Source organism: Spea bombifrons, chromosome 1, assembly GCF_027358695.1.
Source record: "Spea bombifrons isolate aSpeBom1 chromosome 1, aSpeBom1.2.pri, whole genome shotgun sequence".
Lineage (NCBI taxonomy): Eukaryota > Metazoa > Chordata > Amphibia > Anura > Pelobatidae > Spea > Spea bombifrons.
The window spans coordinates 151291766-151352464 of NC_071087.1; the positions used below are offsets into that span (position 1 = coordinate 151291766).

Below are 60699 nucleotides of genomic sequence, written 5' to 3' on the forward strand. Positions count from 1 at the left end.
ATGACACAAAATTAGGCCAGGTAATTCAGACTAATCTTGATGTTTCTTCTTTGTAGGAAGATTTAGACAGAGTTGGGGACTGGGCGTGCAAGTGGCAGATGAGGTTCAATATAGAGAAATGCAAAGTTATGCATTATGGTAAAAATAATAAAAATGCAACCTATTCTTTAAATTGAATATCCTTGGGGGAAACTACCAATGAGAAGGATTTAGGAATAGCGGTTGACAACAGACTTGACAACAGTGCGCAATGCCAGCAAGCAGCTGCGAGGGCCAATAAGGTTTTGGCATGCATAAAAAGAGGTACTGATTCAAGGGAGGAGGATATCATCTTGCCTCTTTACAGGTCATTGGTAAGACCTCACCTTGAATATGCGGTACAATTCTGGGCACCGGTCCTTAAAAAGGACATTATGGAATTAGAAAAAGTGCAAAGGAGGGCTACGGAATTAATAAGGGGATTGGGAGATACTAGTTATGAAGAGAGACTAAAAAAGTTAAAATTATATACACTGGAAAAACGGCGTCTCAGAGGGGATATGATAACATTATACAAATATATGCAGGGCCAATATAAAGAGCTCTTCGGTGACCTGTTCATTAACAGAAATATACAAAGAACAAGAGGTCACCCTCTGAGACTGGAAGAGCGCAGGTTTCATACACGACAAAGGAAGGGATTCTTTACAGTGAGGACAATTAAGGTATGGAATTCACTTCCAAAGGAGGTAGTGTTATCCAATACATTAGATACCTTCAAAAGGGGCCTCGATATTTTCTTAGAAAGGCATGATATACAGGCATATAAATAGAATAACATTAATATTTTAGAGCTTCTTGATCCAAGGAGAAATCCGATTGCCTCTTGGAGTCAAGAAGGAATTTTTTTCCCCTGATGGCAGAATTTGAAGTAGCTTAATTAGGGTTTTTTTTTTGCCTTCTTTTGGATCAAGAATAGAAAGGTTAGGTAGAAGGGTTGAACTTGATGGATTTAGGTCTTTTTCAACCTTATGAACTATGTAACTATGTAACTAAAATTATAGATACTGATAAAAAAGTTATGAACCCTGATAAAATTGGCTTACGTTTTTGAAAATTTTAGCAAACTCTGTACAATCTCCTATCAATACTTCACCGAGGAATATTTTAAAGATAAAAATGGGATGAAAATTATAGTTCAGTCCTTGATTCCTTCAAACCAACTAGGTTTCGGTGAATAATAGAAGAGTATTAGACACATTAGACTTCAGCCTTTAACAGATTCTTTTTAAAATCTCTAGAAACCTTTGGATTTAATGCTAGAATGATAGACGCTATAGGCTTTATATACTATCCCTACTGCTACAGTAACGGGAACAGGTTTCTCCTCATCACCACTCTTATATATTGTCTCATTGGGACCCTTGGCCATCTTGAATAGAGAAAACCCAAGCATTAAATGCTTCACTACTGCACACGGGGAGCCTTTATGCCGATGATTTACTAATCGCCAAGGAAAATCTGGAGATCTCGGTATAAGAAATAGTGAAAGCTATAGACGAATACGCCATATATTCAGAATACAAGCTCCATTTAGAAAAACATTCCAAACCATGTGAAATGCAAATTGATAAACAAACTTTGTTTTCACCCGGGCTAAAGATGACATTAAACACCTAGGAATAAATATGTTAAATAAGTGGTGGAGGATAACTTCCTACCATAACTACAACATAGTAATAAAAATCTGAAAGAGTGGAAGACGCTGGAGATTAACGGTGAGGAAAAATAAATTCTATTAAAGCCAATATTGTCCTAAAATTGACATATCTTATTCAGATGATCTCTTGTTTCTAAACCATGATTAAAACTATTACAAACAGCATTCTCTAAATGTATTTATTAGGTAGAAAAGCGTGATAAAAAATATTATAATGCTAGCAGGTTGGTCCATGCTCTCATTACCCAAAAATACAAACTAGAGATGTGACAGATGGCCCCATATATAGCTGGATATCGCTAGTATTAAAAATGTACTCACTTTGGCGTCCTGATAAAACTAATGCCTCGATGCTAGATACGGTTTCAACTCTCTAGTCTTAAGCAATATATTCAAATTCTGGTTCAGGAAAGTGTTCCAATTTGGAAAATAGGGTGATTTCATCTCAACTAATCGGGATACTGGCTAAAAATATAACCGATTTTAACATTACAATGAGAGAGGGTGCGTGAGAGGAAATGTGGGCTTCTGACAACGAATTTCGTTTCTGAATTTAAATTGGCCCCCAGAAACAAGCAAAAGGTATTCTTACCTAACACTCCCTGAACCTGAGAAAAAAAAAGGCTAGAGTTATTATTAGGCTTTTACCCATTTGTTGCCCAAATCAGGATGTTTTCAGTCGTTTTAGGTTTTTCGGCATCCGCTACGCTCTTCCTCTGTATGTCTCCGTGTTTGAGGAGCTGTGTGTTATTGGTGTGATTGTTAATATCTGTGTTTTGCCAAAAGATCAGTAATACGTGTATTAGAGAGAGCTACATATATGTTTTCTCTGGAAGATGAATAGTGTATGTTTGTTACAGAGAGCTGTCGCTGTGTCTGTGTGCAGGAGCGTCTGTGTGTCAGAACTATGACATCATAAGACATGAGCATTGCTGAAGATCAGCCTGCTGGAAAGCAAAAAAACAATCTCCCACGAGGCAGATAAAGAGTTAAAACTTTATTAAAGATTGTAATGTGTATTTTTGTGTAATAAATAGTTTTATGAATTCCCGGCTGTTGTGTGTTTATTACCGGGTTTGTTTTAAGTGTAGTGTTTTAAGGACGATGCTCACCGGTAAAATGTCTTTTTTTTAACGGGTTCTGAAAACTAGAGACGTAACGGATTTTGTTAAACTGTCACACTGTGTGCGGAGTTACCACGAACAGCGCGCGTCTATCGTAAATCGTCATCGTTTTTTTTTCTTTGTTTTAACTTTATTTAAAATCCTCCATGATAAATAAAGTAAACAAAAAACTTTATTTAATATGGAGGATGTTAAATAAAGTTAAAAAACAAACAAAAAAAACGATGTTTTAATTTTAGTCGCACACCCCTAAGGCCGGCCCTGGGGGCATCAAACACGCAAAAGGGTAATTAAACCCACATATCGTAAAGATGACAGTAAACAGTACGGTATTTGTGGCACTAAAAAACAACTCCGCCAGTGAAGGGGTCGCTGGATTTCCAGTAAGACAAGTTCAGTCATTTAATAACGGTGATACACAATAGATTTAGTAAAGCCTCCCGGGTGCGATATTTCTGAATATTTGTATCCGGTAATTATTTGTCCCAATGAGTGCCTCCAGACGTATAAGCCTCGCATAAATACAGGGCCCTGTAACGAAACTTAGCCGTAACTAAACATAGGCGATATCCCGTCCCCTAGGTAACAGTACGTCATGTCCAATGAGGGTTCTACAGGAGTGGCGCACAGCTATCCTAAGCAAATCAATGATGAGAGGGGCGGTGCCTGCTGGTGACCGGTTTGTTTGAAGCGCTCTGACTTCAGTGTTGTCGGTTGGTGTGTAGATGGCTGCGCTGCGATACGCGCTGCTGTACTCGGATGAGTCGGCCGAAGCGCTGTATGAGGATGGGGTCCGGCTGCTGCTGTCACCCTGTGGGACGGAGTTTGTTTATGAGACCTCTGAGCCCCGGGCGCACCCGCTTCAGACGCCTCACAGAAGCCGGCACCGTACTGAGTTTGCAACAAGCAGCTGCCTGGTGAGGGGCCTGGGCCTGGGCCATGGGGTGGGTGGGCGAGTATATTCCGTTCGTTGAAGCCGGCCCTGTTTCCTTCGCTCATCCCCGGGGAGTTCGTAGTGCCGTGTCTATAAAATAACTTGCACGAAATGATGTTACGTTTGTGGGCTCTTTATTCCTGGGGCCCCATCCTGAACCCTCCTGCCGGAGCAGTGTATGACCCTGCGACCCCAAATGCCGGTGCATTGCTACCGGTTTATTACAAGGACCCGAGAAAGGGATGAGGGACTGGAGGTAGAACGTTTCTGGGCATGTTATCTGCGCGGGGTAAAAATAATAAAGTCCAATTTTTTCATCTAAACGCTCTGTTACTTTAAGAACACAGAACAGTGTGATTAATAACTCGGTTTATACGTTAATATGTGAAGTTCCAACGATAATGGACATTTCTAGTTATATGGAAGCCACTGCTTAGTTACCAGCAGCAACAGCAGAAATCCTGAAGCTGGAAGTGTGTGTATGAATGTGTGTGTGTATGAATGTGTATGTGTGTGTGTGTATGAATGTGTGTGTGTGTATGAATGTGTGTGTATGAATGTGTGTGTATGAATGTGTGTGTATTATAATACATACACTGCCGTTCAAAAGTTTCTGCGTTTGTGGGCTGCTGCTGGTTACTCCGTTTGCCCCGTGCACCTCTGTCTCCTGGTTTTGAGATTTGGTGTGCACGTCTCAATCTGCTTTTGTTTCTACTCTTTTAGGACAGGGTGCTCCAGGTCCTTGACTTCCGAAATAAATTTTCCGGCTGTCCCTTTATCCCTTTAAGTATTTTACCTCCAGAGAAAACAGTAGTAAGTATTCTGCACGTTGAAATGGCAAATGTATGTGTAAAACATCACAGGGCAGTTTAGGCTCTTGGGGCAGCGGAACTCAATCCCAATCAAGCTGCCATGCGCTATAATATGCTTTAAAATCTATAGGAAATCCGGGCCGCATTGGTGCTTTGTCTTGTCTGTGACCAGCGGCATATTCTGGCCACTCTGCCTCAAAACAAGAAGCCAATTGCCCTCTTGGGCAGTCAGGCTCCCTATAGCACCGCAGTTTAACGTACGGGTTAAAAGTGAGATCAGTAATCTTTGGCCAACTAGCGATATGAAGGACTGGTCCAGGACGGCACAGCTTCCGTAGTTCACTTTGAGTCTGTAATGGGAACGCTCCGGGAGATGATGTTGTATCCTGGAGCATGACGGCCTGGAGAGGGCAACTGATTACACCATCAAGGCCAAATGTGATCTACAACATGGTGTTTCTGCGCTCAAAGAACTATTACATGATATAATCTGCTGCTCACCTGCTTTCCTGAAATTAACCCTTCTCGGTAAATCGACCCCGCTGCTTCACAACCTTCTAGTCTGTAACCCTTACCCTCTCTGTTTTGCGAGTTGGACAGCTAATGCTTTTTGTAGTTTGAACAGGAGCCAATTCAATACCCTCCCAGTGATCCGGGAATTATGAGGTCTTTCTCTTTTTTTCACCCTCAGAGTCATCTGTCTGAGATTTCTGGAGTAACGTGGCCCCGTCTGGAGGATAACGAGTTTGTCGGAGGTCTGGAGGGTGGCGGTGTAAAGGTTTCTTCTTTGGATGGAAATGCCAATTTATACATGTCTGCTTTGAAAAAAGAATTCCTCGTGGAGTTCTTGTGCCAACTAAGCTGCAAAACCCCAGCACTAAACCCTGAATCCCAAAGTCAAGATCTGTTACCCCACCCATTGAGATATGGAGAGCGAATTCCCGAAACCGGAAATAAAATCCCTTCCAGTAAAGGAAGGAGCGGGTCAAAGTATTCTTCTTCTGTGATCCAAGTTATGGATGACTTGCGCTTTGCAAAGCATGGCTTCCGGTACAGTTGGCTGGTCCAGCGGTTCTCAGTGTCGTGCTGCCCGGCGGAGTTTTATTATCCCATGTCTGTGGCCCTACGTTTTCTGAACAGATCGTCTGAAAATGAGCCAAGAGATGGCGATACTCCAACTGGCAGTGAAACCACAGGCGAACCGGAGAATTTCAGAGAAGGCGCTGGTTCGGTTTTACCGAAAGCTTTACCTCTGACCTGTAGGAGAACCCATTTACACAGGTGAATATTATATTGTGTGTGTTGGGCCAGGTCCGGATAATTACCGTATATAAATATCAATAATATATTTAACATAGACTCTGAAAACAGGTGAGAGCTGTCTGGTTTTCTAGACATTTGCTGCTTGTGCTTCTCAGGAGGGCAGTGGTTTAAGAATGTAATTGTGGTTATGAATTGGCTAGTAATATGGTTAACAGAAGGCATAGAATGACATTTGCTTGCGAGAAGCAGACCCTCTTTACCTAAACACCTTGATGACAATTGAGGTGCCTGGTATGTCATGAGGTTAAACAGGTTTAGAAAGCGATCAAAGATTGCTTTCTTCCCCCCAAATGGTGTCACTGTAATGCCTTGATGTTGAAGCATTACATAAACACCGAAAACTGCAGCAGGGGCTCTGATCGCTCCCCAGGGAGTCGGCATGCACCATATTAAATATACCTGAAGTACAGTGTGTCTGAGGGGGAAAAAAACACAAAAATACTACCACAAACATTAACAGCTGGTATTGGAATTTGTGCACAAAAAGAGGTAAAAGGAGTTTTTTTTTTTTTTTTTTTTTTTTAATTAGCTTTCGTAGGGGAATAAAAGATTTTTCAAATAAGTCAGAAAGCCCCATTTGTTTTCAGTTTTTCACCACATTATTTGTTTTTATAGTAAATTAGATGATCAATATAATGAAAGGATAAATAATAAATCCCTTGTCTTAAAATAAAAAAAAAAAAATATATATATATATATATCTATCTATCTCTATATCTTGTGTGGGTACACTAAATGGGAGAGACGAAAACTACAGCTAAACAAGCACCGCAAAAGTGTTAAAACAGCCATTGTCACGAAGGGTACAAAAAACCTGCTCTGTCTTTAAGGTGTTAAAGCAGGGGTTGATAAATTTAGTTGAGATTTAGGAACCAACCTTCTCCAATCATGTTTTTATTGGGGCAATAACCTAAAACACACCTTAAGGTAACACATGCTGACATTCTACACTCATGTGCACACATGTTCACGCTATACACTAATACATGCTTTATTGCTGAAACACACACTAATGCTAATGCCATACTGTAACAAAACACCATACACACCAACAATACATGTTTATACAATGCACACACTATCTAATAATGTACACACACAGGCTAACACTATACATATAGAAAAACACACACTGTGACACTATGCACCAAAAACACAGTATGTGGGCTGCATGGTAGTGCCAGATTCAGACTCTGAATGTACACACCGACTCCAGCACTATACATATACACACTGACACTATGGTATACACATACGTACACTACACCACACACACACACACCTCTCATAGAGACCTGCCATGCCGCTGCCATTGTGAATCCAGCCTCTATGCTTTCCTGTGGGTGCGGGATGAAGCGGGTGCCATGAGGCTTGTCGAGTCCAGGGTTAAAGTCGCCGGTAAATCTATGTGATGTGTGTAATGTATCTGTGTTTCTCACGCAGGTGGAATTTCTGTAACCCAGGCATGTCCTCTACTTTCTCAATGCCTTTAAAAGTGGCTGTATGTGGTGATGTAACCTACAGGTAAGAAGAGAGAAAATTCCTTGATCAGTAGGGTTGTTAATATCCTAGTTCAAGATTTTAAAGAGGAGACCCACTGAAGACTTCAAAAGTATGAAACTGCTGGTTATCAAAAAGGACAGCAACATACTTTTATTCAGGGACTTCCTAGGCCTGACCATGGGCAGCACCCCCAGCCGTCCTCTCCTCGGCTACCATCATTACTACCTAGTGCCAGGGTATTATATCTTGTCCCATAGTGTAATATAAATGGACTGATGGGATCTCCCTGCTAACTGGCTCACTGAGCGGCTGTCTGAATGGGATGATCTGCACCCCCTGCCCTAGGCCAGAATACACCACAGCCGGGGTGTTCTTTAGGGACAGTATGATAATAGTCAGTCTTGTGACAATCCAACGATAAGCCGGGGTGTCTGCCAGAAGCCCCATGTCGTCATATTTAATTTCACGAGTTGTTCCTTGCTTAGCTGTTGATGTTGGCGCCAGTACGTCGAAGAAGGGAAAAGTACAGAACTTTTTTGCATAATAAATATCAGGCGCTATGTATTGAAAAGTATGAATCTAATAACAAAGGTGACACAAGCTCTTGCTTAGATATTAAAAATTATTCTGCCAAGTATGCTGTATTTATTAAAATGTATATCTCCTGCTCATGCAATTGTTCTCAATGCATAATATATGGAAATTTAATTTTAATTTTTTTTTTTTAACATTTTCATCTCTTTTCACATAATAGGTTCTTTTTTGATGGTGCAGGTTGCGTGGAAATCTATCCGGGTGACGGCTCTGTCTTTGTCTCTGATGGGTCTTGTTTAGGAAAATATTTCAAACACCAGTTTCTTAATGAAGGAACTAAACTGGTAAGAGACCCTGCACCAGGTGGCTTTTTTTTCCCCCTTTTCTAATGGGAATCTTTGTTTTTAAATGTTTTTTTTCACAATGGACCTTATATTGGGGCCGCGTAGGTCGTATTTTGTGAGGAGATCTGACTTGGATTTGGTCAGGGGGAATATGTCTTGTGAGAACATGTGATCTTGTATATGACATCGTATGAACTATCCTTGGTAAAGTTCTCCATGTATCCCACAGGACTCGGCTATCTCTTGCAGCGGGCTTGTGCCCAGACAAAAGCAACTGTAATTGATAATTGAAATCTACTTTTCAAAGGCCAAAAATAGAGACCGTCTGCGCAGTGAAGGCTTTCACATCAATCTAATCTGGCATCTTTATAATGGGCAAAGACTGCTGTGATGGAGGCGGTAATGGGAATGGGACAGGAGTGATATCTTTCAATGAATCATTTTCTGTAATGTTTGGTCCTCACCCTTGTTGAAAGGATTCATAAATGCCCTTGATGTTTCCAGCTAGGCAGGCATATCATTTAGAAGAAATGTGATTTTCCTAAGAATCAAGTAGGGCTGCAGCAACTAATTGATAATGAAAATCATTGCCAACGAATTTCATTATCTATTAGTTGAATCGATTTTATCGATTATAAGATGAGGGTTATATAATCCGGTCCATTCAATGTCACTCAAAGCAGTTACCACTTACCAGTCCCTCCCTGCAGTCACTCTGATTGGCCCCGCCCCTTTTTCTTATAGCGTCCACATTGCTCAGCAACTCACAGCAAGTATAAAATTAATATTTGGGTTGCTGAAAGTTAGGGCAGGTGGGGGTTCATTTAGGGCCAGTTAGGGTTAATTTAGGGGGCGTTATGGTTAATGAGGTGTTTAGGGTTAATTTAGGGGCCGTCATGGTTGATGGGGGTCTTTAGGGTTAATTTGGGGGCAATTATGGTTGATGGGGTCTTTAGGGTTAATTTGGGGGCGGTTATGGTTGATGGGGTCTTTAGGGTTAGTTTAGGGGCGGTTATGGTTGATGGGGTCTTTAGGGTTAGTTTAGGGGCGGTTATGGTTGATGGGGGTCGTTGGGGTTAATTTCGGGGGCGGTTATGGTTGATGGGGTCGTTGGGGTTAATTTAGGGGCGGTGATGGTTGATGGGGTCGTTGGGGTTAATTTAGGGGTGGTTATGGTTGATGGGGTCTTTAGGGTTAGTTTAGGGGCGGTTATGGTTGATGGGGTCGTTGGGGTTAATTTAGGGGGCGGTTATGGTTGATGGGGTCGTTGGGGTTTATTTAGGGGTGGTTATGGTTGATGGGGTCTTTAGGGTTAGTTTAGGGGCGGTTATGGTTGATGGGGTCGTTGGGGTTAATTTAGGGGGCGGTTATGGTTGATGGGGTCGTTGGGGTTAATTTAGGGGCGGTGATGGTTGATGGGGTCGTTGGGGTTAATTTAGGGGTGGTTATGGTTGATGGGGTCTTTAGGGTTAGTTTAGGGGCGGTTATGGTTGATGGGGTCGTTGGGGTTAATTTAGGGGTGGTTATGGTTGATGGGGTCTTTAGGGTTAGTTTAGGGGCGGTTATGGTTGATGGGATCGTTGGGGGTTAATTTAGGGGCAGTTATGGTTAATGGGGTCTTTAGGGTTAATTTAATGCTGAGGACTGAGTTAATAAGGTTAACTTAACGTGCAGTTATAGGTAAGGGGAGGGGGGCAAACCAAGGGAATCTAAATCCTGGGGTCAACCCTGTATTTATTTCTAAAAGTATGGTGTCAGTGTGCTGTGAATGAGTCTGTGAATATATGAGGGCACTTTGGCATATCTGGGGAGGACGGAGTGGCATATCTTGGGAGGCAGTGTGTCAAGCCTGGGCTCAAATGTGCATAAGTGAGGGGGGCAGGTTGGGAAATAAAAACAAGAAATGCATTTTTATCTTTTTTTTTTATTATTTTTTTTATTTATTCTACTGTTTATTTTAACATCCTGTGTGTTTATTAAATGGAATACATTTACATTTATTTTTTTATTCGATAATAAAAATTTGATTAAAAATAATTGGCCAACTGATCGATTATGAAAATAGTTCGTTGCGGCCCTAGAATCAAGTTAAATCCATGGATCTATTTTATAAATGACCAACTTTTTAGGCAGTGTCTCTCTCGGTTCCCTGGCTCTTTTTAAGCTCTAGTATAGTGGACCTTATTAACGGGACATTCCAGCCATCGTATGCACTATAATGCTGCATGGTATCTTACCATTTTTATGGTGTTGCTTTTAAAATACAGTGTGTTCTGATCTCCATGTGTAGCACATGCACCTATTGCTTTCAATAAGAGTGCTTTCCTGCCACTGATTGGCTACTGCAGGGCTCGACAAATGCCAGGTTGCCATGGCGACACAGAATTTTGTCCTGGCGCCTAGGTTTTGTCAGCCTCTTACATCCAGAAAAAATTGTGGATGTAAGAGGCCGAGTCACCACACGGGGGCGCTGCTGCTGCTGTCTGCCCAGGAGTCTGGGCAGACAGCACAGCCACTCAGAGCCCGCCCCCGAGCCTGAGATCACTCCCACGGAGTGATCCTGTAGGCTGAAAACGCGGTTGCTGTAAAACCAGCAATCGTGTTTTCAGCTGCCACAGGCAGCTTCAGGGAAGGGGGTCCTGACACAACATCCACCTGCTGCCTGATCGCTCCATGAGAGCGACAGTGCAGCGTTAACCCCTTCAATGCCGCGATCGCAGCATTTAGGGGTTAATTCCCGTTTTGTACGGGGCTCTGCTGCTGGTGGTCTGCCTGGAAGCCCAGGCAGACCAGCAACAGCAAAAACGAGCCCCCACAAGCCCTTTGATGATTCCTGTAGGCATGGAAGCCTACAGCAGTCATCAAAGAGACTCCCCCCTGCAATGGCTGGTCTATAGACCAGCAATTGAGTCCCAGCTGCCAGAGGCAGCTTCAGGGACAGGGGAGAGGGTTCTTCGGTCTCCGTCTTCAGCCCCAACACCCCCCCTGCTGCCTGATCGCTCCCTGAGGGCGACAGTGCAGTGTTAACCCATTCAATGCCACAATTGTGCACGACACATTCGTGGCATTGCAGGGGTTAACATTTGTCCCCACAAACTTGAGGGGACTAAATATCAGTCAATGCTGTGCTCCAATGGAACATCAGCATCGAAAGAGTTAACAAAAAAAAAACCAGCACTGACCTGAAAGTCCAGGGTGCTTCCAGGTCAAACGCTGTGAGTTTAGTAAGTGGGCCGGTGATGATCAGATCACTCCTGACCAACTGTTAGTTTAAAAAAATCCTGGCTCCTAACTTTTTTTACCTGGCGCCTAGATTCACAACAAATTTGTCAAGCCCTGGGCTACTGTCCCTGACACCCCTATTAATAGAATAATGCATATTAAAGTACTCCGATTATTTTAATATACATTATTCTATTAATAGTGGTGTCGGGGACATTAGCACATTTAGTGCTAACGTATTATGATAAAGGGATAAAGTGGAAGTAGGAGAAAGAAATTCTATAGCATCAATGAAAAATGGGTGGCGAACTCAGTTTCATATGGAGGTTAAATGATGATCTATACACAGAGATCCCGGAATCCACTTGTCTGTGGTGAGTTTAGAAAATATTTTATTTCCTACACCCTTGTGATTATTAGCCGGTAACGCTGCCGCTTTAGGTTCTTTGAAAGCTTTGGGAAGTTATGTCTGTGATAAGGGGGATTCTTTAAATACTAGATCTGTATTGAGGGATACACGATTAGGTGGCGTTTACGCAGGGAATGAGGGTCTTCATTTGCAAGTCAATCTGTTTGTGGCATTAGCGAGAATTCTGACTGAGGATTTTAAATTGGTATGATTTAAACATTAAGTTTTCATATTCGTTAGGGATATTTTTGTCATTTGTGGCACATAGTAATAATGATATGAAAATTCTTTATAAATTCAACTAATTAATCAATTAACTAAATGGTGAGTGGTCTGTGGATTTGTGCGTTGGTTTGGATGAGACGGCGAGGAAACATGAGGTAAATGGAGCGGACGGACATTTGAGTGTTTGTGTTAGTAGTAGAGGTGAGTGAGCGTGAGAGCGTGGTTATGATGCGTGATGGTGATGTAACGCGCTTGAGGAGTCGTTCAGAGTCTGAATGCTTTAACATCAACCCAATTGTTTGGGGGGTTTTGTTGTATTTGTGTATCTATTAAAATGTAATAGGAAGTGAATTATATTGGGTCATGCGTTTCCAATTGTGATGTGTCCTTAGACAGAAGAACGGACGTACATGGCAAGTGACCTTCCTCCGGACAAGCCTAGAGCTGTGTATTCCGTGCGTGCTTTGATAACCCAGGCTGTCAGGTCAGTCGGATTTTACATGTTCTGAAATCTTGCGTTCTTTTCTATTGTGCGGGTGCCAGTGTTGACCAAAATATGTTTTCTACGGTTTACAACGGAAGATTATTTAAAATGCCTGATTTGTGTTCTGGCTGCTGAATTGTTTAAATGGTTTTCTTTTATCCACTCAGATGCAGGGCATGCACAATTAGAAATTACAGTAAAATTAAAATTTGTTGATGCGTTTTTTATATAAAAAAAACAAATTGTCACATGCTCGCTCGGCAAGTGTCGCAGGGAGGGTCAGATGAGATTCCCATGCATGTATATCGCTTCCTTTCCCCGTCTACAAGATTTCACTCAGGCTGCCCCCATATCTCTGGAATCTACTCCCAACAAACCTTCAGCTTTCGCCTTCCCTCCCATTATTCCAGAAACATCTCAAAACTCTCCTTTTCAGAGAAGCCGCACCATCTTAGCTGCTAGAACTTCCTTTTCATTGATATACAACCCCATGGTACCTCTCACCCTTTCTCTGTGCCTTATATTTGTCACCCCATTCCCTTGTGAACCGAGCTCTCTCCACCTAATGTATCGGTTTGTCTTAGTCTGTCAATTCTAGTTTTGTCAGACCCCTTGAATATGTATTGTATCCAGCGCTGCGTAAATTGTTGGCGCTATATAAATAAAAGATAGTAGTAATGTATACAAGAATGAAAATCTTACACTCACTTGTTGTGTGGCTCATTAAAAGGACATTTTTCTTACTCTGGTACATCTTTACATATGATATTTGTAATTTTGTAGCGCTTCCGCTATTGGGGGCCGTTTAAGATTAACTATTTAGAAATAAGCTTTTGTGACTCAAATGAACCCAATGGTACAGAAGCACTAGTGGGCACCTCTCGTCATCTATTCATAAAAAGGCATACATACCTTCCAGCGTATATTAACTGTGATAATGATCGTGCCGGGAGGTCTAGAGTCAGTTTGGTGCCATTTAGTGGGTTTAAAGGGCGCGTGGAAAAGTACACTTGGACTGTAAGCTCTGTGGGGCAGAGAACCTCCTCTCATAATGTACCCCAATTAAAATATCTGAGACTACTGTATACGCTATAGAATTGTCCTTCACCTTACTATACCGTAAAGCACAAGTTTATCTGTTATTGCTAAATAAATATATGTTGTGTTTGAGCTCCTCCTGTGACATTTAACACGTTGAGCATAATGTTCATTTACTTATTTATTTCAGATTTTTGGAAATGTCATGCAAGGCAAAGCTTTCCCTTAATCGTCTTTCCGATACCTGCTGTTGGAAACCGGTAAGCTAAATTAGCATTAAAATTTCAACAGTTTCCAGTCGTGATTGATTCCTTGTGTCGCTGCTCATTGCTTTGTACACAACAGGGTGGAATGGGATACACATTACACTCGGAGTGTGATCGCCCAAACTCTGTAGCCGAGGTATTAGTACCCGTCACAGCGCTCCCCGTACACTTTCTGCTGGCGTGACTCAAATTCAAATAAACTCTAAGATTTGAGTTATTGATGTATTCGTCCATGCAGAACAGGCCACGTTTAAAATACCGTATTTGCTCGATTATAAGACGACCCCCCAAAATCTGAATATTAACTTTTTAACCCTCTATATGCCACTGTGCCCCATGGTATGCCTTTTGACCCCCTATGTGCCACTCTGCCTCCAGAAATGCCTTATACCCCTATATCCCATTCTGGCATTTAGGGGGTTAAAAGGCATATTATGGGGCAGAGTGCCATATAGGAGGTATAAGGCATTTCAGGAGGCAGAGTGCTCTATTAAATGCCCCCTTAACGCCACTCCAGAAATGCCCTATGCCCCCATTTAACACACACATACACCCTATACCCCCATTTAACTAACACACACACTCTCTCTCACCCCTCTCAGCCCTCTCTTACCGGTGCTTCCAGCCGGGGCAGCGGGTTGACGTCGCCTTCCGCTGCAGCCGAAAGGAGGTGGAGTTGGCAGCGGGGGTTTGTATGCGTCCGTCGCGTATACTTTCCCCGGCTGTCGGAGATCAGAGTTCCCCGCACCGATGCGGGGAGCTCTGATCTCTGACAGTCGGGGAAGGTCTACGCGACGGACGCAGACAACCCCCGCTGCTAGCCACACCTCCTTCCGGCTGCAGCGGACGTTGTCTACGCGGATCGCGTAGACGTCAACCCGCTGCCCCGGCAACACAGCAGGAAGCACCGGTAAGTGTGTGTATGATGGGGGGGGGGGTGAGACAGGAGGATCCAGGTCCCCTGCAGCGGTGCGGGGGATCTGGATCTTAGTCTCCTAATCAGACCTCTATTTGAGGTCTGATAAGAAGACGACCCCGATTAGAAGACGAGGGGTATTTTTCAGACCATTTGCTCTGAAAAAAACCTTGTCTTATAATCGAGCAAAATACGGTATATTCGAGTAAGGCAGGAAATTGTTGTTGGCTTAATATATTAGGATCCAGAAAGCAGCGTGTGTATTAAATGCCGCAAATTAAAAATATACTTCCAGTATGGCCCCCCACACACCTTGCCGTATAATGCTACGGAATGCCTTTAACTCCAGTTGGCATTTGGTTTTCCAGGCTCTATTATTGTTCAGATGTAATGCCCAGTATGTCACTTTTTATTATTTTACATTGTATATGGTCTGATTCAGTTTCACTCATTGTTTATATTTGTTCTCCTGAGAGCACTGCAGTGAGCAAAGACGGTGCAGAGCAGAGGGGGTCTATTTACTAATTATGGAGATCCAAGCCCAGTGAACTTCTGACACTCCACTCTGCTGGCCCTGGATAACATAACCAGTGAGCTTCCTTTTATAGTTTCCTCACTCATTGAATAATACATTATACAGGGCCAGCTCAGCCCTCTTGCCAGAGGAACCTCCCAGTATTGGCCCTTTTATAATAAAACCAGAACCCTCTTGCAAAATCTCACTTTATTCAATAAACCCCAGATTTTTTTTGAATGGGTTATGTGAAGGCTTATTATAATATTTTGTTTTAAATATTTTATTACAATTGATTTGATTTGTATTGGGTCCTTGCATGCTTGTTCTGCTATCATATATTTGTGGATAGCGGGGGGGGGTTTGCTATTGTTTTGTATGTTATGTTTATTTGAAAGCAATAAAAATGTAGATGGGGCTGCTTACCGCTGGATGCTTTCTAATTTCAGGGAGTTGATACGGAGCACGTCGGATTACCAGAGCTGCTGGAACAATCCTTCATCCCAGGCAAAGGACGATTTGCCGTGTACTCTGACAACGTGGTGCTCGTGAACTATCTGGACGGAGTAACGCTGCACACCGTTTGGAATTTTGCTCATTTTAATAAACATGAAAAGGTGATACTCTTTAAATGCATTTTAGGCCATTTCCCTATCAACTGCTGAGCATAAAGGGCCACAAACTAAATTTCTGCTGTGGAAAACACCAGTCTTTGAGATATTTCCATGTCGGCTTTTAAATGAAATTAGAGCGGGTTTGGTGCTCTGCTCCTGCAGGGATGACGACTGTCCCTGTTTGATGCGAGACCGAGGCATTCAGCGTGATAAACATATAAGGGAAGCAAGTGCGGAATCAGAAGGTGCAAATAGATATAAATGTTTTTAAGAATAAGTCGTTTTATTCACAGTATAAGAAGCGCACCCTTTATTCAGTTCTGCGTAATCTGTGTCATTTCGCCTGTTTTCTCCCACAATCTTATTGGGTGTAGATGTATTTACCCTGAACACAAGCTCAGACGTTTAATAGACGAGACTGTATTGTAATGTAACCTTTTATTCTGCCTTTTGTTTCTACAAGAGAGCTGGGTTAGTAATTTATCACAATAACAATGGGTTTCTTCTCTTTGTATTTGTTAGGGTCAGGTCAAAGGACCCATTAACATTTCACCGCATCTCAAAAATGGTTTTGGTTGGTGTCAGCTGAATTTCCCAGACGGAGCAGCAAAAGTTGTTCAACTTGAGTCTCCGGGAGATTATTCGAGGTATGTCACTTGTTAATAAAATTGCTCCGGTTACTTTGCATTTATGTTATTACCGAGACATGTTTTAAACCCTGTACTTGCCTAAGAAGGCTATGCAGCATGTGGGAGCGTTCTTACAGGTATGTATGCTCATCAGCGGGCATAATTACACCATAGGGCAAACGCCATGGGTAATAGGGCACAGGGCCTGATACCACCCCAGACCTGTAGGCTAAGGCTGCTTCTTAAAGGGACCGTCTAATGTCCTTGACAATCTTGCTATAGATCAGGGGTGTCCAACCTCCGGCCCTCCAGCTGCTGCAGGACTAAATCTCCCGTACTCCTCTGCCAGCCCCTTATCTGAAAGAGCTTTATGGGAGATGTAGTCCTGCAGCAGCTGGAGGGCCGCAGGTTGGACACCCTGGCAAAAGATTAATGCATGTTAAAGAACTGTGATTACTTTAATGTGCGTTCTTCCAAAACCCAAAAAATAAAGCAATTACCCAACACGGCGTTAGCGTCGTGCTGCAAAAGCTCAATTCTTCCACCGTGATCCCATACTTCTTGCTGCTGATTGGCCACTTGAAGCTGTCAATCAGTGGCAGGGGGGAAGTACTTACATTGAAATCGACGGGAGCTCTGTCTTGTCAATGATTGACAGCTTATGCAGCCAGTCGGTGGCAGGAAAGCGCTCCTGTTGATTTCATTGCATTTTGGCCCAATTTGTGTCTCTGCACACGAGCGCTGACTCTGCTAATAATCGCATACAGAGGTGTGTTTAGACCTTACACGAGTTTGCTGGGTCTAAACGCACCATTTTCAGAAGTGCCAACAGTGCAGGCGAGTACATCCCGTGCCAGGAGATGTGGAAAGGGCCAAATACATTTGGAGGGATTCCGCAGAGTCCCCTCATGCATTTGCAACAAAGGACCACAAGGACATTTCAAGGGCGCACATGTCTGTCACTTGCATATGATGGCTGGAGAGTCCCTTTAAATAAATATTTTGATGTTGCCCTGAAATAACCATTTGCTCTTTCTCGTTCTCATGAAATGTTAATAGTGTTTGCCGTTTTTCACAGTTACATCAAAGCTGTGATTGCATGGTGTGTGCAGATTGATGACACGGCTCGAAAAAGAACTGTCGCGCCCCTTGGAAAAGAGAACTGGTAAATGCCGCTATTTTCTGTGCTGCCTTATATTGATCTGTATGGTTATGTATATTACATTCAGCCCCGATGGAAAACTGTTTATTCTAGAGAAAAAGTGGAGTAATCAACAGGAAAAAACCTTTTGATTGTGACTGCATGTTCTTGCCCCTTTTTGCACCAGACTCCTTTCTTCCTCAGAGCCATAGAGGCTATATTAGTAATGTATAGCTGTGCCATATTTGCTTGAATATAAGACAAGGTTTTCTATTTTTTTTTTCTTCTATTTTTATAGAGCAACTGCTCTGAAAATTACCCCTCGTCTTATAGTCAAGGTAGTCTTATGATCGGACCTTTTAAATAGAGGTTTGATTACAAGACTAAGTTCCAGATCCTGGATCCTCCTCTCTGGCAGCCGGTGAACGTCTGTGCGATGCACGCAGACAACCTCCGCTGGTACCAAACGCTTCTGCCGGGGCTTCTATGACGGAGCGCCGGCGTAACATGACCTTCTGGTGCTCATTCATAGAAGTCCCCTGTAAGTGCCGCACAGAAGCGAAGTGTGATCTCTATGCGCATCACACAGACATCCACTGGCTAAACTCAAGAGACACCAGGGAGTCTGAAGCGTGGAGGACAAGTCGTGTGGATGCATTGGTAATTCTGGGGGGTCAGGGCGGTATAAGGCATATAGGGGGGTATAAGGCATTTCTTGGGGGAAGATGTGCATAACTGGGGGGCAGGTTGTCAAATAAAAGGAAATAAAACAAAAAAATGCATTTTTCTCAATCAGTTTTTATTAAATATGAAAAAATAGTTTACATGTGAAATAGTATTTACTAGTAAAGCTTTTTTTTTTCCCTATAGGGTCGTCTTATATTCAGGCTTTCTTTTTTTCCTATGTTAATATTCAGATTTTGGGTGGTTGGTCATCTTATAATCAAGCAAATATGTTATCTAAATGTTCAACAATTTCTTTTACAAGGTCAGTGGAGGCTGAACTGCAAAAAATTCAAAGATTTCAATGTATCCTTTAAAGGTCAACGACCGCTCTTTGGCTAGAATGGTATTTATTGCTGAGCTATCGGCCGTCATCGCTGAGAGGTAACTGCGAAACTAAGCAAACGGATGTTATTTCGATTAGAGGTTTAGCTTCTGGTGAACGCAATGAATTCCGGGATCTCTGGACTGGCTGAATATCCAGTTTAATCGCTGTAAGTTTTCATCATAATATCAAGATGCTGAAGTATATGACTTCCCACATACCCCTGACCTTTCTGATGTTCTTGGACGTAGACGCGTTTAGTCGGGCTGGGTTTTTTTGATGTGATGGTTTAGCGTAGAGTTCTACACGCTGCCCAGACTAAGCACCGGGGACTCAGATGCAGGGGACCTGGATCCTCCGGTGTTATGCCCCCCCCCCCCAACTTACCGGTGCTTCTGAGTCCCCGGTGCTTAGTCCGGGCAGCGTGTAGAACTCTACACTAAACCCTCACAACAAAAAAACCCAGCCCGACTAAACGCGTCTATGTCTCGGAACATCAGAGCAGAAGTTGTCTACGCGAATCGCGTAGAGCTCCACACACTGCCCAGACTAAGCACCGGTGGACTCAGAAGCACCAGTAAGTTTGGAGGAGGGAGTGTTAAATGGGGGGCATAAGGCATTTCTGGAGGCAGAGTGCTCTGTGAAATGCCTTTTAACCCCCTAAATGCCAGAGGGGCATATAGGGGTATAAGGCATTTCTGGAGGCAGAGTGGCACATAGGGGGTCAAAAGGCATATCGTGGGGCACAGTGACATATAGAGGGTTAAAAGGCATATCATGGGGCACAGTGGCATATATATGGGGTATAAGGCATTTCTGGGGCAGAGTGGCAAGCCTGGGGGCAGATGTGCATAACTGGGGGGCAGGTTGAAAAAAGGAAATAAAAACTAAATTTTTTTTCTCAACCGTAGCTTTTATTAACAAACAATTGTTCACATAGTTTACATGAATTAACATTTACTGGTAAAACTTCTTCCTATAGGGTCGTCTTATATTCAGGCTTTTTCTTTTTTTCATAAATTAATATTCAGATTTTGGGAGGTCGTCTTATAATCAGGGCCGTCTTATAATCGAGCAAATATGGTAGTTTAGTTCAGGAAAAGTGGGGCCTTCATTTAAAATCATAGAAATACATCAAACATAATTGGTGATAATAGATGTTGGAAAAAATCAGTTTTGCAATCTTGCTTCAAATTTCTTCTATGACATAGGTGCCACATATGGTCGGTCGGTAGAGTAAGGGACTATTCCTTATAGAGTCGTAATGAGCTTCTTGTCACCTTGCCATGTTTAAGGATGTACAGATATGTCCTAAAGGGGCGTGAAGGGGTTAATAAGAGAAATAATGATGCCTGTTTGCATGTCTAATAAGTTTCAAATTGTAGTGCTTTTAATTGGTATATTTAAGTTTCCTTAACCCATGAATTCCAGTCCTGGTGCAGAACAGCACTGCTGTAAAGTGCAGAGATCTTTCCAGCGTCCCCGTGAGGTCGAGGCGTGATGAAAACGCTCTGAGAGAGATATCCTGTGAAATGAATATCCAGTCAGTTCTGCAAAAGACGTCAAAAGCCATACAAGATATTGACTTATTGCTTTCCTCCAGAAAGTAATGACTACAGAATGTAAATAAGTTGCTACCTGTCCCCGGCTAAGAAGAAATTTATACCGCATACTGAAGGCTCTTTAGGGCCATAAAATATTTTTATAGCAAAGGGGAAGGGTATTCTCCGCAAGATCAAGTCTTTCTTTCTGCTACCGCCAGATGGAATAAATGTTTATAGCCGCGAGGCCTATTCAGGCTCCCAATGATTGTATAGTGTATATATAAAGTATATGCGGTTGTATACGTCTGTGCACAGAAGAATACTCGTCGTGTCTCCAGTTTATTGTCCAATAACTTTTTAATGTCCCCAACAGGAACTGTAATATCTATACACCCAGACTGTTGCCGCTTATACTACGTGGCATGGAAACAGAAGTACACCACAGCTTTCTCCGTAATCAGCGGCCCAACCTCAAACAGAATATTGGGTCTATTCACTAAGATGGGAGAGTTTGCAGAAGAACTATAGTTTCACTTCACTGTTATGAAGGGCTACTGCTGTCGGTTTCTCTAGCAATAAGGCCTGATTGGGCCCTGTATAATTCAATGTCTTAGGTGGGAATGAAGAAATCTCACTGATTTAACCCATTAAGGACAATGGGCGGTCCCTAAACCCATTGAAAACAATGCATTTTGAGCCCGTACATGTATGGGCTTTAAGGGGTTAACCATACATTATACTGGGCCAGCTAAGCTCTTCCTACAGCAGAGGCTCACTTGTGCTGAATCTTTATAATGTATAACTAAGTTGAAACCCCAACTCTTCTGCTTTCTCTCCCTTTGGTGAATAGACCTCAATGGGACAAGGTAATGAACCCAAAGATAAACCAGCAAAAAACCACCACCGTTGAACATGATGTGCTTTAGTCCCGTTGGCAATGGCATTGAAATGTTTACTAGCCAAAGAAAAATAAAGCAGGTTTATTCATTGAGGTACTTGTTTGCAATTTTTTTTGTTAAAAGCAGATCAATCATTACATATTACTTTACACTAAATAAACCTGTGATAGTGTAATGTTATAAAGTGTCTATATTGTTGAAGCAGCTATCTTAACTTGCTGTTCTCCAAACACTAATGATTATTTTTGACCATTTAGTCAATCCTTTATACTAGGTTACAGTCGCTCTTTTGATGCAGCTAATTGGAATTATTTGTAAGGTTAGAGAACGGGAGAAAATCCAGACAGAAAAGTTAATTTGTATGATAACTTGGCTACTCTTTCCAACACCTCGCTTTCCATATGGCAAACTAGCCCATTTCCAATAATAAATGCATTAAGTAATACTAAAGTTGTGACGTTTCTCCCTTTTAAGTCTGTTCTGTAAGTTCATATGCCTGGGTGATGAATGCAGATCTATACCTGCATTGTTTTAGCTCTACCTGGGTTTTAAGTGATTTGACCCACTCTTCCTATTTCATGTTTCACATTCTTATATACTGAATCAATATTTTTCGTTATTGCATTCTTGGCCTGTAGAGATTGTACTGCATTTGTGTATATTTGTTTTTAATTTATTTTTTTCTCTTATGTGTCAGAATCCACAGCCTCTGATCTTTGAAAGAACATTTTGTAAAATGTATCTTTAGATTGCTATTTGTAAATTTCAGAGCTTTGTAATCTATCTGTAATCACTGGTGTATCTTGTAAAATGTGTTTTTTCAAATTAATTTAATAAACCTATTTTATTGGTAAAAATTTTTGGATTTGTGATCAATAAATACCGGATGGGCTTTTTTTTTTTTTTATTCCCCCCCCCACATCTTCCCTTTTAACCTCATTCCTCATATAGTACTGTGGCTACGCAAACATTCCGGATTTGTATATAAATACGCAATTTGATCAAATGTAATTGGACAGCTCTTCTAATAATTGGCAGAATGGATCGTACTGAAGAACTCTGACTTAGCTCAGTCAACGGTATACGTCGAACAATGATGTGCATGGTGTTAAATGAGCTAAGGAACTGAGCCCATGTGATCCCTCCCCAGAGCGTCCATATGCACCATGCACAATACTGCGGCTTAGGTCGCAGTCAATGATCCCCTCCAAAGGTGAGCAAGTCTTTAAATTATAGATGTCTTCCCAAAATATATACTAGCATTTGAAATACTGATGGGTGCCCTATTAGCCCCCAAACAACCCGACAAACCCATGCGTGGGTGGTATCACTTTACTCAGGAGCAGTAGCTAAACGCATGCTAGGGTGGTGATGAGGGTGAATTGAATTGGCAAGCTTCAAAGATGTCATAGGGGCAGGATTACAAGATTTGGAAAAAATGGTTTTGAAATAGCAATATGCTACTTGTACTTATCGCCTTATAACTTGCATAAAATAAATCTATTTAGCAGGTTTTTTTCAGCTTTTGTAGATGAGTAAGATTTTTAAAATAAGTCATAAAAAGTCCTTTTTTTATTTTTTTTATTGTAGAGAGTTCCATACCAGGGAAGCCATTGGAGGGATTGGGACAATACAGCATTAAGTAAAGAGGGATGGTCTCAGTCATGCTCTTCCACACCACCCTCATCCAGCCATGTCTTTATGGACCTTGCTTTGTGCCCTGGGGCACAATGGGGACTTCCCCAAACTTTTACGCTAGGGTCCCCCCCCCTCATTGGGCATTCTGTATTGTTTCCAATGGGTATTCTTGGTTGGGTAGCCACTTCTAGGCAGAGCAGCCACATTAAATCATCTTAATTTATAATGTTTGTCTGTGGACTGACGAATTTGTACACACTTTATTAATCTGTAACCCTTTCCTGCTTTATGAAAATCAACAATACTTGACTGTAGGTGACTTTAAATTTATTTTTTTGTGAAGCATGGTTCATATAAGCAGATGCTTCTTGAGAATATCAAACCCAAAATGTTTGAATGTTTGTTTTATATCAAAGTAGCTATAAAATGCACCTCCAATCCTGTTTCATTGATTGGACTTCAGGTTTGCTAACTCCTGACTCCAATTAGCTTTTGTAGAAATAATTAGGTTAAGTTCAAGTACTTTTTCCAACCCACAGTGTGAATGTAAATGAGTTATTCAATATGGACAAGAATACAATAATTTGTGTTCATTATTGTACCTGAAAATGAAGATGTATTTTGGGAGACATTTATACATAAATGATGGTAATTCCATGGTAATTTTTTCTTTATGTATTACACAGGGATTCATCACTTCAGTTATATAGTTTCCTCTAGCCCCAGCACTGGCCTACATGAGATTTCCAAAGGGTTTTACAGGAATCGGGTCTGTAGTCGAGATCCCCAGGCCGTTGTTGTCGGCACTCTTCTCAGGTGCTCGGGAACCTTCGTTCTGCCAGCCTAGCTAGAAACATCAGGTCTTGCCGGTTCAGCAGCGAATTATAGCTCCCTTCATGAAAACATTTCCCGCCTTCACCACCCATTAAAGCAGACGACAGCCGGCAACGAGTGTACACGACGCTGGGTAGAGGCCAGGACCCCATCTACCCCATGAAGCTCAAAATGAAAGATGGAACACAAACATTTTTACATTTGTAAAATAGACAAGTACACACAGAGCCCATGATGAGTTTGTGTGGTGGGAATAAGGCAGCCAATGGGAAACGTGTTCTTATGGAGAACCCCAAGAGGCACACCTAACCGCACGGCTATGGGATGGTTAACCAATGAGAGGAGCACACTGAGTGTGGAGGAAGTGCTGGTGGAAAGATCTGCGCTGGTGGCTGTAAAGACTCATCCACTGAGGGCCCACTGGGGGAAACTGGCCCCATAATGTAAAAAGACAGCTCTGTGGCCAATAAAATATCCACACGCGATGTAACAGTAGCTATGAGTGCGTGTTATATACACCCTCCAACTTGTAGTTCTTGCGTCATGGCCCTTGCCAGCCTCTGCCAGTTTCCATAACACTTGCAGCACCCATCTAAGTCGGGGTGAGACAGCACATTGTAACGTGATCAGAAAGCAGCAGCTGATTGAATGCCATCAGCCTTTCTGGCACGTGACCGCTGCTCAGCGAAGCCATCAGCAGCCTCCGCACTACCGCTCTGGGACTGGGGCTGTGTGGGCAGGGTACGTGGGTGTGGAAACGACGCGCGTCTTGGCCAATCGCCAAACAGAGAATGGGAGCCAATCAGTGGCTGATTCTGTCAACCAATCCGGATGTGCTGCGTGAGTTGATTCCCGGAAGAGCTGGTGCTCAGGTGCAGTGACAGATCCAGCCGTCGCACGAGCATCCCGTTCCCTGTGCGCCCAGGAGTCGCGGGCTGTGTTTGGGGGGCACCGCTGTTTGGTATATTCACGGGCGGCGGGCGGAGAGCTGGAGGTGAGTCTGGCCGGTGCCCGGTCACTTAGCTCCTCCCGACACGTTAAATGAATTGAGCGCTGGGAACAGTCTCCCGGGGCAGCTAATTTAATGAGTTCGTCTGCTGGGGATTGGCTGTGTCATTGCAGCGCTGTACGGGGTCAGGCGGGGGACATTCCTGATGTTTTATTTCCACGACATATTAAGGGAAACCTGTTGATCTGTGAAGTTAGAACATTGGACATTGATTGGCTTCCAGCTGAATATCAAATCATCGGTCGCTGCTCTTGGCTTAGAATCGAGAGCCCTTTGTCTATCACATCTATGTATAAATTTCCTCACTGTATTAACCTCTACGGCTTCTGTTGGGAGCCTGGTCCATGTATCTACCACCCTCTGAGTAAAATAAAACTTTACGTTACATCTAAGCATCTGACCTTCTAGTTTTAGGTTCTGACCTTAAATGGTTCCAAGAAGAAATGTATAATTTGTTCTTCAAATCTTTGGCATGTGATCTGCTGCTTTAGGGTAACTTAAATGTGTTTAGGAACCTGAAAGCAGCAAATTATGGGGGGCAGGGTTGCCCCTTATCTTGGTGATGATGGTAACTGGTTACCTGGAGCAATCTGTATGGTCAGTGTGGGTGAAGCCCCCATCCTTACCCCCCCCCACTTCCTGCACCCATCTCTTATAATGATGACATCATATAAATCTGGGCTATTAGAGCATATTCTCAGTTTACCTAATCATGTTGTGTTGGTCATTTTATTTCTTGTTGGAATATTAGTATGATGTCACCTTAATCACAGATATTTCTATATATTTACCCCGCCCCGTTACGGTATTCACTGTAGATCGGTGGATTTCAGTCGGTTACGGTCACAGCCAACTTCATGTCCTTCCTCTGATATCCATAGAACGATGACGCCGTAATTTATTCATTCTTATATCTCCATCATATTCCGCAGTGCTGTACAATAAGTGAACGACACATAACAAGCAAAAGGTGAGGGAGGGCGCTGATCAAATGAGCTGACAATCTATTCCTGTTAAAGTCTATAAACTTCCGAGAGGCATGGTCGGGGGGACGAGTTTAGGGGCCGGCGAGTCTCCTTTGGAGGAATGCATTGGATTTGCTGTGGGCTGGCTGTGTCTCAGACTCTCCGCTCCCGGTCCTTATCCTGACCTTGGCTGAATGAATTGCTTCTGCTTGACGGCTTCCATTGTTAATATTCACGGCAGCCGCTTGCTCTGCCTGCGTTCCCGAACCCGCCAACACCCGCACGCCGCGATTCCCTGCTTACGGTTCGTTTCTACCGGGAATAACCTCGAAGATTAACCTTCTCTTCTTCCTTTTAAAGGCTATTTAAGCTCCGGCGTTCCAGAAACCAAATGCACGTCTTAGTACAGAATCCTCTAGAAAAACTAAAAATACTGATCTCAACGTCCGGTTCTTAGAAACATAGAATCTGATGGCAGGTGAGACCTGTTCGGCCCGTCATTCATGATGGAGAGACTCAGACCTTAACCCCTTAAGGACAATGCATTGTGAGCCTGTACATGTACGGGCTTTGATATGAAGGGGTTAATCAGCCCTCGGTCTTATCTAGTCAGCATAGCTTTATACCTGTCCAATACATGTTTAAATTTCCCCGCTGTATTGCTTCTGCTGGGAGGCTGCTCCATTTACCTACCACCCTCACAGTAAATACAGTGTGTGTGTGCTTTATATAGAAGCTGAGCTCTTTGTAAGAAGGCATCAGAAGCAGCGTATGAATTCATATCCGATCTGGATTTTTTCTCAGCTGGTTCTTGTGCGTTTTTCTGAAGATTTTAGGTTCTCTTCCTGAGTCGGTCTCGTGCCGGCAATCCTCCCCGCAGGGTAATGTTACCGCTGGCTTGATCGTCAGCTCCTCTGCCTCGTACATGGGGCGGGGGGGCACCAAGTGCACCTCACTGACGTGTATGTCTGGGGCTGTAGAGGAAATTGGGACAGGATGGTGGAATTTAGAGAGTTTTGTATGGGGCTCTATCTGCCTTGATGTAGAAGACGGCAGAGAACAGACGATATTCCGAAGCGGGATGATCTGTTTCTTATTTTGTTTTAAAAAAAAAAATAATCCCCTCTACCCGCAGCGTTTATTTCTGCAGTGTTTTATTTCACCGATTTTCCATTTGACAAATGAACATTATCTGGAGGAGCGATGTGCGGGTGGAGGGTCTCTGCTGCTCCCGTTGTGTTTGGAGATGGTTGGGGTCGGAGAGCTATGTGACGGAAGTGGCTGCGGCGTAACGTGGAAACCGTAGTGATTTTGGACACGGAGCTCGGGGGTGCAGCAGAAGCTGTGGTGTTCTAGCTTTATGTTGACTGCATAATGGGAGTGTGAAAAGTAACTTAAATCCCACTGTTTTGCAGGATGAACGTGGGGTGAGCTGCGATGGGCTGGGTGCGTTTGGCTGAAGATCCAGTGCCTTTCTGCTCACGATGGCTTCCGAGATGGAAAAGGCAAGCGCCCTGCTCCAGACTTTCAGCACCGCCTCGGTGCTTTCCAGTTTAGGACTGAGTGTGTTTTGCTTCCTGGCAGACAAAGTCCAGCAGGCGGCGTTTATCCAGCAGAACGAGTGGCTGAGGGCTCTGTCTGATAACGGCACGCATGGAATAATCGGAATGTGGTCGTGGGCCATAGTGATCGGTCTCCGGAAGAGAAGTGACTTTTATGAAGTAGCACTGGCCGGATTCTTTGCTTGTGTCATTGATCTCGATCATTTCTTTCTTGCCGGCTCGCTGTCACTAAAGGTGAGTGCACTCCGGGTGTTTCATTTGCTTTATGTTTTATTCACCCCCAGCACTTCAGATCTGCTTTTCATGGAGTGGCTGGAGGAGCCGTTTAGTTTGTAGTCCTGATGTGGATGTTAACCAGTCTCATCGAATAATGCGGAACATGGAGGAGAGAGTCCGGTCAATTTGCATGAACTCAAGTGTGTGAAAATGATTGAATCCGAAGCGGTCTCCTCCCTGGCTGCCTGTACTGAAAGAAGGAAACGTAGTGGTGGACCCCAGAAATGTATTTTAACAAAAGTTAGGAGTCTGTTTTTTGGATCAACTCCAATGTATTTAATTTTAGAAAACTAGACTTGTCTCACTTAAGTCCTTCCGTTGACTGACTTTGTACTGAAACCAAGCAGCGTTAGTAGGTAAACGCCCTACGTGTGCGCTGAAGCTTTCTCATTGGTTTAATTTGCGCTGCAGAGCACATGTGCAGAAAGCATACTCTAGTATGCTCCCAGCTTTTAGTAGAGCCGGTCAGGGGCGGTGATAAAGACAGAAGTCTAATTAATCCGTTAACTAAAGAATGCATGCACTAATATCCAAATTGGGCTCCCGTTTCCATTTTGTTGTGGAGAGTATCCGGTGTGAATACCGAGTGCTTTGGTCACAGCTGGTTCCTGTTAGAGCCGTTTGCTGAGAGAATCATGTATGAAACTCCTGCCGTTAACAGCTTCTGCTAATTAATTTGTTTTTTAAATGCGTTTATAATCCTGTTATAATTCACTGATGATCACGCCTGACTGCCTCTAATGTTTTTATCACAAATTGTTAGAGATAAAAAGCATGGCCTGATTTATTAATGACTTTGCCGTTTCAGGAGGGGTGTCCTGGGGGTTTTTTATTCTGCTTCTGGTGCGTTATCTTATCTGTCAGAACTAGTAGACGGTAAATAGCTATACAAGCAAAATAATGCTTATAATGAATTTTAAGTAAGAAGAATGGTTTCTGTGCAGTCACCATAGCAACTACCAGAATGTTACTGCTGATTGGTCCAATTTTACTACTGTCCATCATGCCTTCTCATTGTGTTATACGTGAGACTTGTGCAAATGGGCCGACAAAATTTCGGAGGTCTTTTTCTATTAAAAAAAATAAAATAAAAATGAGTTGTCACTCATCCTTGTCACGAACGCTGAAAAATCACTAGACCGAAAAGTAATGATTAAACACCCCGCTTACACACCTCCCACGCTAATATAAAGACAATGCTGCCACCAAACCTTACATTTAATCTACTGTCTCCAAATATGGACTATGAAATAGGTCTCTTTGAGGAAAATGTGGTTTTTATCAGACAAAGGCAGGGACTTAATACATAAATGAATGATTTATTATCAAAAAAAAATTTCACAGTACATATAAAAAAACAGATGTTAACAATTGAATCACACTAACAGATAAAAGTAAAAGGGAGAAAAATTCATAGGTATCCTAGTTACAGAAGTACTAGATTCTATTCCCGGGGCAGCTTCCCACAAGAAAAATGGTGACTTATTGCAAAATTAGATCTTGGGCCCCCAAAATAAGCGCACCTTAATTCCCAAGTACAGGATAATTTATACCTGTTGACTGCAGGTCAGATTTCAGGCCAGCCTCTGGGATGAACAGGAGGCCACGAGACAGGGCAACCTATTTGACGCCTAGCAAAGGGTTTTTTCCAGTTACAGTGCCCTACATCAAGAAAAGCTTGATATTTTGGAGTATGTATTTTCTGTAATGGTTATATTTTCAGTTTCAGAATTGTCAGAAATTCTTCTTTCCGTGAAGATCATGCACGGTCAGTCTGTGATTTAACACTGCAGACTTTTGTTTATCTCCTAAACAATTGGAGTCATTCTGCTAGGAAAAATGGGGGCACCTCAAATATACATATGAGGACCCCCAGCTGTTAATCCCTGGACCTATATTTAAAAGATTAAATATAACCTTTAATGGGACTGAGTTTGTAACTCCTCTGTTTTTTGGAAGGTTCTTTGCAGCCTTTCTCGCTAGGAGAGATGTCGAATTTGCCACCTGGTCATGGTTTAGGCAAAAGGACTCCATAATAAAATAAGCAAAATGTAAGTAACATTTGTACAAATCTGGAGAAACCTTCCAGCAGCGGTCCTTCGTAACAAATACGTGAAAGAGTTTAATTTAAACAATCTTGCAAACTTTCCCTTTAGTGAGCATGTCTTTGCTGCTCTAACTCCTCTAGTCTGTCCAGCTTGGCAATTTACTAATTACTATTAGAAAAATAATAATAATTTAAAAAAGAAAAAGCTTGCCGGTTAACCTGGAGGAATTTTAGGCTTTTAGATCAAAAAATTTAACCTCTTAACGACCGATGACGTGTCTGGCATGTCATGGCATTAAACAAGCTTAGAAAGTGATCTATGATCACTTTCTTTGCTTAAACGATAAGGCATTTCAGCAACACAGAGATCGCCGTTTCTCCAGACCCTCTTGAGAACTGTCTCCCCTTGCAGGTTGAATACAGGTACTGCATTCAATTATGCAAGTCAAGGTAGCCCAGCTTTCTAATCACAAATGTGATTAGTAAAATATTTAAAATAAAAATAAAAAGTGGCAATATTTAAAAATTATGCATTGCTGTCACTATCAGGGGGACCACCCAGTTCCAGCAAAATGTAAAACAAAAGTCCCAAAATAATAAAAATAATGGTTTGATGGGGTAAATTGGAGTGGCCAGGTTCAAGGATAGGGCATAGGTACAGAATGACCAAAATGGGGGGGACCTCACTTCCCAAATGTGGCCTTTTAGCCCCAAACAACCAGACAAACCCATGCATGGGCGGTATCGCTGTATTCGGGAGATGTTGTTTGACAGTGACATATACCAGGAGCTGTAAATTCACACCTGAAGTACAATTTTTGTGATTTAAAAAAAGTTTGTCAGGGTGGTAGTAGAATTAGTGCATGGAAAGGGTCAAAATACCAGTGTTTGAAATACCTTGGGCTGTCTAATCTTCAAAAATATATGGTTTGATGGGATAAATTGCATTGGTCAGCTTCAAAGATACCCAAAATAGCACATGGGGCAGAATGGCCAGATTTGGAAGAAAATTGGTTTTGTAATAGCAAAATGCTACTTGTATTTCTTGCCCAATAACTTGCAAAAAAACCATAAACACTGGGTATTTCTAAACTCAGGGCAAATGGTAGAATCTACCGTATTTGCTCGATTATAAGACGACCTCCCAAAATCTAAATATTAATTTAGGAAAAAACAAAGCCGACCCTATAGGAAAAAAAGTTTTACTAGTAAATATTAATTCATGTAATTTTTTTTTCCATATTTAATAAAAGCTATGATTGAGAAAAATATATATATATATCTTTTATTTCCTTTTATTTGCCACTCTGCCCCCAGAAATGCTTTATACCCCCCATTTGCCACTCTGCCCCATGATGTGCCTTTTAACCCTCTATATGCCACTCTGCCTTTTCTGGAGGTGTATGTGTGTGTGTATATATATATCTGCTAACAGCAATCACACTCCTATCAAGCCAAGGCAGCCAGTACATGCTGGAACCTGGGGATGATAGGAGTGTGAGTACAGCCTATGCCATGCTACCACCACCACCCCCTTACACATCCATGCTATCACACACACACTCATTCACAAACATGTAAATACTCATTCATTCCATGAATCACAAAACCTGAACTGCAGATCTCTCACTCGAAGACTTCTGCAAGGACCTGGCTGTGCGAGCAACTTCTCTGGCCCCGCCCCCAGAGGAAGGAGATGGAGGCAGAGCCATGTGACGACTCTGCTAGCTTCCTGTTATCCTGCTGCTAGGAGAATAGATGATGCTCGCGACCAAAGCACCGGTAACCAGCCTGGCCCCAGCAGACATTTTTTTTTTAGGTCTGATTAGAAGACGACCTCGATTATAAGACAAGAGGTATTTTTCAGAGCATTTGCTCTGAAAAAAACCTCGTCTTATAATCGAGCAAATATGGTATTTAGCATATTTTTCATGAGCTTTTTTTTTTGAGTAAAAGATTTTTCAAATAAAAATTGAGAAAAAAGTGGGTTTTATTTATTATAGGAAATTGGATATGATCAAATGATCTAAAGAAGGTCCTTCTTGTCCTGAAAAAACAATATATAACTTGTGTGGGTTCACTATATGGGTGAGAAGAAAATACAGCTAAAAAAACAGCCTGGTCCTTAAGGGGTTAAGGTTCTAGATCAAATCAAAAGAAATATTGGACAGTCCTCTGTAATAAAAATACCTACGCGTAAAACGGCTGGTTGAGGCTTTATAGGGTGAGGGATTTAGCATCTGTTTGAGGCTGCCAGCGTTCTGTGTATAAGCGACAGAATCCTATCCATGTCAGCATCTACTGATCCGATAAAGATCATGGATGCTAAGCTGCCCAGAGCTTTTTATTTAATAATTTGTTTATTTATTTATTATTTTAGTTTAGTGAAACTGGTGTTATTTATAGTGAGTTAAGAGTGATTTTTTTTTTATTATTATTATTATTATTTTTTTAATGGGCACAGTCCCAACCATATCGGGTCTGTTGGTAGCTATACTGTATCCAAAGCTGTTGTAAACCGCTTGGTATGGGTTTAAGCAGTCATGTAGTGATTCCTATAACTGAAGACACTAAGTGCTTGTCCCCCGTGGGTGGTTTCCAGGGAAACGAGTTAAAAGAGCATAAAGGCAAATTAGCCTCTTTTAAATGCTTCTTGAGTCACGACAAGGGACTCCATCAGCCTTCATACCAGGCGAGCTGATGTACTTTATCTAAAGAAATATCAGATGTTAATTAGGCGGGGTGGGTGAAAGTGTATGTTCCAGCAGCCTGGTCTGTTTAGATCCTGTTTATTTTTTTTTCTTCATAGGATATTTTATTAAAGGGACACTCCAGCTGTCATATGCATAGGAAAGGTGCATGGTTCCTTTAATTCCGCATGTGGTCCATTTTGCATGTCCCTGCGCGTGGTGAACTCGCCTCAGTCAGCTCCAGCACCGCTTCCGGTGAATGCTCCATGCAGGGATCTGTTTGTTTAGACCACTTTCCTGCTTAAGCTGTCCATCAGTGACAGGAGAGTCAGCCCATTTATTTCAATGTAAGTACTTCCCTGCCACTGATTGACGGCTTCAAGCAGCCAATCGGTATCAAGAAATGTTAGATCGTGGAGGAAAAATTCTGTCGAATTTTTTTCTCCCTCACATGACAGAAGCAAGGATAAAAATCCAAATGTGTCGGTAACACCCCGGTGGGACGAACTTCAGGATCTTCTTGTAGCAGTCTCATTCCCTCTTCATCTGTGTCCCAGGATTTCATGGCTGCTCGTTTTGAAGAAATCAAGAAGGAAATAGCCAAAGGCTCTATAGAAATTAAGCAAGCGCTAAGTGACCTGACTAATAAGAGCTTAATTGTTGAATCTAAAATATCAAATCTCGATCTGAACTGTTTAACTCTGAAGGAAACTAGGGAAAGCGTCTCTCAAAGAGTAGACAAAATCGATCAAAAAGTTAGAGACTTGGAGCGTAGATCAAGAAGAACAAAAGAGCAAGTGCTGAGAGTCAAGAGGGATATTTAACTCTTTAAATGCTGGCCTCAACCGGGATAGAGAATTTATATCCCATTATCACTTTGTAGATTAACAAACCAGACAGGCACACAACCTGACCCCATTACAGTTTATGAATACCTCCTGACACCTCCTTTTATGACTCCAATTTACCTCTGATTTTAACACTATTGACTGATCAAAGAACCTTGCCTTAGACATTTTGATGTTATCTGCTTCCCATTCTTAACCGTGTTATTTAACTGATACTTAGAGAAGTTTTTCACATTGTTGTATAACATGCCTGATGAAGGGACCTGAGAGGTCTTGAAAGCTTGCAATCTATATTTACTCAATTAGCCAATAAAGGTATCATTCTTAGAGGTATTCGTTCATATCATAACTCCACTTGTCTACGGCTAACACGGTACCAACTCTCATCTTTTATGGTAGCATCAGACATATCCTACGGAAGTCCCACTGATATCTCTGATAAACTCAGTGTGACATCGCTGCATATTGTTACTAGACCTCACCCGTTTTCACTTCGTATCTTATTGTACCAAACCGACTAGCGCATCTTAAACACAGCGATAGATACTGAAATCAATCATTTATTAATCTGTGTTATTAAATCCATTTATGAGCTTCGTTACTTCAGATGACAGGTTTAATGCTGATTCGTAATTTTAACGAAGTTATTCCAGGTAGGAATCAGTATTTGACCGTCCCTGTCTGTAAATCTAGAAAATGCCCCGTCAGTTTTCCCTATACTTATTTCTGCTCTCTTTCTGCAGGCTGCATTACAGCTGCCCCACCGCCCTCCGCTCCACTGCTCCACGCTGATACCCATCGTGGCCTTGGCACTGAAGCTCCTAATGCAGCTCCTGAGGCTGAAGGACTCGTGGTGCTTCCTCCCTTGGATGCTGTTCATATCGTGGACGTCACACCACGTTAGGGATGGGATTCGTCATGGACTGTGGATCTGCCCATTTGGAAAGACTGCTCCCCTGCCTTATTGGCTGTACGTGGCAATCACGGCGTCCTTGCCTAACTTATGTTCTCTCTTCATGTACCTGACTGGGACTAGAGACCTGCTGACTGCCAAGCATGGAATTCGCATTGATGTTTAGCATTAATAGATTATTGAAATTTAAAGAGTTTAAATGTTTACAGAAAATATCACCATTTTTATTTTTCTTACGCATTTTTATTTTTTTCTGAAAAGCCGGTAAGATTAGTACACAAGAATGTTGAGTCGAACTGGTCGCGTTTTAAAGAATGTCACATTTCAGGTTTTATACACTATACGTGTAAATCCTTCCACATAAATCATGATGTTGCAATTCATCATGATCTTTTGAGTTGCATTAAATCAGTGATGACCGCCTGGTAATGCCAGTGAGTGCCGGCCAGTTCGGAGTGTAGGGATCACCTTCTTTGTGAGGAAATCCAACAGGAACCGATGGCAGCGCTCACTGTGATTAGACAATCACAATGTTTACTAGACAAAGCCTGTGTATTCCATTGGCTTTGCCATGCACACACTGTGATAGCTTCTGTAGCACTTTTTCCATTTTTTTAGGTTTTTTTTTCTCCATTTAGTACTATATTTTAATACTAAATTATTGAGGTAAGTATATTGTGTGTATGTATTTATATGTATAAAGAAAAATTCCTTGTTGTGTGGGGTACATTAATAAAGAAGGGGTTCATGGGCCAAAAATCCAGAGGTGTGTGTGTGTGTCAAGAAGTTATTGGTGAAAGGTTTATAAAACCAAATCTGAAATTAAATGGATGTCATCTAGTTGGATCTGCATCACGCGTTGATGTAAAATGTTAGGTTTTATTTATATAGTCACCGGCAGTTCACACAGTGCTTCTTACAATACATATATTCAAGAAGTCTGACGGACAAAGTGAGGGCACTGATCACAAGCTTACAATCCAGAAATATTTGTGATAATAGCTTTGCAGAGGAGCTATGAACCTATAAACCATTTCTAGCACTATAGGCTCGTGTGCAGCCCGCTAAAACATTGTATGAGGTTGGATTCTGGAACTGGCGGAAAATCAAAATAACTTAAAAACAGAGCATTATAGAGCGATGATACGTATTTTCCAATGCTTCATGTAACAGCTCCCAATTATACACAGAGAGTTTTGAGCTGGTTGATTCAGCGGTTCTTAAATATCATAAAATTTAGCAATGAAAATTTGTATATTTAGTTTTGTATATGAAGGGTATATATGATAAATTGGTTTTCCAGTAGGAGTTGAATTTAGTAGAGAATGAAATGTATTACATGGAGCACGGTCCGTGTATGTGTGTTTTTCATTTATTATATGTTTTCCTGGATCTAAGTTCTATGGGCACTTTACAGAATTTGGTACATTGGAGCTAGATAAAGTCGTGCATCTCTCCCTTATCCACCAGCCATAAATGACAGCTCCACGGCCCCTTTCTCTGACAAATGGACAGCAGTTCTCTGATGAACACTAAACGGTGTACAACCCAGCAACATATTGAAACCTTGGCCTCAAACAACAGGTCAAGGAGGGTATAAGCCCCCCTTCTACCAAGTCAGGGGCAAATCACCCAATTGTGCAATCAATGGACAGTTACTTTGGTAATCTCTGATCTCTCATCTCCCCAACTGGCCCATTTACACTATGGAGGATTGGGCCTATCTGGCACAGCCTCCACAGCGCCCCGTGCTCTTTTAAAAGGCTAAGTACCAGGATATGATGCCGTACACTGATCCTCAGAAAGGACGGCAGCCGACATCGTTATTAAAACTTGAGTTTTCCCCTTAAGATGTCTGTCTGTTGTCCCCAACACAGGGACACGCTATGGTAAAACATTAATTTTCTTCTACTGTGGGGAAGCTCCTCCAAATATATGCAACCTCAGAGCTATAACATGGCTAATGAAAGGGGGTGCAGGGCCATTGCTGCTGGGTGGACTGAGCATGCCCTTCTCCTTGTGGCAGCTGCCCATGGAAGTTATGGCGCTGTGTAACTCTATTCATGTTAATCAGGCAGATTAACATGAATAGCGTGCGTTTCCCTTTACATTCCTCCAGTGTTATCTGGGGTTTATGCAGGGCGCATGCTGCTCCAGCTTGGATTCTATAAACCCTGCACTCGCCTGTCATTGGTTATTTTGGACACACCTTCCATTTCATTGGTTATCCTTATCTTCTATATCAAGTCCATGGGTTCTTGTCATGCAGTTGATAAATGAATCATCTATTTCATACGTCATAAATGGCTCCATCTGGATATCACCGCTCCTATTACCTTTCAGATTGAAATAAAATAAATGATTGCTGTACTGGGCTGGTTACTTCATTTGTTCCAACTGATATTGCCTCGTCTATTGTTTGTATACACACCGATCAGCCATAACATCTAAAGGGAATAACACTCATAATCTTGTTATCATGGGACCTGTCAATGGGTGGGATATATTAGGCAGCAAGTGAACATTTCATCCTCAAGGATGTGTTAGAAGCAGGAAAAATGGGCAAACATAAGGATCTGAGAGACCAAATTGTGATGGCAAAACAACTGGGTCAGAGCATCTCCAAAACTGCAGTGGGGTGTTCTGCAGTGGTCGGTACCTATCAAAATTGGGCATCCAAGGCCCATTGATCTACGTGGGGGGCGAAGGCTGGCCTGTGTGGTCAAATCCAACAGACAAGCTACTGAAGTTCAAATTGGTTCAGATAGAAAGGTGTCCGAACACACAGTGCATTGCAGTTTAATTTGTATGGGGATGCGTAGCCACAGACCAGTCAGGGTGCCCATGCTGACCCCTGTCCATGGCACCAGGATGCATCCATGGAGGCCCCACCTTGCAACTTACTGGACTTAAAGGATCTGCTGGTAACGTCTTGGTGCCGGATGGCACAGCACACCTTCAGAAGTCCATTGGAGTCCATGCCTCAACGGGTCAGAGCTGTTCTGATCGCAAAAGACGCTCCTACACAATATTAGGCAGGTGATCATAATGCTATGGCTGATCGGTATATACATCAATAACAATGATAGACTGGACGTGCTGATTAAAAAAACCAAATGCTAAATATCTACTTGCAATAAGACAACTATTCTGCAAAAATCTTTTGTACTGGACTGTTGTCTATAGGTGGGCCACGAAATATGTATGTATAGAGATGAGGTATAGTACAACAGATTCTCTGTGATATTTACACCTCGCGACCTGCTTATCTCTCCACACGTAACAGGGAATTGCATGGAGACTGAGAAGTGATTATGAGAAAAACCCTTTGAGCAAATCAACCCTTTGTAAGGAAAATAGACACACTATAGATAGTTCCTGGGATTTCCTAGATATATTTTTTATAAACAAAATCAAAACTTTGTAACAAGTATCATATTATATGTATCTCTATATGTAAGGAATTACTTAATAATATATTATACTATATAATAATAATATTCACCTAACAATATAATATATTCTAATATATAATAATAATATTTACCTAACAACTGGTTGTCCTAAAATCCAGAGCATCAGTCCCCCTATTGTTTAATGTCGGGGTGAGTATTGATAAAGCTCTTTATTATTAAATAATCTTTGTAAACCTACGCCGGCCAAGAGTTCAAAGATCCGATTCTGGATTTATTTATTCCGATTTATATAAGGTAAGGGCACTAGAAATACAAACTCAACGAAGGGTCTCTAAACATACCAAAACAAAAGAAGGAGGAATAGGTCTAATTATTATTGAGGAGCAGTTCTCTATAATGTAGGCCACTACCCGATTATTTAATGAATGAATGAAGGGAGTGAAAACCACTCATTCCACCGTAACAGAGAATGTTCACTTTACAAATTCAAAAAGTCTTGTGCTGGAGAAGCTTCTTATTTATTGAAATCTTTTCACCGAGGATTTCTCAAACATATTCTTAGATATCAAAGATGTAGATCTATGACATTCTTTGACAAGCAATGACATGTTACTGTTCTTTAATATTGTTTTGGCCATTTCCACATATTGCCTCCAAATCCATCAACACAATATTGACATCTTTGTCCAATTCTGAAAGTCCTGCTTTCAATTTCATTTTGGGGGGTTTTGTTGTTATTATCAGGTATATTAGGAGTGAATTTACTCCCTGTTTTCTTTTCTGTAAGTCGTTCTTGAAAGCCAGCTTTCGTTACAATTTCATCTAACCGAATCTGTTCATAGATTAATGGCTATCATTTCTTCTTCTTTTTCCACTCTAATCTGGTGAAATACAATGTAATGCCAATTTTCGTGCAAAAAGTGATACGTCTTTCACCCACAGAAATGTATTGGTGGCGGGGGTAGGTATGAAGGACAATAAAAATCATTTTATGATGTTGGTTTAAGATAAATGGGTATAAATTAATAATAGATTTCTCCTACTTCGTGTTCCTCTGAATCACGATCTGTTCTATGAAATAGATTTAATAAATTTATCAACCATTTGGTAACACAACATAAAGTATGATACCCAATGAAACAGAAGACAGAAGAAATGCGTGTCCTGAATAGTTCTGAAAATGTTCTGAGTAGGGAATTTGGAGGGGGGTTTTAGCACTGCTGAAGATGAATTAACAAAAAAAAAAAAAAAAAAAACATAAGATGGTAGTGCTCACATATAGGGAATAGGAATGCAGTGATGAATATAAGAATGGGATGGGAATCTATATGTACCTGTATATATATATATTTTTTTTTTGTTAATTCATCTTCAGCAGTGCTAAAACCCCCCTCCAAATTCCCTACTCACAACATTTATGACCCTCTGGAGGGACACATACTTTTACAACATCTCACCCTCCCTTATCAGATCTGGGTAGTAAGCACCCCCCCCTCTCCTGCCACACTACATTGAATTCTATGTGTCGTTTTGCTCAGATATGCTTTAGACTTGAGAAAGGGAGAAGAGCTCCCGAAAGCTTGTCATTCTAAAATTTTGTTAGTCCAAATAAAAAAGGTATTATCACAAGATACTTATTCCATCTGTTATTTGATATATATATATATATATATATATATATATATATATATATACAGGTTTCAGATGAAATATTCTCATAGAGGGCAGACATGCTTCAAATACAGAAAGTGTATAAAATGCATATTAAACAGAATTGCCAATCACGGGCATTATGAAAAGCCATGATAAAGCTCTATTCAATACATTTTGGCTACAAATAGTTATGCATCCTTGGTTCCTTAAAAATGTTGGTTAGAATACACACATTTACCTGTTTTTTTTCATATAGTGTTTGTATATGGCTTTACAATAAAAGGTGGCAGAAAATATCTAAACATAGTTTTCCTCTGCTACATTGTGAATTATTTTTCAAATAGTAAATGCTATTTTGTATATCCTATGACTAATGTATTTCGCACTAATCAAATGTTTGAAATTTATTTGTAACATGTGCCGCGGTGGCTGTTTTTCTGAAATATCTGAAAGCCATACTGAGCAATCCTATAAAACCAGTTTGCTGTTGACAGATTACTGTGTATCTATAAAATTCATTTGGGTCACAGGTCATCTTTCTCACTACAGCACATAACTCTCTGTCCCTCTGCCCTACTTAGCAGGGATCATGGTCGATGTGAACCTAGGGTTAGTTGAGTCTGGGTGCACTATGTCTTCGGTGCACCCCATGTGACTTACATACATACTAACACACAAAGCTCTAACACTATTCCTCAAACCATCCACTTACACATACACTCTGTCACGACCACTAACACCAAGGCGCACACCGCAGAAGTTCTTCTGCCCAGAAGCCCACCACCAAAGGAGAGCCTTAGTGGCAGGAAGCTGGGACTTGGATGATTCCAACAGTGAGGAGGCCAGGTGTAAGCAGATATATAAAGGGCTGAGTTGGAATGCAAGGTGCAGGAACAACAACAACAGTCCATCTCCAGGTGCACTAACCCTAGACTCACCCCGACACTCTTAACCCCATATGCTGACAAACAAACTAGCAGAAAACACAACCACCACCCACACACATGCTAACACCAAATACTAATGCACACTCATGCTAACAGCATACACTAACACACACTCATGCTTACACCAGATGCTTACACACAAGGACTAACAGTATACACTTACATTCACATTCTAACATTGTACATTAGCACATATTCCACCATACAGTAACACACTCTGACATGCCCTTGGATCATGGGAGAGTTGGAAAGATACTCCGACCTACCTTGACTGTCCCACCATGTTGTGAAATGCCTGTACTCCGTTTTTCTCCTGCCTCCCACTAAGCTTTCCCCTGGTGACATCATCTGTGATGGGAGTCCACACAAAGACAAGCCTATGGCTAGAGTCCCATCCAAAGCCCAATACATATAAATACTATCAGTGGTTCTTACATCATTCCAAAGGCAAACCAGTGGTCCAGGTTTTATAAATATTCCTATGTTAATACAATGGGGTGAAGCCCTATATCCTGCACTTGTTGATATGCCTAATAAAACCTAAAGGTGACTTCCATTACTTTTACCACAGTGTTTCTACTGATGCTATGTTGGCAGCATTGAAGGAATCACAAATACCATTACATTTTTATATGGAGATAAATACCTCAATAAATAAAATAAACACTGTGTGTTGTTTGAGTAGGGAGTCACCCAAAACAGGAGAGAAGGAGACAAGAGAAAGAGATAAAAAAGACAAAGAAAAGGAGATGAAAGAGAAAGAAAGTTAGAGAAAGTGGGAAAAGAGAAAAGAGGGACATGAGGGAAAAGAGGAACTGGAAAGGAGGGAAGAATGAGAGGAGAGGGGTGGTTCGAGATAAAAGAAGAAAATAAATACTTTCAATGCTGTAGTATGATGGGGTACACAGGGCTATTCAGCAGAGCAACTTAGACAATGTACTTCTCTTAACACTTAAAATCTGGAGGATCTTCGACAACTACAGCTGTGTTACACAGAGTCCTTGCTCCTGGCCCTGGAATTTCTTTCCATTCCTTTCCCTCAGTTAATGGGGCAGCCAATGCCTACTGGATAGGGCATCAGCAATCACTTTCTTCAGGCTCATCTTGTACGTTAGCATAAACAAGGGACCGGTGCCCAATCACACACAGTTTAAATGTAGGTAAAGTGGTTATTGTCAGTTCTGACCTCAAATTCTGTACCCAAAATTCCTACAAGGATAGGCTTCTACTTATGAAGGCTACAGGTCACAATCCTTGGTGGTAACTCTGGAGCAGCACGCCTCAAGCCCCTTATAACTGGCATCCACATGTAGGACATATGAACGGTCTGGATCAGCATAAGCCATCTGGGCTTTCTTCTTTAAGGCCACAAATTCTTCTTCACATTCAGGGCTCTGATTTTCCATGAATAGGTCTTTAGGATGGAGTATCTTCTGTTCCTCTTTTTTGGTTGTGCAAAAATAATGCAAAGCAATTGCTCTGAAGTCAGCTTTGACATATTTATGTCCCGGAAACCCCCATCCCACTAAACCAATATGTCACAACTGCCACTGTTAATATAACACAAAAATGTTCTTAACCAACAATGCGAGGCGCTATCCATGAAGTGGAATCCACACAAAAAATACACAAAAACAATATTCTTATGATAGATTATCTTAAAGACAGTAGCTGTCACAATGCCCTGTTCCATTTCTTCACGAAGCAATTAATTATCAATTTCCGAAAATATTTACGAACGTTATTTTCATATTTTCCTTTTTGATAATTCTCAGAGCTGATTTCATAACATATATTCCCGAGCTATGTTCTGCAAGTATACAAAAAACAAAAACTGTCTGCGCTTCTTACCCTAATAAAGTTGGCAACTAATATATAAACATAATATAAATTTATATTATGTTTATATATTCGTTGCCAACTTTATTAGGGTAAGAAGCGCAGACAGTTTTTGTTTTTTGTATACATTGTACAGCCAATACACTGTTTTTGCAGCATGCTTACACCTGTTTGGTAGGCCTCGTATTATACATTTGTATTATTTGAGCCTGTGACTAGCTTAGCGCACCGACATTTTTTCTTTTCTATGTTCTGCAAGTGTTTGTTGATATTACCGTATCTTGTCAGTTTTTTTTCCCCGTGTGTACCATAAACTTGAATTGCCACCTAGACTGTATGGAGTATCTATATTACTATGATTACTATCTTCTATTCATTGTCTATAGCGCCACAAATATATTCAAAGGTTGACAAAAGACAGCATACCGAAACATTAGGTAAAGAGGGTCCGGCTTGCAAGCTTCCAATCTAGGGTTTAACCAAACACCTGTACTTGGACACATAAAAAAGTAAAAAGAAAAATGATTCTGATGTAACATACAAAACCTATTTCTTGTAAACTGGTATTATTTTAAACAAATGCCTCAGGGCTATAGTAAATTCCCCAGCATGCATAAGCCTGTATTGCTTATTGTACTTTAATTAACATTCACGCCCCAAACATGCATAAACTGCTACTAATGTTGTGGTGTGTCATTAAATTCTATACATTTTATATATAAAACCCAAATATGTAATACCAGTGTATATCCAATTCTGAATCAGATGAGTTTGTGTACCTAATATTACACAGTGCTTCTGGAGTCTTATAGGATCTTGCAGCCAATATATCTAATGACAAACAAATACCTAGAACATACCCAATCAGGGCAAAAGTATTGGGACTCATGACTGTTACGCCAAGAGAGATTTGCTTCTAAATACATAGAGATTAATAATGTAGTTGCCCCCCCCCCTTTGCAGCTATAACAGCTTCACTATTCTGGGAGGACTTTCAACAAGATTCTGTGTGATTTATTTCCCTTTTCATCCAGTAGAGCATTTATGACGTCAGGCACTGATGTTGGACAAGAAGGTCTGGCTCGAAATCTCCGTTCCAGTTCATCCCAAAGGAATAAAATTATGTTTTTTTTTCTCCAAATCAACATGCAATGTTTGAAAATTGTCCCTAAATTGGAGCAGAGCCGCGTGGGTTGCGCTGAGGTGGGTGCGCTAATGCATGGCACCCACACGCCTGGTAACTAAAACGCCCAACAAGGTCATGTAACATGAATTAGGTGACACCACTGTAGTAAAAACACTAGTAAAAAGGAGGCCCTGATGGCCCACAACACCAGCTAAACCCCTGGGCATACTGCTAGGCTGGTGCTTTGGGACACGTTTCCTCAGGTCCAACACGCTGAGTCTGAGCGCCAGGATATAATGTAATTTCTTAGCACTCAGACATGTCAGGCCCTTGATGGAGCAGAAGTGCTGACACCATCCTACCCCTTCCTGAGCCAACAAAGGTAGGTTATGTGTGAATAAGTGCAAATAAGCATGTTAGTGCCTGTAAGTATGTTACTGTAAATCTGTGTAAGTATGTTAGTGTGTGCAAGTATGTTACTGTGTGCATGTAAGTATGATACTGTGGGTGTGTGTGGGTATGTTATGATGTGTATTTTCATGAATTATTATTTTATTATTTTGTATTTATTTAGTATATGTGTGCATGTTTATAAAAGTGTGGTATTAGCATGTGTGAGCATATGGTGTGTTGTGTTACTATACGACATTAGCATGAGTGTGTATGTCCACATGTGTATTGGTGTATGGGGTTACCATGCCTGGGCATGAGTGAGTAAGTGTATGTTAATGTATGGTGTTAGCATGAATGTATGTGTGTTGGTATTTGGTGTTAGTGTGTGTGGTTTTCAGTACAAGATGTTATCGTGAGTTTTGGTGTCAGCGTAACCCTAGGCATGCCCCTGTTCTCATAAGGTGTGCTTATGGGGGGGGGATTTTAAGACTAATGGAGTAATGGGACAATGGGATGGACATAGGGTGGGCTGATGGGAGGGTCATAAGAGCCCAGGCATTAAGCCTGTACTGAGCCCCAATATTTTGAAATGCCCTGCGTTGTCTTCCTTTCAATAAGGTATAGTTTTACAGGGTGTTTTTCAGGTCTGTGACCGCTATCGAGGTAAGTCCCACCATGCCCTATAACGGACATATATAAATCTATAAAAATCCTTGCCATACAGGGTAGATTCCAAATCAGGATATTTTAATTAATATATTTTGGGGGGTTTCCCATTGGCTCTAGCTGTGTACAATTTATATATATGTAAAAGTGTGTAAAAAAATGTTTTTTTGTTTTTTTTTCTCCATTTCTTGACTTTTTTAGATTTCATTCATACAAAATAATGTCTGACAATTATGAACATGGTTTCAAATGAAAGCTCTATTTGTACTGAATTAAACAACATATATTTTGCGTGAGTAAATGAATGAGTAACAGGCACATTACAGTTGAACAAAGACATAGTAAAAACATGAAAATAGCTCCTGTAGTGTAAGAAATCCCAGGTCCTTATGGGGTTAAAAGGAGGCGTGGCATGTAAAGTGGTGTATATACTACCTGGCTGAATGCAAGTTAAGGAAATTGCGCTGTTCCAACTCAAACATGGATCTGCGACTCGTCAATCTCCTGGTATTGGCTGCATTTTTCTGCTACCTGCAGCTTTCCGAAGGTAGGATCGTGAGTTGTAGGTCTAACGTGTAATTAAATAAGTGACATGTTATGTGAAATTATAAAAAAAATGCTAGAAGCCAACATCTTGTGGACACGTGATATATATATCTACACTTCTGCTGTTTCTTTGTTTCTGCATGCTTGCTATGGATTTATTCTTCTCTTTTTACTTCAATAAATAAACCTTTACTAATTCTCCCAGTTGAGATTTGAATGTATTTTTAGATATATATTACTGTTTAAATATTTGGGGTCACTAAGAAATTTCCTTGTTTTTGAAATAAAAGCAAATCTTGTCCATTAAAACAACAAGGGATCAGGAGGTGTTAATGTTGTAAATGACTATTGTAGCTGGAAACGGCTGATTTTTTTAATGGAATATCTTCATAGGCCCTCTATCACTCCCATCACTCATGTGTTCCAATGGCACGTTGTGTTCGCTCATCGAAGTTTAAGCTAATTAATTGTTAGAAAACCCTTTTGAAATTATGTTACAGCTATAAATGTCCTTGTTTTCCATGAAAACAGCTAATTGACCCCAAACTTTTGAACGGTCGTGTAAATTAATTTTCATGTTGTGGAGCAAAACATCTGAATGTGTTTGGTGCTATTATGTTTGTGCTTAAAAAAATGTAGAGGACTGGTATATGTTCTCAAAGGCATGTTCTTTGTAGTATATTTCTACCATATGCAGGTGAAAAGCATAGCAATTGGTCTAATAAGGAGGTGTAGATAAAATTGTCCATCTCAATATTCAGTTAGTGGGAGCAGAGAGGTCTGGTCGTGCATTTTCATGAATTATTATTTTATTATTTTGTATTTATTTAGCATCAACAAATTATGCAGCGCTGTACAACTTAAATGGGGCAGTTAACACAACATAACAAATATGCATTAATACACACAGACACAACAGGAGCTGAGAACCCTGCCCGTAAGCTTGCCATCTAGCCTTATGGTACTTTTACACAAAAAGTTTCTGGCAGGAATGGTGGGCTTTTGAGGGCCCTGCCCGTGAGCTTACAATCTAAATCAGACTTACCTGAAGATATTAGCAGTGACTGACGACACAAGGTTTCAACTTCATACCCCTGCATATTCTGTAATGGCTATGTGAAAGAGAAGCCTCTGCCAGTAGTGGTACAGATTCCACAGCCCCCACATATCATCTGTGTGTTCCATCCGAAGGTGCATGTGCCTCTTGGGGTGTTTGCAATGGGGCAGGGAACAAAATGGGACCGAGAGTACACTACGATTAAAGCAGGGCTGCACAACTCTAGTCCTCAAGGGCAACAAACAGGCCAGAAATTCTGTGTATGCTACCTCCAAAAATTAGGTCAATTATGTTTTTTTCATTTGAAATACCTGTGCTTAACTTGGGATATCCAAAAATAATTGCCTATTTATGTCCTCTGAGGACTGAAGCTGTGCATCCCTACCCTAGTGGCTGCCCCAATGTGATACAGAGGGTGCTGGGGACTTCTAGGCGCGTGCACAGAGGTGGGCTGACATTGCTCCCCAGGCCCCTCCAAAATTCTTGTGGGGACGTAATGAGAGTCACGTACCGCAATGATAAGTGACCCTGCGGTGAAAGTGCAGAAGAAGCCTCAGAGAAGATAAAAGGAAGGGAGGCAGGCAAGGAGAGAGAGTGTAAGGGAAAGAGGCAGGCAAAGAGGGACAAAGTGAGAGAGAAGGAGGGAGGCAGTATGTATGTATGTTAGAACGTTAGTGTGTGTGTTAGCATGCATATGTGTTAGCATGAGTGTGTGTGTGTGTGTGTGTGTTAGCATGAGTGCGTTAGTGTGCTTTAGTGTAACTATGTGTAGCATCAGTGTTAGTGCGAGTGTGTATGTAAATATGTGTGTCAATGTTTGTTACCACTAGGACACTGCCAAAAGGGAGGATGTGGAGGACTCTGCTGGTGGCTGCACACACTTCCATTACCAGATGTTGGCAGGTTTTGAGTGGGCCTATGGGACAGCTGCCTTGGACTCATAAAGCAAGCCTGGCCCATGGGTAGCGGCTCCTTTTGCTCCATGTTAATCACGGCCCTGCACATGTAACTCTTTTGCAAGCACTGCAGTTACCTACCATGATTCTATTGATCATTTACTGGCAGCTGAAGGGAAGCAGTATAAGGCATTCCGTGCAGATAATTAGTGTTATCAACTACTTTGTTCCCTAGAGCAGTTAAAACATTTATGGAAGAGGGAAGAGGAAAAAGAGAACTAAACCAGAACTTTTTATGGTTGGTCACGCTCTTAGAATGATATTTTCACTTTTGATTTTGCCAAAAAAAAAGCAATCAATAATTGGTAAATGAAACTAATTTATGAGGAATTGGGAGATTAAAGAATGTTTGCGATCAGTTCAGTTTGTTGGCTTGAGATCAACGATATGCCACTTTGTACTTAGCTCATGCTCACAAGTTAAATTGAGTAAAAAAATAAATAAATCCGTCTTCCTTGTAAATGTTTTACTGAATTTTATTAATAGCTATCGATCCATCACAAAGTTACAAGTCTCAGTTAAGCCCTGTTGCGTATTACCCGTTAGGCCTAGGGTAACTAGGGTACCTCCCAACCATCCCGTTTTCATGCGACATTGGAGAAAGTGGCTTTGTGAAGAGGTGAGGTTCCCTCAAGATTGTAAGCTTGCGAGCAGGGCTCTTGCCACCTAATGAATGTTTGTCTTAGTCTGTCGATTCTTGTCTTGTCATACCCCTTGAATATATGTATTGTATTAAGCGCTGCGTAAATTGTTGGCGCTATATAAATAAAAGATAATAATAACTATGTGTAGGGTCGGGCTATCTGCATGCAGGGATGGGGCAAGGCAGCTGATCTTTAATGGGTAGACAGCGTGAAGAAAGTGAGCTGGGAGTAGACCTCTTCCATGCCCGGGGAAAGAAGAATGTGAAGACCCGGAGAAGCAGAGCTTTACCCAGAGACTCTGGGTCAACCCAAGGTTCCCAGGCACGGACAATTCCTTTTATGCTGATATGAGATCACGTTCCAGTACACAAAAGAGCCTCTACTTAATTCACAGTACCTTTTTCCAGATTGTCTTTTTCAATATCCCATGACTATGCTAACTAATGTGACACGCTCAACCTTCATGTAGTTGTGTTACCGCTAATCTTCTCTTTCTTCTGCAGCTTTCATAAATTCCAAAATTCAGTGCTGCACTGAATATAGTGACCGGATTCCTAAAAAAGTTTTACAGAGAGTGAAATCATATAAAATTCAGCAAGCCAATGGAATATGCAATCTGAGAGCTGTTGTGTAAGTACTGGCGGGGGCATTCTAATCTTTGCTTCACTCAATCACTAATCCTTCACTTATTTCTTTGGTTACTAAAATAAAGAAAAAAAAATACTAGATAAGCCAACTAACTCTTACTTCCATCATATTCTGAATTCCTGTTAAGACCTGGTAAGTTTTACACATTAATTATATACCGTATTGGCTCGGATATAGGCCGCCCCCGTATATAGGCCGCACCCTAAAAGTTTGGTGCTTTTTTAAAGAAAAAGTTTTTTTCTTTAAAAAAGCACCAAAAAAAACATGCTGCCACTCTGCCCCCCCCGAGATATGCTGCCACTGTCCTCCCTCCCCGAGATATGCTACCACTGTCCTCCTCCCCCCCCGAGATATGCTGCCACTGTCCTCCCTCCCCGAGATATGCTACCACTGTCCTCCTCCTCCCCCCCCGATATGCTGCCACTGTCCTCCTCTGCCCCCCCTCCTCGACTTACTGGAGCAGACTCCCGGGTGTCTTGCGGGGCCGGCGGGGGACATCTACGCAATACGCGTATGCAACTTCCGGTGCCGGTACCGGAAGTTGCATACACGTATTGCGTAGATGTCTCCCGCCGGCCCCGCAAGACACCCGGGAGTCTGCTCCGGTAAGTCGGGGGTGGGCAGAGGTAAAACGCATCGTGCGGACGGTCCGCACGATGCGCTTAGACAACCTCCCGTCCCCCCCGTGGGAAGTGCCGGCAGGGGAGGCTGTCTGAGCGTATCGGGGAGTAGGATGCAGGTCCCCTGCACCGCTGCGGGGGATCTGTATCCTAACCCCGCTGCCTGCCCGGCGCCCGGGACTGCATGTCCCGGGCGTCGGGCGCTAGACCCCGAATATAGGCCGCACCCCCACTTTAAAGACTTAAAGTGGGGGAAAAAAGTGCGGCCTATATTCCAGCCAATACGGTAATATACACCGATCAACCATAACATTATGGCCTCTGACAGGTGAAGTGAATGGCACTGGGGGTAGACATTTACCCGCACATCTTAGGCCTTTAATGCTTTTATTGTTTTGGGTTGTAAATGAACATATTTTTATTCATCTTTGTAAATGTCTTCTTTTTTTTTTTTGGACAGGTTATATACAAGACACAAGACTTTATGTATGAATCCCAAGAATAAGCATGTTATGAGATGGATAAAAAAGAAAAACAAAGATCAATGTCAGAAGACATCTACTTGTGTTGGAAAAAAGAAAACAAAAAGGCCGAAAAAAAAGCAAAAGAATCCCAAAACATAAACAAAAAATAAATGCATAAATGAAATGTACTACAACACTGGCTATTGTAGCCTCTACTAGATTTTACTAAAGGGACAGTTTAATGGCGCTGGCAGCCCCTCCAAAGAAGAATGGATATTTTCCTCTGAGTAATATGCATTCTTCTTAAAAAAAAAAAATACATGTAGTTACCCGAAGTAGAATCTGCAGTGCAGCCAGTCAATAGCAAGAAAATGTGCCGTTTGAAATTAACGGCAGTGCTTTCTACACATGTGCACAGGGGTCTGAACACAACCCTGCCCGCAGTGTTCACCCAGCCAGTGCAGTGGTAAGTATATCACATGCATGTTTTCCGGGGAACACGTCTCCCGTATGGAATATAGTTGGGGAGCAAGGGAAGGAGCGAATGCAAATGGCATGTTTCTGCCGAATACCTCTATGACACCACGGAAAACTTAAATGGACCACACAGCTATCATATTATATGCAGAGCAAGAAAGACCGACATGACCTGATCCCTTAAGAACCAGTAGGCTAGATGATCTTCAGATTCCTCTTGAAGTTATATATAAAAGTGAGTACATTTTTGTAAATATTTTATTATATCTTTTTATGTAACAACACTGAAGAAATGACTCGCTGCTACAATGTAAAGTAGTGGTAAACTACACGCCCAAGAGGGTTAAGGCAGTGCTGGAAAATAATGGTGGCCACAAAAAAGAAATTGACACTTTGGGCCCAATTTGGACATTTCCACTTAGGGGGTATACTCACTTTTGTTGCCAAGGTTTAGACATCAATGGCTGTTGTGTTGAGTTATTTTGAAGGGAAAACCAAATTTACGCTGTTATTCAGGCTGTACACTCACTACTTTACATTGTAGCAGCGAGTCATTTCTTCAGTGTTGTCACGTGAAAAGATAGAATAACATATTTACAAAAATGTGAGGGGTGTACTCATTTTTGTGAGATTATATATATATATATATATATATATATATAATCTCACAAAAATGAGTACACCTCATAAGTCGGGGGGGGGAGGTGTTATATACAAAATAGGGGGTATAAGGCTTTTCTGGAGCCTATCCCTATTAACTATTCTAACCCCTCCCTCCGCTCCACCCCCAGGTACATTTATATGCCCCAGCTCTCTATCTATACTATCTTCCCCTTCTATATTGTAGTTTCCCTCCCCCCCTTTCCCTAGTTTAAACACTCCTCCACCCTTCTGGCCATCTTCTCCCCGAGTACAGCTGCACCCTCCCCATTGAGGTGCAGCCCGTCCCTACCGTAGAGCCTGTATCCGACAGAGAAGTCGGCCCAGTTCTCCATGAACCCAAACCCCTCCTTCCTACACCAGCTTCTGAGCCACTTGTTTAGCTCCCTAATCTCCCGCTGCCTCTCTGGTGTGGCACGTGGTACAGGTAATATTTCAGAAAATACTACCTTGGAGGTCCTTGCCTTGAGCTTGCTACCTAAGTCCCTGAAATCATTTTTAAGGACACTCCGCCTACCTCTTACTTTGTCATTGGTGCCAATGTGCACCATGACAGCTGGGTCTTCTCCAGCCCCTCCCAGTAATCTGTCAACCCGATCCGCGATGTGCCGAACTCGAGCGCCAGGCAGACAACACACTGTTCGGCGATCCCGGTCTTTGTGACAGATTGCCCTGTCTGTCCCCCTAATAATAGAGTCCCCTACTACCAGCACCTGTCTGGCCTGCCCTGTGCTCGTCCTTCCCTCCTTACTGGAGCAGACACCGCTCTGGAGGTCAGAGGCAGTGACTTGCTGCAGTATTGCTAACTCTGAACTAACATCCCCCTCATCTGCCAACCGGGCAAACTTGTTGGGGTGTGCTAGATCAGGACTAGCCTCCCTGGCGCTTTTCCCCCTACCCCGCCTTCTAACTGTAACCCAGCTAGCTGCCTGACTGTCCTGTACCTCCATCCCGCTATCCTCCCCCACCTCTACCCGCGAGAGAGCTTGCTCAGTGAGCAGCAGACTCCTCTCCAAGTTGTCAATAGATCTCAGTGTTGCCAGTTGCTCCTCTAGATAAATAATGGTATTGCATAATGATTTAGGCAAACACTCACTTTATTCCAATCCCATAAGCAAATGATGAGGAAGTACAGCTTAAAATAAATTTCACTGGAGTTTGCTTTTTTGAAAAACGTCCAGGTTGGGGCAAAGCCAAAATGAATAGGGTAAGTAATAAAGAAAGATACATATTAAAAAAATAAATATGTGCGTAGGTGACGTAAGGTGGGGTAGGGAACATGCCGTAGAAAGACAACAACACACTACTGCCATTGTTTTAAACATTTAAAATGGCCAAAACGAATACGTTTGGTTTTGGGCGGTGTAATTTACACCTTGGCTAGGAGTGGGGCTCTTCAAAAACTTTTTAAGTGTCCCTGTCTCCTTTCCCACAGGTCTGCTTCTTCTCTTGCCTATTTTACTTCCGTCTTCTTTCTTCATCCGCTTCTCCCCAGTATCAGCTCTGTTGACCAGGCCTCTTGGAGTTCATTTACAAAAGGGTAGAGCCACAGTGCGCACCATATGGACATCCTCTCACTCCCGTTCCTCCAGTCGATGGATGCACCACCCCTTTGAGGAAGCACTTCATGAGGCCTGGTAAATGGACTGGATGTCATGAAGAAGTGGATGAAGACAGAAGAAGAGGCAAGAGAAGAAACAGAGCTCTGTGAAAGGGTACGTGACACGAAAGCGGTTGGGGTTAGGGAGGCATGAGAGAGTGAGAGTAAAAGTGAGTGAGAGTGTAGTTTTTTTCGCCGTTTAAAGTGCTAGGTTGCTGGGGGGGGGGGACAAAAATATAGGATCTGTCCCAGGTGCCAAATGCTCTAAAACAGAAAACATTCTGAATTTATAAAAAAAAAAAAAAAAATAACATCGGGGGAGGAAAGGGGGATTGTCGTCCCTAAACATTTACTATCAAAATCACGTAGAAAAAGGTAGAATTACTAATACATCCCTTTCCTGCAAACCAGGGAGAATTTTCCTAAGGAATAGAAGTTCCATAACTCTGTCCATTGGCAGGTTTTTTAGGAACGACTAGAGATCTAAATTTTTTTAAAAAAAATATTCACATGCATTGACCTTTTTGTACCAATTAATAAATAAATGATTGGGTCGATGGTGTAAAGCATGTGTGCATTTTAACTGTATAAGCTTTTTTCATAACTGGTGAGCACGCCCTTACAAAAAATTACTGCAGTTTTTCTGAAGTAATACTGCTATTTTTTGGACATGAAAAAACTGCAATACTGCACTTTTACTGCAGTATTACTGCACATTTACTGCAGTTTTACTGCATTTGTACTTCACTGTACTGCAGTTTTACTGCACATTTACCGCACTTTTTTTTTATATTGCAAACCTACAGTTGTACTTCAATGTACTCCAGCTTTATTGCATTTGTGCTTCCGTACAAAAATAACGGCAGTACAACTGCAGTACAGTGAAGTACAAATGCAGTAAAACTGCAGTAAATGTGCAGTAATACTGCAGTAAAAGTGCAGTATTGCAGTTTTTTCATGTCCAAAAAATAGCAGTATTACTTCAGAAAAACTGCAGTAATTTTTTCGTAAGGGACTGATCAAATGCAATTCTATGTCTCAATAATTACCTGGGTCAGTGTTGTTTTAATTACAAGCTTCACGCACAATGATGTTCTTGCACTATACTGGTTTTTAATTTTGTCTGATTTTTTTTGTGTGTGCATACAATTTTGGGTGGATATCTCCTAATACTGTAAATTAAAGTAATCTGGAAAAAAAAGGGTTTTGCTTTTATACAAAAGTATATGGCGAGCTATAATGTGATCTGATAAAAAAGGTCACTGGTTACTTGTAAATATATTTTTTTTTAATTTGTGTTTAGGATATATTTAGCTTTTGTGTGTTAAAGAGCATTTAAAAAAAACTAAAGGTAAAATAAAAATGTAGAGAAATATTTTATTGTATTCAGTGTCGTGTTGCACACCTATAGACCGTGCAAGCCCTGTGTGGTCTATTAACTAGAAGGTTATCAGTCGAGTTACAACTCACAAAGGAACTTGCATATTCATTATTATCATTTTTATTATCCTTTATATATTAAGCGCTAATATATACGCGGGACACCCCTGTGAAAGGAGTTGAGGAACCTGCCTGTGAGCAATCTAGCCTTATGGCACTTTCACACAAAATTCCTGGCAAGAATGATGAGCGTATTAGGGCCCCCCTTGTAAGCTTACAATCTAAAAAGACTGGGTAATTGAGAAAAAAGAACGGGTAAGAAAAGGAAGTAGCAGCTCTTTTGGGGTAAGTGGCTGCAGAATGCAAAAGAGAATGTAAATAATATAGATGTGTTGTTTGTGAGTGCTTGCCATGTTATAATTTGCAAGTTGTAGCTTTTGACTCCAACTCACAACACCACCCTCATAAAAAAAATGTAAACAAAGAAAATAAGATCCCCTATTTTTCACGAGACACCGAGAGTGTCTCTTCTACTAGCCCATGTGCAGGGAGGGCTAATAGTTTGTCCAGAGGGAGGGTGTAATTCCATTTCTCTCTCTTCGGTGTTGACAGAACCCACATCTCCACTTGCACACAACATTAAACTGCAGACATATCTATAGAAAACATGGGACGCTCTCTTTTTGGCTCTTTATGTATTTCCTAAATTCAGATTGTGGATGGTGAGTTCCCTGAGTGGACTGAGATTCTCAGCTATTGTCTAGGTATTTATAACTTGTTGCTTTATATAGAAGCTCATTATATTTGCTGCTTAGGTGTTTCTAAAATGGGGAACACTGATCTCTGACAGTCGGGGAAGGTATGCGCGACGGACGCAGACAACCCCCGCTGCTAGCCACGCCTCCTTCCGGCTGCAGCGGACGTTGTCTACGCGAATCGCGTAGACGTCAACCCGCTGCCCCGGCAATACAGCAGGAAGCAATAATCCAGCAAATACGGTAATAACATATTTACAAAAATGTGAGGGGTGTACTCATTTTTGTGAGATACTGTGTGTATATATATATATATATATATATATATATATATATATATATATATATATATATATATATGGATTCCTTGATAAAAGCCCCAGAGAGGGACTAAAGCATTAAGTTTCTATTATGTGTGAATCATTTATTTGATAAATAAACATACACATGCATACATATATATATACAATGAATTTAAGAAATACATACTGCTGTACATATATGTATATACATACACTACAGACACACCACAATAACTGTTAATGAAATACATTATAATGCCACCATTAACAGAAAGATGAATATGAAATAAACACTTTTAGATATCACTGTATCAATAAACCCAGTAGAAACATATAGGGACATACCTAATGCATAAGCAATATCACTGAATATAACAAAGTAAATAATGGTATTGCATAATGATTTAGGCAAACACTCGCTTTATTCCAATCCCATAAGCAAATGATGAGGAAGTACAGCTTAAAATAAATTTCACTGGAGTTTGCTTTTTTGAAAAATGTCCAGGTTGGGGCAAAGCCAAAATGAATAGGGTAAGTAATAAAGAAAGACACATATTAAAAAAATAAATATGTGCGTAGGTGACGTAAGGTGGGGTAGGGAACATGCCGTAGAAAGACAACAACACACTACTGCCATTGTTTTAAACATTTCAAATGGCCAGAAGGAATACGTTGGGTTTTGGGTGGTGTAATTTACACCTTGGCTAGGAGTGGGGCTCTTCCAAAACTTTTTAAGTGTCCCTTTCTCCTTTCCCACAGGTCTGCTTCTTCTCTTGCCTATTTTACTTCCCTCTTCTTTCTTCATCCGCTTCTCCCCAGTATCAGCTCTGTTGACCAGGCCTCTTGGAGTTCATTTACAAAAGGGTAGAGCCACGGTGCGCACCAAATGGACATCCTCTCACTCCTGTTCCTCCAATCGATGGATGCACCACCCCTTTGAGGAAGCACTTCGTGAGGCCTGGTAAATGGACTGGATGTCATAGAGAAGTGGATGAAGAAAGAAGACAGAAGAAGAGGCAAGAGAAGAAGCAGAGCTCTGTGAAAGGGTACGTGACACAAAAGCTGTTGAGAGTGAGAGTAAAAGTGAGTGAGAGTGGGGGTGTTTTCACCGTTTAAACTGTGAGGTTGATATCCTGCAGAAATGTTTATTTTGATCACCAAACATACCCATGTGACTTGTTCTATAAAGTAAACCACATTATAACGTTTTAGAACCACGGATGTTGTTAATATAGGAATAAAGTAATATAGGATGAAAAAAAAGACACAAGGCCACGAAGTTCAAGCTTGCTGTTGATCCAGAAAGAGACAAAACCCACATTAAGGAGATTTTCAATTGTGCCTCAAAAAGGAAATATTCTTTTTTGCCTCTAAAATGACAATCTGATTTGTCACTAGAAATAGGAGGAAAGACAAAGATAAACGTGAGAGATAGCATAAATAAAAAGAAAAGAGACAATGAGAAACGTGAATCAAAGAAAAGTAAGAGACAAAAGAGAAAGGCGATAGGTAGGGAGAAAAAAGGAATAAAGAGAAGAAGGAGGGGAGATAAACGGAGAGGGGAGAAATAGGGAAAAGGACAAGGCAAAGGGAAAGAATAGGCAAGATAAAGAGAAAGGACAGAAAATCGAGAGATAAAGAGGAAAGAGAAAGTGGAAGAGATATAAAAAGAAAGGGCGGGGAAATAAAGAGTACAAATAGAGCTAAAATGAAAGAGAAATGAGAGATATTGAATTGAGAGATAAGGAGAAAGAGGAGAGATAATGAGAAGGGCTCATCAAAGAGGAGGGGAAAGATAAAGAGAAAGGGGAGAGGTAGGGAAACGGTAGAAAACAGAAGAGAGATAAAGAGACTCTGGGTGCTGGGTGCTGAGAATACTGAGTTTGTATGTGATTTTCAGTTGCTCTATACCTGCAATGTTATGTTTCTATATGTTATTTATTTACTCTATACCCGCAAAATGCAGGGTTTGTATGTCTTATGCAGTTGATCTATACCTACAGTGCTGTGTTTCCATGTTTCTTTATTTGATCTATACTTGAACTACATGGGGAGGAAATGAGATGTGTGGCACACTGAAGGTGGGGCACAGGGCTCCTGAACACCTAAGGCCAGTGCTGATCATGACCCGCATTATTGATTTATTATGACATCAATATAGTATTGTGCTCCTCCCATGCTTTGCAGAACGACGGACGATTACACTGATTACACTGACTCTGACAGGCTCCTTCTAGTCAGTGTCGCAAGTACTTTTGTTTTTTTCTGGGTTTTTTTCTGTTGGGGGGAGGGTGTGATTGCATGTTGGGGATCATGGGGGAGTCCAATCAATATTAAAGACAGCCATGATTATACCCCTGTATATTTTTGCTTTAACATCATCCAGACCATATTTAAAAGTATCAAATCCTCTGTAGGCAGTGAATTCCTCATCTTTATTGTTTTTACTGTAACCATTTTACATCTAAATGGGCGGCTTCTTGCTCTTTGTGCAGTTGTATTAAGGAACAAGGTTTTGTATTGTCCTACATGTATTTGTATAATTAAATCATAGTGGTAATTTAGGTAAAAAAGTTCATCAAGTTCAACCTTTCTACCTACCCTGACTGCTTTTGATCCAAAAGAAGGGAAAAAAACTATTAAGCTATTTTTTGGATTTTGCCACTTAGGGAAAAGTAATTCCTTCTTACTTCCAAAAGGCAGAAAATCAGAGTTTCCCTTGGATCAAGAAGCTCTAAAATATGAATGTTTATTCTATTATTTATAGTCCTGTATGTTGTGTTTTTCTAAATAAAAATTTTATTTTTTTTGTTTTCTGTCCTCTAGTTTTGGATGAATTTTGGGGGCTTTTTTAACTTTGAAAACATAATTTGGGGGACAAAAACACGTCTCTCTGTCCCCCAGTCCTGTCTAAGTCCCTGCACCCTCCCCCTGCCTTGTATCTGCCCCCCACTTGCTCATAGAACAAAACACAGGCGAAGAGTACTGCACAAACACAGCGCCTGCAATAGAAGCTGCCCTAAATTATAATATAATCCTTGTTTGTCTGTAGAGGTAAATTAATGTACAGATTTCCTTACAGACACTGAAATGGTTAATTGTCATATTAATATCTGCATATTAATTACGCTCCTCCTGAGTTTTTTATTTAATGCCTCCCAGCAGTAGAAACTTTAGCTCCACAGGATCCCTGAGATTTGTACTTTTATTTAATGTAATAAAGTCTTACTTAATCTATTGATTACTTTATCTCAGAACCCTGAGATCTTTATTTTTGTGCTCCAGGAATTATGTTTGTGTTTATGTAAAGCATTTCAAACATTATTATTTTTATTATTTCCATTTATTATCTCTTTTTATATTATTTTCATTTTTAAATGATCTCTTTGTCTGCTGACAACCCTGATCTTCAATTACTCATACTAAATAATGACATCATCAATGACTGGTTTTACTTGCCTGAAATACACACCAAAAAAACATGGCAAGGAGTGAAAATGGTTTTCAAAGCCCTATTATTATTTATTTTTTACTGTTAACAATCCTCTACTCCTATTCCCTCAACGTACCTTAGTTTGCACTCATGGAGACCAGGCTTTGGGTCTTCACTGGGAAGAAACCACAGAAATCTGTGCTCAAATGGTTCAAATTTATAATTGTGAATTAACTGTAATTCAACGGTTATGCCCAATAGATTTGTCATATGCCAAAGTTTAGCCTTTAAATGGCTAAACTTTAAAGAGCGAAGGCTCTGTTTATCCTCAGGGCTCAATCACAAATAAGCCCCAATTGCCTAGAACACTCCTGTGGGATGCATTTGTAACTATGAGGTGGAATTGGCCATTGTTCGGAGTTCTACCTGTGGCATTCAACCTTGGGGGCACTTGATGTATTTACGCCAACACCACTTGGAATGTAAATCATGGATATTAATATTAACAATTTTATTGCTACACTGTGTTTCCTGTTGGGAGAGATGGTCAGGCAGGCGGATACCTGAGATATGAAGCAATATCTATTGAACGATAATAATTTCCAAGAGAAGTTCTTACATTGAAATATTGGTGCCAACAGGACTTCATAAGCTGTAAATGCAGATTTAACCTACATAGCACAAGATCGAGCTGTCCGTACGCATTTAAAAATTGTATCAGCAAAGTTGTGAATATATGGAATTAGTGCATACAGAGGAACTGTGTGAGACTTTTGGCGCCATTTGTGGGACACGCATATTTAGGCTGCACTTGTCTTCACCTGACTCCTTATATTAAATTGTCTCTCTTAATTAAAGAGGTGAATCAACAAGCCATCAAGTCATGAAGTGGGCAAAGCCAAGTGGCTCTGCGTGGTATTTCACACGGAAGCAATTTGACTTTAATATCCCTTTAATATCCCAAAACAACTTCCTCTGTGCTACATAGAAAACCTTTGCTTTCCAGACTGTTAGAGAAAGAGAATATGCAAGTTGTCAGAAGCATGATCAATCATAGATGTGACGTAATCATTATCCTTTAGTAAGTTTGTTTCACCTGACAGCAGTTTGTATAATTGTCAATAAGGATACTTGCGCCATCTAGTGGCTCTTCCCCACAATTGCGGATACAAGTTTATCATTTCTAATGCAGGTATCAGTATTACTATTATATATATAAATGCTATATGGACGAAAGTGTTGGGACATCTGACCATTGCACCAATCAGCATACCAAGACATTTTGGACAATGCTATGCTTCCATCTTTGTATGAACAGTTTGGATAAGACTTTTTCTCCAGCTAGCAGCATCACTGCCCCAGTACACAAAGCAAGGTCCATAAAGACATGGTTTGGTGTGGAAGAACCTGACCTCAATCCCACTGAACAACTGGAACAGAGAGCCAGACTTTCTCGTCCCACATCAGTGCCTGATCTCACAAATACTCTACTGGATGAATCGGCAGAAATTCCCACAGAAACCAAAATCTTGTGAAAAGCCTTCTCAGAAGAGTGGAAGCTGTTTTAGCTGCAAGGGGGGGGCTGCTATGTATTAATGTCTATGTAGTTAGAATGCAATGTCATCAAAGTCCCTGTTTTTGGTGTAATGGTCAGGTGTCCTAATACTTTTTGTCCATATTGTGTATTTCTACTTTCCTCCTTGTCATGTTCATTTGGCTACATCGCTTGTAATACAAGCTCTCAATAACAGCGGGCTTATGCAGAAATGGAAAGCATACAGGAACACACACACACACACACACATATATATATTTATATATATATTTTAGCATGAAAAACATTTTTGTATGTCAAATAACAAGCACATGTTATATGTTAAATTTCAAATATATAGTTAAAAAAACTAAGGATGACTAATATAGTCCCAACAATTTATGTTGGCAAGGTTACCCATAGCTGTTAAAAGTCAACAACAACAGGTTGACGTCCTGGTTGTCAGCTGTCTGGTAAACATCCTATTTCATATAGCAGTCAGCAGCTTAGCATGTAGTCCTGGTACTACACTGGCGGTAACAGGGAGGACCCAGGACCTTCTGTTGGAGGGATGCCTTGTGATGTCATGACTGCGCCCATGTTAGGTGGTCAAACTATGGAGTAGCATCACATGCTCTCTCGTGTCTCAGCATGTGACCTGTTACAGCTGTAATATGGCATATGTGGGAAATTCCCCCAGAGCCTTTTTCCTCCCTCACCATATAGGAGAGAATGAAGCCGTATTGGGGAGGTGAGGCTAATCACACATTGGACAGAGCTAGACCTGCTTAGGCTGTAAAGGTTCAGGACCTGATGTGGGAGCCTAATACCACTCGCCCTGCTAGGAGATCAAATCACTGTGCTTGTAGTTATGAGCCTCATACCAGGAGCCTGCAGGCATTCCCAGAAGGTTCCAAGGCATTTGCATAAACCGAGAAAACATATAAATTGCAGTAAATGCACTCATTATTTGTTTATGACTGCAGAGCACCCGGATATCCTCAAACAGACTAAACATCATGAGTGCTCAAAAATATTGTGTTTTCTTTTTGTGATCAACAAGGTGGTGAAGCGGATTTTGAGAAGAGATTTTGGTTTAAATAGCTTCCGTTGTCTTGCCGTCTTTGGTTTAAATAGCTTATGTTGCCTGTGCAATTTTTGTCCCTTAAACAGCTTGTGTTGCCTGTGCCATATCTGCCCCTTAAACAGCTTGCATGTGCCATATTTGCCCCTTAAACAGTTGGCCTGTGCCTCTAAACAGCGTGTGTTGTGCCATTTCTGCCCCTTAAACAGTTGGCCTGTGCCATCTGTGCCTCCAAATAACCATCTTTTCTCCAAGCAACTTATGTTTTGTTGTCTGTGTCATCTTTGTCATTTATTTAATTCCTGGTAGTTCTAGTAATTTTGCCTCATTCATCTTTTTCTGCTGGGAACACTTTAACTATCATGTGACACAAAAACAGGCACTGGTTGTTGTCATAAAAACTGCACAAGCTTCATAAGAGTGGAAAAACAAAATGGTATCGTCTAAGGTTAATTTGTTTGGGCATCCTAAATACTTCCACTAATGTTTTTCGTT

General features: G+C 41.3%; 3 protein-coding genes across 3 annotated transcripts; all 3 read left to right on the top strand.

The window, feature by feature from the left end:
* The first annotated feature begins 3538 nt into the window (after positions 1–3538).
* On the top strand, positions 3539–20564 carry C1H5orf34 (chromosome 1 C5orf34 homolog). The gene is made up of 12 exons (XM_053448082.1): positions 3539–3740; positions 4481–4570; positions 5261–5850; positions 7336–7416; positions 8150–8273; positions 12522–12613; positions 13842–13911; positions 15797–15964; positions 16484–16608; positions 17669–17755; positions 18720–18760; positions 20211–20564. Exons 1-12 carry the CDS (start codon positions 3549–3551, stop codon positions 20387–20389), a joined length of 1839 nt encoding a protein of 612 aa, XP_053304057.1. The 5' UTR covers positions 3539–3548; the 3' UTR covers positions 20390–20564.
* Positions 20565–24515: 3951 nt separating this feature from the next.
* On the top strand, positions 24516–34218 carry TMEM267 (transmembrane protein 267). The gene is made up of 4 exons (XM_053457951.1): positions 24516–24688; positions 26029–26146; positions 27084–27464; positions 33835–34218. The coding sequence occupies exons 3-4, from the start codon at positions 27153–27155 to the stop codon at positions 34168–34170; spliced, it is 648 nt and encodes a 215-aa protein (XP_053313926.1). The 5' UTR covers positions 24516–24688; positions 26029–26146; positions 27084–27152; the 3' UTR covers positions 34171–34218.
* A 10265-nt stretch (positions 34219–44483) lies between these two features.
* CCL28 (C-C motif chemokine ligand 28) lies at positions 44484–49173 on the top strand. The gene is made up of 3 exons (XM_053457952.1): positions 44484–44591; positions 47751–47877; positions 48976–49173. Exons 1-3 carry the CDS (start codon positions 44525–44527, stop codon positions 49136–49138), a joined length of 357 nt encoding a protein of 118 aa, XP_053313927.1. The 5' UTR covers positions 44484–44524; the 3' UTR covers positions 49139–49173.
* Positions 49174–60699: the final 11526 nt, after the last annotated feature.

Bases quoted from the DNA above. Each gene is read 5' to 3' on its own strand.
- C1H5orf34 (XM_053448082.1), top strand. From the start codon at position 3,549: ATGGCTGCGCTGCGATACGCGCTGCTGTACTCGGATGAGTCGGCCGAA. The intron at 3,741-4,480 runs GTGAGGGGCCTG...CTACTCTTTTAG, and splicing joins TTGCAACAAGCAGCTGCCTG to GACAGGGTGCTCCAGGTCCT. The intron at 12,614-13,841 runs GTCAGTCGGATT...TATTTATTTCAG, and splicing joins TTGATAACCCAGGCTGTCAG to ATTTTTGGAAATGTCATGCA.
- TMEM267 (XM_053457951.1), top strand. From the start codon at position 27,153: ATGGCTTCCGAGATGGAAAAGGCAAGCGCCCTGCTCCAGACTTTCAGC. The intron at 27,465-33,834 runs GTGAGTGCACTC...CTCTTTCTGCAG, and splicing joins CCGGCTCGCTGTCACTAAAG to GCTGCATTACAGCTGCCCCA.
- CCL28 (XM_053457952.1), top strand. From the start codon at position 44,525: ATGGATCTGCGACTCGTCAATCTCCTGGTATTGGCTGCATTTTTCTGC. The intron at 44,592-47,750 runs GTAGGATCGTGA...TTTCTTCTGCAG, and splicing joins CTACCTGCAGCTTTCCGAAG to CTTTCATAAATTCCAAAATT. The intron at 47,878-48,975 runs GTAAGTACTGGC...TTTTTTGGACAG, and splicing joins TGCAATCTGAGAGCTGTTGT to GTTATATACAAGACACAAGA.